Raw genomic sequence first — 61,612 nt, 5'->3', positions numbered from 1 at the left:
TATTAATCTGGTTAACTGGCATAACATATACCAACATGATCTGTGCCAAGTCTCGTTTAAGACTTACTGAGATAAAATGGAAATCTGGACAGTTTATAAGTCAGCATTTGTAAACCTAGTGCCCGTAACATGTGAAGTCCCCATTATTGGTGAACATTATTTTCAGGTTTGGGACATATATTGTATTATTTCAGCACCAAACCTTTACACATACTCTGGCCGCATGAACCTGTAAGTAAGAGAGGGGTTATCTAGATTCGAGTTCAGTCCTGTGACCCATTAAAAACATTTGGTGCGTTATTCAATGTAAAAAGAAATACAACAAACATGCCCCGAACAACAGATCCCGAACACTTGGGCACTTATTTTTTGGATTGTGTTGCCACTTGTATCAGAAAAGATAAAAGGAAATTGTAGGTGAAATGCTGCCGTCAAAAATGCAAATTGAATTGTTTGTAGTTGTGTGTATAGCCTGGACTCTGCTCACCCTTAAAGCTGCCAGCCTATATTATGGAAATGACCAAGTGGGGTCATTTATGATTCCACTTTATGAGCTATTAATATTTTTTAATGGTTCTATTTGTGTTTGTCAATCTGTTTTCTTCATGTGACAGATATTCTATAATGTGCTAATGGTTCTAATTATAGTTTTCAATCATTTTTATGATTAGTTAGAGCTTGCCTCAAGCCTTCTGCAGCAGTAAATATTGGTATTTGAGGTCTGTTAGCTGTGGTTCACTGCGAACATTAAAATGTCATTATTAGAAATGATGAATTACATTTAAATCAAAGAATATAATGACAAAGAAAACAAACAAACAAAGACTCATAGATGAGCCAGCACAGCTTTTTGTTATCTATGCCACACCAATTTCTGTAAAAGTAAAAATGACAATTTGTAGACGTACATAAAAATGTAAGTTGTTGTTTTTTTTTTATATTTAAATATCACAATAGCCAGTTATTTATATGGCAATATCCTTATAGCTCGAGTCCTAAATGACACCACTTGGTAACTTGAAGGCTAAGTGATCAAACAGCCATGATGAATGTGCAGTTTTTTCATTTAATATTCAGAGGTTGAAGAGTGTTTTGACTGGAAACTCTTGAGTAATCCCAGCCTCGTTTCTATGAGGATGTTAGTCCTCACGGGCAAACACATTTACATCCACCCATGCGTAAAATAAAGAACAGTATAAATCACACATCTGCAGAAACATGCAAACACATGCGCACGCTTTCATGATCCTGGTATCCGGTTGGTTTGGATCTTTCAGTCTTTTGGTTACTTTCTGTTTTGTTATTTGCATGTGCCTCTTTTGTGATTGGTCCGTCCTCACTGTTTATACCTGTTTTAAGTGTCCCCACCTGTGTCTGTGTATAGTCTGGTCTTTTCCTCTGTTAGGATTTCTGCTTAGGCTACCTGAGTTAGTTAGCGGCTCACTCCATGTTGCTGTTTTACTTCTGCATGTTTCCTTGTGAGTTTAGTTTAGTTTTACTAATAGTTGTTGCTGTTGGCCAATAAGGGCTCATTCCACTTCGTCCTCCTGCACTTCATGGTGCACTCTTCACCATTGCTACTCTTGACACACAGGGATTTGTCCTCACTTTTTGCTTTTATTGCACACTTAAATCATTTAGTAAACAGGTCTTCACAGTAACAATGCAAGAGCAGAAAACAGAAGCAAACCACTGTGCAGTGCAGCTTGATAGATCTTCAAAGTATTTATCGGTATTTACAATGAAAATACAAAAAAAGGACTTCGATGTCCCCGTGTCTATCCCTGGCATTTTAACGTCGCTATCCCTGCCAAGTGTTTTCCAAACTTGACATCAGCCACTCAGACTTTTGTTGCTCTGTGAATCCGGTCTGTACTGCCAACCCCAAAACATTCAAGTACTGTATTTCTGTCATTGCACACGTACTGGGTTAGCCAATACAGAGGACTCTTAGAAGGAAAGAGAAAATTCTACTGGTCCCATGTCAGCAACTTGATTGGTTTTTCCTATCATTTCAAACATAAAAAATATACACAATGGCAACTTAAATAGGATCCAAATTCAAAAGTATCCTCCTGTCCAACTGAATGCAACAGGAAGCAAAACCAGGATGGAAAAAACAGGCTTTTGTGATGCTCTGGGAGCTATTTGGACACAAAATCTGTAACAAGTCTGCATCACAGAAACTGTGATGTTACATCAGGTTGCCCTAATGAATGGCTCATTTGATGTACGTGACCATCATGTCAGTGTGGTGCCGAGTCTTAACATTTGAAGTTTTTTGGTAAATATCGTGGTGTTGTAGTGATGTGCTGTACGTAGTGCAAGCTTAACTTTCGTGGGAGGAAGGGGGTGACAAAAAATACACAAAGCTGAAATAAGGCAATGTGAAGGTACTGTTTGAACTACAGTGTGAAATACTTGCACTTATGTTGTCGAGCTTGTGCCAAGACAAAAACCTTATAAATATAGATTATTGGAAAACTTGATATTCTCCTGGTCGTCGTTTGAGCCAGGAATGACTTAAAACTTGAAAACATTCAATGCAAAACACTGAATTCTGACACATTTTGCAAAAATGAAACGTTTTCATACATCGTCATAACTCATAAAGCTTATTGTCTGACCATATATTCCCTAGTCAGTGTAGGTTCTCATTTGGTTATGTTCTAATATAATAAAACACACAAAGCAAACCGATGCCCTCCATACTCAGGCCAAACAGGACAAAGTCAGAACACAGCAGTGGTTCCTTGATGTCTCATACAACATCTGGTAGAACAAAAATACATCTGTATCTAACAAATACAAAGTGCTGCGTGTGGACAGTCTTTTGTGGTATTTGTAGACAGTTTCTTCCATATAAACACACTTAAAAGCAGTTTCCATATAGGCAAAGATGGCAAGTCTTGGAATTCACTGAATTCAGCTTGATATCAGAAGTAGAATTTATTTATTTATTTTTGTGTGTGTGTCTAATCCCATTAGTTGAACAGCCACGGTCCATTGGTGTCAGCTCTTCGCACTCACTACCTGTGGCCAGGGCCCCTGTGGGTGGCTGTGTCCCCAACTAAATCTTCCTCCACAACATTAACATATCCTTCTTTCTCTATGCAGCCAGCCACGACCTGCAGCACCAGCCGGAGCCTGCGGTCCATGGCCTGAAGGTGAGGCTGAATTAGAATAGGGGATAGGCGGTCACGCAGCAGCGACTCCTCCATCATGGAGCTCAGCTGGTACTCCTCTTTGGCCAGCAGCTGGAGACGCAGGTAAGTTGACTTCCTCATCCTTGAAATGGTGGAAAATAAAAAGGGTTATTGTCCATCTCTTAAGAAAATAGAAACTTTTTGTGTTTAACACGATGATCATAAAACACATGAATCTAGTAAACCCACCAACTAGTACTTTTTTTTCAATTTAATTAAAATGAATTTTATTTATATAGCACAAAATCACAACAGCACTCTCCTCATGGTGCTTAATACTCTAAGGTAAAGACCCTACAGTAATACAGAGAAACCCCAACAATGAGCTGACCCCCTGTGAGCAACAACTTTGGCGACAGTGGGAAGGAAAAACTCCCTTTTAACAGGAAGAAGCCCAAAAACATGCTGTGGAAAAATAAAAGTGAAAAGTTTATTTCATACTAACAAACCTATTTGTTTCAGCGTACCACTAGACCAAATCATATGGTGTGTCCAAAACTGAACTTTTATTCCACGGGGACTGTTGATCTCTGGATTTGACCTTAATACTTGTTTGTTTTTATCCACAATATGACTGTTTGATGGGGCGATCAGCCTCCTTTAGTCCTAAAGCTAAGAGGAGAAGGAACCTATCAAAATAACTGTCATTCACTAACTAACTAAAATCTTACCTGCAGCACTGACTCAGAGGTACCAGGATGGAGAGCTCATCGTGAGAATGCTTTCCAAACCTGCAAGTGTGGGGATAAAGAAAAAAGAATGAATTATCACAAGGATTAAGTTTGTTAGACAAATTTCGAGTTTATTTCCTTATTAATTGTGAAAATGTCCTCTTGAAATGGTTTTTAAAATACTCTATAATGAGAAGAACGATTATGAGGTAAGGTCACAAAGTTCTGCAGCTAGTAGCATAACAATAAAAACAAAACATACTTGATTTAAATCTTATAGGCTTTTCTACTCTACTGGAGCACTCAAAGCAATTTATACAACATGCCTCATTCACACAAGCACTATTTTCTATTCCCAAGTTCTTTCTATCTAACAGTCACACTCTGATGAATCCGCCGGAGAGCAACGAGGGTTCAGTATCTTGCTCAACAATAGTTTGGTATGCAGACCGGTGCCTTCCAATTACTGGATGACCTGCTCTACCTCTGCAGACACCCTAGGTAGTCACAGAGGGTGGAGCTGTATTGCTTCCACTGCTTCCAGTTTTTAGATGACTCCCTTGTGCACTTGTGCTGTATCTCTTTCAGCGTGTCTTCTATTCACTGCTCATGATCCAGTGAATCCAGAAAAAAATATTGGAATCCTCCTCTTTAGGCTCCTGACCTGATACACAACTGTCGGGTTTGGAAGCTGTAAACTCGTGTGTTTGGTCACACTTTTTGGGCAAAGTTACATATACCGCAAATGTATCTTAATTACTGATTATAATCTGCTACTAACAGCAAAACAATGATGTTTTCATCCATTTGGTGCCGAAGTAGATCAAACCTAAACTGGTTACCAAGACAGACCCTTTTAAATTAGTTGAATATCTTTACCCTCTTCCATTGTCAAGGTGAATGATGAAGGTGTCGTTTCCAAACTTCTCAAAAGTTTCATAATGATGGCGATCCATGTTACCTGTACAGGGGGAAATGGCACATTAGAAGACTCACAAACACACCTTTTTATCATTTTAATGTTTACTTGGTTTTCCTCTTACCCATTAAGAAGTCAAAGATGGTCATGTCCATGATGTCCAGCAGTCGAGTGCCTCGGTCATACGGGGGTGTTTGCTTCACCTCGTCACAGTAATCTGGATCCACCTCCCACCTGTGAATATGCAGAAAATCACTTAATACTTAATGAGTAATTGTTTTTAATGACTCATATGTTTGGACTGGCTAAAGGCATGACTGTGATCACAAACATATATGAATGTTGTGTCTCAGTATCGTTTTCTTACTCTGCTTTCTTGCGTTTGTGGTAGGAGCGCCTCCAGGGGTTTCTCCAGGTCTTGCGTTTGGCTAGGTTCAGATCTGGGAGGAAGGCTGCGAGTGAGCCTTCAATTTGGTCCGGTTTGCCACACAGAGCGTGCTCGGTGGAACAGTAGTAAGAGCATTCACCATAGAAGCAGACATTATTGGCTGACAAAAGAAAAGGTGAAGGCACGGATTTAGAAATGCTGATTTAGTTCACACGGAGACACAGAGGAGAAAATGATTAATGGCGGCGATGAGGAACCGCTGACCCCGGTACAATCAAAGACAACATGCGAAAACTTTATTCACGCCCTCATGCTGAGAGGATGTAAACAAGCATAAGCATTAGACCACAGGCTGCCACATTGCTTTCACTGTATCCGTGTGTGCTGTTCAGTGAACACAACGGGAGAAATAAATCATTCTACATTTCAAAAGAAAGCCTTTTTGCAGTTTAACAGAAAATGACTTCTTACACTACATCAGATTAATCCATCTTAAACACGTTACACACAATGCATCACAACTTCTGATTTCAGCCACTTAAGTGTGATGTTTTTGGTTTTTTTTTACCTTACATGCAGTTTTCTGAAAAGAAGTTACTAAAGAAAGGTTTCTAATCTAAACCATTTACTTTTAAAGTACTTAACATTAACTATAACCAAAATACAGGGGACTGACAAATTAAAGGAAAAAACAGAACCGAAAAACACTTACTTTTGCTGGGTGACCAAACATCTGAAGTACACATGTGTTGGTTCTTTAATTTGCCTCATAAGACCTGAACAAGCTCCAAAAACTTATAATAGGTATTTAAAACCTAGACCGTATGAAGTACATGTAGTTTCCTCTTATTTCTTATTTCTGTTTTACACAAAGGTCTCTATGTTTACACTGTAAGTTTCATTATGATAGCTCCTTTCTGGAAGGCATCTGTGAATTGGTGGCTCTTGATCCACTGACAGCATCTCAGTCTTCCTTGTGAAATTTCTTGAATTGACTTTAAAGGCTGCATTCGTTTCTGTTGCTTGTGCACGTTTACAACCACGTACTCCAAACCTAGCTTACTATCTCAGAAAAGTGGTGTAATACTTGTCTTACATGTGATGAACACAGAAAATGTGAAAGTTTATCTTTTTAAATGAAGTCAGAAAAACTGACTTTTTCAAGATCTTATTATTATTAGAACCTGGAGTGTTTCTATAAAAAACAAACAAATCCCAAAACATCCTAATTCCTGCACTGATGAGGTTTGTGTGTTGTCTTGCAGTGCCACCATGTGGAGAGTTCTGGCTATAGCTTTATATGACTTAATTTTTTTCCACACTTGGCATTTTTATTACTTTAAAGAGGAGACCAGGACACAGTGACTGACACTACCCTAAGCTACAAGTCCATACTCCACTTTGCAAATTACAGTTTACAGTTTAACTGAAGTCTTACTAGATAAGTCAGTGAGTTGGGGTTGCTCTGTGCTGTTTCCAAGTTGGATTTATGATGCAGTCAAGTAGCTGCATCTCTCTGCTAAGCTGCAGAGACCTAAGTCTCTACCTGGTGAGATGAAGAAGGTCCTCCACAGCTTCTTATCACGTGTCAGGTCTCTGATTTCTCTCGTCATGTTCACCAGTCGTCCTGCTACTGGGGGAACTCTCCGGAAGTCAAGAATCCTATAAAGCAAAAGAAAGAAGTGCAGAAAAAGCGAATCATTCAGTATTTAAACACAAGTGATGATGCACAGAAGCAGATTTTGCTATAGTGGCAAATTGGAAGACTAGGTCCACATTTTACTGCCTTTAAACCATCGGACAAAATTTACTTTGTACTGAACAGATGATGCTACATAGCAACTTCAGCCTGCAGCTCATTTTCCTGTGGTGCTCCAGGCAGGGCTGAGTATTTCCAGCAAAGCAAGAGAGCTCTGAACGTTGAGCACCTGCTTTGTTTTAACAAACAGCTTTGAACTTCCTCTTTTATCCTGCTTGCACTTTATCTTTGATACACGCACGCCAACAGAGGCTTAAAAGGAAATATTTTCATGTAAGAAGGCGTCATTCTGCAGATTAATACTATGTGCTCGATCAAGTAAAAAGGTGGAAACATTTATAAACTGCTGCCATAAAACACATAAAAAAACTATAATTTAATAAAACTCATCCAGTCTGGATCAACTTGTGTGCATAAACGTGTGACTCTTTCTCTTTCTCCATGGCAAATTGCTGAAGGCTCACTCACACGTATTGTTTGCTTACGTAGGTATGTCTCGTAGAAGCAGACTCATATATATTAATATATAATAATAAGAAACACTTCATGACAGTTGTTTTTAAACACAACTGAGATGGGTGGTTAAAATGTGTTATACATGCTGTAAAAACCATTGTAAAAAAAGTTCAGCTAGAAAGTTGTTACTAGATGTAACTCTGGTTCTAAGAATATACACAAGGTCCCTAATGGGCCTCTGGTTGTGTGGGGCTGACCAGAGGGTTGTGAGAGACACTCCATGGCTCTGCCCCTTCACACAAGTCCATTTGTGAATGAATAAAGACTGGCAAAGTGAGACATCAGGAGTTTTTCTGTATTTTGATATTATATTTAGTGACTTCTAGTTAAATTTTACACTACATGACATCATTTTTATGACTTCAGCATTCAAGATGTAGCAATAAATTAATCATCTTTACTGGACAATCTGTTTCCCTCTGTGAATGGCACCAAAACAAAATCAATTTATTTGAACCTATTGACACCTTTTTTGTCTTTATTTAACTTCCAATACAAGATTTACACAGACCATTCACATGATCACGTTCGTTTCTCACCACCAGTATTCAGATCAGGGTAGTTCTATGTTCCTTGGCCCAATTCTTCCTTTCTGTCTCCGCCTTTCAATCTCTTCTTTTCTTATATTATGTCACATAAGGCACCTATTCAACCCCTGTTTAGCCTCTCCCATTATATGTTTGCCGTCTAATAGATCTTGATCTATTTGAAACTAAAGCTAAGCCTCCTGGGAGCAGACAGACACACACAGACAGGCTCAGTGGAACAGAGTTGGCGAAACTTAAGCCCACAGAGGAGAGCATTCAGGAGCGACAAAATGCACCGTCATTTTGGGCCGTGACGACAAAAGAGCACCTGTTCTTCTACATGCATGTGTGTGCCAGTGTGTAGTCTCTGTGAGAGCACACTCAGGCTTTTATTCGTGTGCACTCCACCTTTTACACGCCCTTGAGTCATGCATTGTTCAAAACAGATGGCACGACAGTAGGCAAAGAACAAGCGGGTTTGAAAGTAATCACTGGAAAGCGGTTACTTTTCCTAGTATCATCAAGACAGGGTGGTACAATTTGTAAGAAGTGTCTAGTTTTAGCAGGGCCAAACAACCTCCTACTCTGCATCAATATGAAGTAATATAATAGTAGTAGCTCAGTCTGGTATCCAGAGGCTGCAGTGGTCGGGCAGCTGCACTATAACTCACAGGCACCCCCACATGGTGAATGTGACCTAAAAACAAACAGCTCTTTAGGGGTAACACAGGCACCACCTCCCTGCAGCAAATAACCATGTTCTGGGTGTAATGGCATGTTTGAGATTTTCCTATTTGGCTCTATCTGCCTACCCACATGAACATGTGTTGGCGATCTCATCTAAAAGAGAGCGAGATTGCGTGTTTGTGAGCATGTGTCAGATAATTACAGCACCCTCAAGAAATCCTAAGATGCCCAGTAGTCCATTTATCATCCTGTCTCAGAATCCCAAATGATCAAATCTGAGTGCTCTTCTGTTGATATATTTTTCTACCTTGTCAGCTTAAGTCCTCAGAGCCAAGGGATCATGCTGAAATCAATATACTCAGCACCAACTAGAGGAGATGATCCCTGCTTTTGGCGTGTTATCTAATCCCTCGTGTACTTAATCCCTTTCAGATTTTCACAGTTTAAGTCCATTATGGCACACCTCCGGTTTATAATGGGGTAAAAGTCGCGGTCGGTGTGACCTGTCATTCTTTCTGGAACAGACTGTGAGGGATGATTAGAAAATGGGCGAAGTAGGGAAGCACATGGGTCACATTCTGGCACCACATGTATGTTTCCTTTTCTTTTTTTATAGTTGAGTGGTAAAAGATGGAAAACTCACCGATCCAAATGAAAAGCAGCGATCTCAGCATTGTGCCTCTCGAAGTCGGAGAAATAGAAGAAATCTGGAGGCGTTTCCTGCTCCCGCGTCTGCCTGAAAGATAAAACACAGCATAAAGCACCGCATCATCAGGAGAAATCAAAGCAGTTGCTTTTTTAATGTGATTTCCTTGCATATACACATATGTCTACACACACACATATACTTTATATATAATTACTTTTTGCTTAGGAACATGACGATGTGCATTAAAAATTCTGAACGACAAAAAATCAACCCCTGCTTTCATTTCTTTTCAAGATAATTCATCAGGAGGGTAATCTTATAAACAAGTCATTTTATGAATCAGATGTGTTTTAATTTGAATTATGCAGCCTTTTGATTCGTGACATTCTCTTCCCGTCTATGCAAATCTTTTCAACTTTCATCAGATTTTTGCTTCCTGCAGGGCCAAACTCATCTAAGCCTCTGCATCCTTTTCTAGGCCAGAATCTGACTCATGCGACTGTAAAGCCTGTGTGGACAAGGCTGCTGAAGGGAAGCTGCACGAGATTCTCCCTCGCATCCTTCAGTTCCTCTCAGCAAACACAAGAAACTCGGAATCTCTGCCAAGTAAGGAAATGCTAGAAGCCTCTTTGTGCCGGTCTTTGTCTTTGGCTCTCACTGTCTGCTCACCCGTCTGGGAGAAGAATATTATCTCTCCACTTTCACTCACTTTCTTTGTTTTTCTCCCAAACCGCACATATATTGACGCACCTGACAACAGCCTGTGCTATAACTCCTCTGCTTGCACAATCCACACATGCACATACTTGTGAATGCTAACACTTTCTGCTCTGCCCTGCCTTGTTGTTTTTTTCCCCCCGTCTCGTCTCCTCAGACTTAAGGGCAGAGTGTCACATTATCCCCACTCCACCCTTTCTATTTTCTTGAAAATCTAAAGCGGTGACAACAGAAAATGACCTGTCCTCCTTCTCTTTTACATTTCAGGGAAGCAGCCATTTACCCATAAATCAATTGCTGCCATTGTAATCCTTTCTTTCCAACCCAGAGGAGGGAGGGGAGTAATGGTGTTTTCATTTTCAGGGTGCAGGGTGGGGGATAAAAGATACCGTGTAAGTGGAGAGGGAGCTGAATAAACAGCAGCAAGAGTCTTGGATTTTAAAGGTGACCCCGTGAGTCATCGCACTGCAAGCCGCTGTGATTTCAATGTGACATCAATTAAATAGTTTGCAATTGAGGCGGACTTAAATGACTTGAATGCACTTATAATTACCAAAGGGAATAATATTATTACCTTTTTTTCTGGCATTAGACAATTGCTTTTCCAAAAGTATTCATTTTTAATTATACTTAAGTGTATATTCTGGTTGTTTCTGTGTTCGGATGGGTATCCATACACTTACACTACTGTAAAAGAGATTTTTAATCTCAACAGTTTTACTTTTTTCCTGGCTAAATATGGATTAAATAAAATCATAGATAATCAGGTTTGTGGACACAGCTTGGGAATCCAGAAAACTGCGCTTCCGAGATGTAAATGATAAGTTTTACTACAGTAAGTTGCTCTGCTCTATCGGCAGTCAGCGAGGGAGCCTTTTGTCTTCTGTCAGTAGCCGTGCAGATATATTTTGCTCCAAGCTTTTTAAGCATGCATAATATTTCTGCTTCTGGTTTCATTTTCCGCCATGTGTAAAAAAACGATTGTGATATAAACCCGACTGTTGGGTATTACTTCATCGCCGAGTTGCAAAACCATTTCTGATAAAAGGCTATGGTAGGTGTGTGATGGAAAACCTATAACACAGGGCACAAATACACCGATACAGATCTGCATACGCAAACAGTATTCAAAATCTCAAACAAATTTCCTCTCACACTTGTGTAGACCCTTTATCAGTGAGTGTCCTTGATAATAAAAAAGGCTTTTTATCTGAAGCCTTGTGTGATTAGGCTACAGCAGACCTACTGTATGCAGTTCAGCAGAATGTGTGAGCATGATGAAGCTGAACTGCTTGCCTATGTGGACTCAGTTTGTGCTGACTCAACCGTTTTAATGCTCTTTCATGTGCTTAGGCCTGCACAGTGGAGGGTTATATTAGAGGAAGATGGGAGAGGGAGGGGTGAGAAGAACAGCTGTGTCCCAGACTCTTTTTACACACACACACACACACACACACACACACACACACACACACACACACACACACACACACACACACACACACACACACACACACACACACACACAGAGCCAGGCTGATGATGCATGTTTGTGACAGACAGAGGGCAGTAGAGACAAACCCACAGACAGAAACTCAATCACCTGGAGCACCATTAAACTGATGAGGGAATAAACAGCTCTGTTCATATTCTCCTGCGAAATAAAGATTAAAGAGTTTTTAGCTTGTTTTTACAAGCCAGGTGTAGGCAAAGTGAAAAGGATGTTTAGGGATGATTCATCTTCATCACCTACCTACAGATAGAAATAGAAAAAACCCCACATGCAGCCACAATCAAAATTATTCAAACTTGCATGTGTAAGGCTTTACAGATAGAGTGTTTTCTAAGAACATTAATAAATGGGCATAAACCTAAGTTTGCAAAATGGCTATGTCATGATTTAAATCATATTTATTACAGCTGGGTTTTTTTTGATAACTTATGGTTATGTGAAGCTACCGCAATGTTCTAAAATCAAGTTAACCTTTCACGATCTGAATTGTTTGAAAGGTATCTTGAAGCTGAAATAAGAACGCAAGATGATTCACATTTATATATAAAAGATGATATGCAAGTGTAGGACTCTTGGCATGAAAGAATGAGAAATTTATCAAAGGGGAATCAGATGTTTGAAAAGAACAAGTGAGAAAAAATAGAAGGTTTCATTGAAGGCATGAACAAAAAGTACAGAATCATTAAGAGACTTCAGATTGCAGAAAGAGTGCGTAAAAGTTGATGAAAACATAAAAAACTGGGATAGATTTAAGATCTTTTTGAGTGATGAATGTTTCTGTGAAACTATTTATATCCTCCTGAGGTCTGCACTCTTCACTGTGATGCATTTTTAATTTCTCCTAGCTATTTGGGATTAACTGGACCTGATAAAATTTAAAACCTAGGCATGACCTTTTTCTAGAAAGTAGAGCACAACATAATAATGCCAGCACCATATAAAGGATAAAACACTTTTCTGAGCCCAAATCTCAGTTCAGAAACTGTTACCTGAACAGCTGAATCACACTTTCTTTAAAGCAGTGAAATTCAAAGAAAGTAGCACATAAATCACAGAATATTTAATAAGCTCAAATATTTTGCACATAAGCTGTAAAATGGCAAAGTGTGTGAGAGGCTGTGAGACACCTGTGAGAAAATCACTTAATCTAGGTATTAAGGATATGTATGCTTTCATTACACAAACATGAGTTAACTTCACAATAATAACTTGCCTGTATTTACAACTGCAACTGTTACATATACCCCCACTAATCTGGTTTTGTAATGTTAGCTGGATTCTGATTGAAAATAGAGAATAGGAGAAGGAGCAGGAGAGACAGAGAGATCTGTCATCTATTCGTAACCCACAGCAGATTTCAGCCCTCCTCTGACAGGCTTGTTTGTCTGTCTGTCTGGCCCTTTGTCCTGTGGGTAGGTGGCTAAGAAGACATGGACGGGGCTTTGCCATTGAGACACAATGTATAATATGACGCTGGGATTAATGCTACAGTGCACACATATTACACTGAATGTAATGTATGTATGTATGTATGAGTCAGATGCAAGCATTTGACAGCATCAGACTACAAACATTCATCAGACCTGTATTTTCACATTTTTGCTGGTCTGTTATTGGTTTTGATTATTAACTCATTAGATTCCTATTTGTTCCATGGATTTAACTTATTGCTGCTTTTTGCTTGTTTTGTGTGCTTTCGTACTTACTATGAAATCCTCCAAGTCAGATGTGAATGTGCAGTAGTTTAGTGGATATACTAAGAAGACTAAAAAAACCCGAACAATCACTTCACCTAAGAATGATCTCAAGTGCTTCAAAGAAGAAAAGTAGAAAGAAGACCCTGCTAAGTGTTTTCTAACCTGCTTTCATTTACCAATTGTTTGGTTACCATGCAGCCAAATCCAATTCGCTCTCGCTATCCTGACCCTACTTAACTCCAATTATCAAGGATCCTGCAGCTTTTCTCCTTTTTCCTAACATGTTTTTTCCACATACACTTCTATGGTTTCATCTCATCTCTGCTATTTGTCTTATTTTCTCCTCCTATTTTGATGTTTCACAAACAAATTTGAACAAATCACATTTATTTTTCATCCCTCTTTGGATTATGTTTTCAAAAAGTGCTGCATTACAAAATGCCTAATTCACTATGAAAATAGTCCACATAGAGTATTTTTAGTATGCGAGGCTTTTCGAGGTATACAAGTGATTAGCGTGACGTATTCAGGACACTCCTGGGTAAATGGCACCTTGAAGAGTACTCACAACACATCTCAAGGTGACAGACAGGTGGAAGAATGTAGGACCAGAATGAAAGATTGGGAGATAAAACCTCTTCAGCCTGGTGATTTGTGTCAGAGTGTGCTCGTCTGTCAGCAGCACTGCACACAGAAGACAGAACACTGTCGAGGCTCTGTTTGTGTGTGTGTTCTTTACATCTGCAAACAGCAGCTTACTCTGTGGATATATATACATTTTCTGAGCATTCCTGACTCAGTGTCTGCATTTTTCTCTTTATTTTCCTCCACCACTGCTATCGGCGAGAGATCTGAAGAATCGGCCCAGGGCGCCAAGGTAGCTGTCTAGATTGAATTTCAAATCAATGTTACACAAGTTGTGTTCCAGCCTCAGCTATTTTCAACACACAGGGTGAGACACTGCCAGGAGGGAAAGGCAAGTCATCTGCATGTGTGGGAAGTGGTATGTGCGGTATTATCATAAGAATGCTGGGGAAAAGACTTGACTTGAAGAAGATGGATGTTAGCCTGAAAGCAGTGCTTCATTTTCAAAGTTATTAGATACTCGCAAGGTGGGACTGTCACGGTCCTGGGTCTTATGACCCAGTGTTTTGAGTTTTAGTTCATTTTGATGTTTATAGTTTATGTTAAGCCCTTCAGGTTTTCTAAGTTCATTTGTTACCATGCCTAGGTGATTTTAGTTCTTATTAATTCCCCCTTGTGTTTCCAACCCATGTTAAGTCTCCCCTGCTCTTCATGTGTTTCATGTCTGTGTCTTACGTTGTCAAGTTCTGGTTGTCATGTCTGCGTTTCATTATGTTTCCTGTTTTATTTTGGAAGGAGTCGTGTGTTCTTGGTTCTTTGTATTTAGCTTCACTGCTCCTGTCATTAGGTTCATGTTAGTCAGCTGTTTCCTCATGTGTCTCCACTTCCCCTGATCACCTCATGTGTGTATTTAAGTCCTCTGTTTTTGCATGTCATTTGTCAGGTCGTCTGCTCATCCATGCCCTCACTTCAGCATTCTATGTCAGTTCACCACGTTTAAGGTTTTTCATGTTTAGCTTTAGTTCACCCAGTTTAGGCTATGGTTTAGTGTTCACCTGTGTCCTGCTGTTTGTACTCCCCTTTTGCTGGCCTCAATAAACGGCTTATTTTCTGTTAAATCTACGCCACGTTCAGTTTATGGAGTTGCGTTTGGGTCCTTTTGCCAACACCTACAGTCTGCCCTCGCCAGACTGTGACAGGGACAGCGTGGAATTAACACAAAGACTGAAATTCTCAGTGATCAGGTTTCTGGAGCCCAAAGTTTTGATGCAGGGTTAGAGGTTATTCAAATAGTGCACATTTTATTAAACATCCACTGAACTACCAAAAGGAAAGATGCATATTATTTGTCAAGTTGTCCAAACTGGCATATGCTGTTCACCGGGAGGAAACCTAAAGATTAACAGTTACATGTTTGCTTCTTAAAAAGTTCTTTAAATATATTACAGGCATGTTAAATTGACTTGTTTGCATGCACAGCATACTTTCGCCGCCTTTATGCTACCTTTAACGGTCTTTTATTGAACTCAAATATGCATCACCATCTACTGCAGTCTGTAAAATGTTTACCATGGGACATGTATTGCTATGTGGGCTGAGAGAACAGTGTTAAAAACTGGTCAAAAGCTCCTCAGCCTGTGGTTTACTAGACAGAGTTTAAACCTATCAGCTGTAAAAAAAAAAAAAAAAAAAAAAAAAGGTCATTTATTAAGATTTGTTTTTTTATTTATACATTTATCAAAAATTCTTGCAAGGAAGTCATATGAATACTACCCTATTACCCTAGCTCTGTATCAGCAGTGATGATTGATAAAACTCAATATTTTTGCTTCCAAGTCATTGTGATTTCAAGCTGTGTATGTGTTTGTCTTTTTTTTCCTTCTGTTTTTAAATGTAGGGAGTGTAAAGTTGATCAAGCAGCAGGCCCGAGGGCAGAAAAATGAAGCCAGTGCATAGGTGCCAAAAAGTGCAGTTCCTCTAATGGCCACTTAAAGCTGGCTCTATTCCCTGTAGACTCAAGTGTTAACATGCTCAAATGCACAGCATTTACAGGTGGTTTACAGCTGGTGGAAAAAAATGGTTTGGCCTCTATGCATAGCTTCCCTCTTTATAACCACTGTTTGTGGGGTGAACTCACCTGTTTGGATACTTGTGAGGGTTGAAAACAGTCGTGTGACAGGTGGACAGAGAGCTGTACCCTTACTTCTGCTAACTGGATTATGCAACAAATAATACTGCTTGGTTATGGCGTTATTTTTGTGCTTTCAGTGATTGCTATTATCCACACACACACACAATAGCAGCCCCTCTCGCTCAGTTTTTGCATTTGCACTCGCTGGCAATGTGTTGCTCGCGCTCCCACCATTTCTGCCCATGCACGCTCAACTCTTTCTCTACACCGTTATAGTTGTGCCACAAAACCAGCCAATCACAGACTTGGATGCAAAGAAATCTGATTGGCTGTTCTGGTCTCCAATCAGCTCGAAATGACGAAATGCAATATCCCAAAATCCATTTCGTCCAAAACTTAAACGAGGCAGTGGCGGAGGAACACAGAGTGGCAGAGTTTGAAATATTACTCTTTCTGGGTCACAAAATAAACTTTTAAGATATTTTCATGCGAGAATGGTGCTGTGTAAACTTCAAATATCTGCTCGATTCATCACGACATCACATATTTGCATAAGTGCTCTAACGTTTTCGGAGATGCCTGTTACCCACCAGCTGACCGGGTGGTCACTCGGGTTAAACATAATATATAAAGCTGAACTGACAAAAAAAATCACCAACTACACCACCAGGTATTATAGGAAAAATCATAAAGCCTTTGAACTAAAACAAATGCTGCTGTGACAGTGACGTACACTGTCTTGTTGGTATATATGTATGATTTGTATCATCTTCATTTCCAAACCGATATCATGAGCAGCGGCTTTTACAGCTGTGGCTCCAGCAAACATCAGCTGATACTAGAAATTAATTTTAAATAAATTATAACAACAGCTGATCAAGTTTGAACGTGCTGCTGTTGTTGTTTAGCGCAACATCCGCTGGTTTCCTGTTTCTGGCGCAAAGTGGGAGATAAACAAACAAGAGAGACGATCAGCTGATCATTGATCAGTTTCATGATTGAAATAGCAACAGGAGAGGGAGGGGGGGAGAAGAGGCAGCTGTGCAACGTAAAGACAGAATAACTCCAGCTTTGTCTTTTTTTCATTCTAGCTAAAGTGCAGGACTAATCGCGTTCCTTTTCCTCTCAATACGGATGTATTGTAATTGGTCCAGTCCAGAGTTGATCATGACGAATTGGCTAATCCACCACCTTTCATTGTTTATACCGTTACAAAAACAAACATAAAAATGAAAAATTATCATCGGCCCACCAGGCAAATGTCCGGTATGCCCAATGGCCAGTCCAGCTGTGTGGTCAGCTGGTGGGTAACAGGCATCTTCGAAAACATCAGAACACTTATGCAAATATGTGATGTCTTGATGAATCGAGCAGATATTTGAAGTTTACACAGCACCATTCTCGCATGAAAATATCTTAAAAGTTTATTTTGTGACCCAGAAAGAGTAATATTTCAAACTCTGCCACTCTGTGTTCCTCCGCCACTGCCTCGTTTAAGTTTTGGACGAAATGGATTTTGGGATATTGCATTTCGTCATTTCGAGCTGATTGGAGACCAGAACAGCCAATCAGATTTCTTTGCATCCAAGTCTGTGATTGGCTGGTTTTGTGGCACAAATATAACGGTGTAGAGAAATAGTTGAGCGCGCACGGGTTAAAATGTTGAGAGCGCGAGCAACAAATTGTTACTTAGCAGGCATACATGTCTGCCGTAGTTCAGAATACTTATAAGTGCTCAAACGACATGCTTAAAACATTTCTTAAAAAACACTGAGGTGACTGAGGTGATTTGAAAAGTAAACAATTTCTTATCTAAAAGTATGTTGTTAAAGTATGTTACTGAGCGTCTAATTAAGTATTAAGTTTTAAAATGTTAGCATGACATCTTAATGCAACCTTTTAAAGTTATAGAGTGTGTATTATTCTGTGTCTTCACTTTATCTCGTGTCTCCTTCCTCATTCTTTCATCGATGTCTGACCTTCTGTCTACATTAAAAGCTGCAAGCATGAAGTCAGCCCTTGAAATTAGACTCTAAATGTGGGGCTTTGAGGGAAGCTGCATAGCTCTGGGCTAGGTCACTATCTGTGACCACCAGAGCTCACTGGCAACCCTTGAGATAGATGACAGAACCCCTCAGAACCAGTGTAAATCGTGTCTGTGAGTTAGAGGGAGCGCGTGTGTCTGCACGAGTGTGCGGTTGAGTCACGACCAAGAGTCAGGGAGTGAATGCGTCTGTCCGACTATCTCATCTGACCAGATGACTGCAAATCTCTGTCTGTGCAGCCCTTTGCAGACAGAGGATGTGTAACATCGCTGGCTTCATCACTTTATTAAAGTGACAGCATTCGATCAGTCGGACGTAGGTCACTGTCACGTTAATGTTCTTGACATTTTCATTCAGACATTTCCGCAAGATTGAAAGAGAGAGCCACTGTACGCAACGCAATATGTGACAAATGTGCTACAGACAAGTACACCACATTTAGTAATCTGCACATTGCCACTAAGAACTGGGTCATTCTGTATGTTCCACACAACGGCTAATGTCTATTGCAAAATAAAAAGAGATTAGTTTTAAGGGCATTCTGCAAACAATCATGTTGTGGATGCAGTTCAGACATCAGTGTTGATCACTGTAGAAGAAAACACCCATGTGTAAATCTTTATTCCCGTGTAGGATAATTTACTGACCTAACAAGCTATCTCAGATATCATGCTGGGCAAATTAGCCATGTGTTGCTATTTTTTTTCTACATTAACCGCCGCGAATTACAGGCTGTACACACTGATTATATAATAGCATATATTATCCCAACTATTAGTTCTTTAAAATAGCAGAAGGTATTTTCTTGCTGACCTTTGGCTTGTCCTGGTAAAAACTTTACACACCTCTGTGACTGTATCGGCAATGATGGACTGATTAAAAAGTTTGACCATATTGTTCAAACCTAATTGCTGATTACTGTGACCTTTATGGAAAAGGCTGCTCATTTAGACATTAAGCAGACACATTCAGTTGCTGCCAGATTAATAGAAAGGAGTGCATCTCTGATAGGGGCTTATGTGTCAGGGATCGCACCATGGCTTATAGGTCTGCTAAGTCCTGCTGCTTTCTAACTACTTTCTGGCTATTCATTTCAACAAGACAGGCCAAACATAGTATAGATGCGTGTAAATAAAGCACACAAACTATTGTGTGAAAGACTCAGAATCAGGGTTAACCACAGGAGTACAACTTTAATATCTATCAAAAGCTCTTAACAAAATTTGACAGTCAATGATTGAAAAGCTTTTAATGCCCCGAGGAGGATTAGTACACATACAATAAGGGCACATTAAGCACATTAACAGCAACGTACTTCATCAATTTAAAATGAGTTTTATCATAATCCCTTCCTACAGTTTCTCTTCTCAAAGACTTTTTTTTTTTACAGTGAAAGAGAGAAATGGTGTACATTTCTCTCTTTCACTGTAATATGTCAAATGGAAACTTCTTTGCATTGAGGTTTTAGAAAGGAAAATGTTCCGGAAACATCAGGGCATCAGCTTAAAGTAACTTAACAAACAAGCTAAGCAATTGTCCTGCTATGGGTCACATACCTATATTACTTTTGCATCTGATATGTATTTCCCCCCCAAATTTCTACTCCATCATCATCTTTGACCAGGTCAGGTCTATGGCTAAGTATTCTTCATTTCAAATGTACAACTGCTATTCCACTGTGAAGGCCAATGCATCATGCTTCACAGTCACGTCAGTAGTGATGTGTCGGTCGCGAACGAAACGGCTCTTAGAGCCGGGTCTTTGAAGTGAACGACGCGAGCTGGCTCCTTATTGGGAGCCATGGTTTTTTTTCTTTCTCTCACTCTCTCTCTCGCACTTTTTTTCCGCTTCACTCCGCAGGCGAGCCTTGTGCTTTGCGCTGGGAAGAGGGGGGAGGGGCGGTAGTTACACTCGCAGTAGCACGGGAACAGAGCAGGATGGAGAGACAGAGAAAAAGAGCCAGGAACAACAAAGTCACATTAGAAAGGTATAGTAATGATCCACAACTATTTTCAGTTGCGGATGATAAAGGATTCAGAAAGTGTATTCCTGCAGGCCTATATGACTAGTGATGGTAAATTTGATTCTTTTTATTGAATCAAGTTTTAATGAGTCACTCACCAAAGTGAATCGGATTTTCGAGTCATTTGATTCACTTAGTCAGTTGACCAGAGAGTGCAAAAAATTTACATTTTCACTCAAACTTAATTTGTTTCTCTTTTCATGTAAATCCTACTGCTAAGATGAATGATTCTAAAAAAACCCAACTATTTTATAGAGCAAAAATGAGCAAAAACATTTCTAAAATTAAGCAATTTCCTATCAAAATTGCTTAATAAACATTTATTTTGTTTCTTTTTATTTTATTAGTATTTTCCTTAAATGTGTTAAATATACATTTTCTCATCTAAATGTCCACTGAGCTGTGAGCCAGGGGGCGGTGATGCGCCTTAACAATGGTTGCCAACCAAGAAGAAGAAGAAGCTGTGAGCCAGGAGGGAGAGGGTGAGTGAGTGAGTGATTCGTTCATCTATGATTCAGCACAGGAGGGAGGGGGTGAGCGAGTCCTGAGTGATTCGCTTACGCTTATGATTCAGCACAAGAGGGAGGGGGTTAGTGTGTCCTGAGTGATTCGTTCGCTCTATGATTCAGCACAGCAGGGAGGGGGTGAGTAGCTCAAATGTGCTGTTAGCATGTTAGCAGAGCGATGCTACTGTGAACCGAGGAGCTATATTCTTGATGTGAGCTTCTACTCAGGGTTTTTTCTTCTAGTTCAGAGCAGAAATTATTTTGGTAAGATACTGGATGTTGTGTTTTTCTCCACAATTTTAATTATAAGCTAGATACATTACTGCTAACAGCAACAGGGATGAGTCAGTGAGTCAGTTGGGCTTGTGAATCATGATTCATGAGTCAGTAAAGTGATTCTCGAGTATTGAACGATTCGTTCATGATTCGCGCATCACTATATATGACAGAGAATGTGCATCTTCTTTTTGTTTTCACATTTTAATTTATATTTAATTGTGTTGTGGTTTGCAGTGTTTTGTGTTGTTTCACCTTAAATTTGTTTAAAAGGACAAAGCTGAAAATGTAAATGGTTAAAAGTTGAAATGTGAATAGTTGGTTTTTGTATTATATGACTTATTTATTACATTTTATGTAGAGTGAATAAATAAAAGTATATTTACGGTGGCCCCTAGAGACAAAGCCGTACGAACTCCAAAACACGTAAAAACTCCAAAACAGATAAAAACCCTGAAGCATGTACAAACTCCAAATCACGTACAAAAGACAACAGAAATGCTCCAGAATGCTAGGCGCAGTGTTGAGCTTTTGTTACCTAGTGGCTACACAAGCCAGGACCGGATTTGGTGCGTGGTAGTAACAGGTAAATGAACATTTTTTTTTGATTGTTTGAATATATATGAGTGCTTGTGTATAAATACACAAACAATACACATATGCTTTCAACTGTGTAATTTAAGTGATCTAGGTAGCTCTGTTTTGGAAGTTCAGTTAACACTAGAAATGTGTTTTGGAGTTTGTACGTGCTATTTGGAGTTTGTACGTGCTTTGTCTATGGGGGCCACCGCATATATTTATATATAAACATATATAAATAAAACCACTTTTTTTTACATTAGTAATTCCTTTTGTGCATAATTTTATATTATGGTTAATAATAAATTAATTAAAGCAACAAAACAACCTGAAGAGCTGGTTCGGAGCCAAAAGAGCCGGCTCTTTTTAGTGAGTCGAGCCGAAAGAGCTGGTTCTCTAAAAAGAGCCAGAAATCCCATCACTACACAATGGCTGCCCCTCCCTGCTGGAGGTTTTTTCTTGTTAAAGGGAGTTTTTCCTTCTCACTCTCGCCAAGTGTTTTCTTGAAGGCGGTTATCTGATTATTGGTGTTTTCTGTATTATTGCAGGGTCTTTACGTTACAATATGAAGTGCATCAAGGGAACTTTTCTTGTGATTTAGTGCTATTTAAAAAAATGAATTAAAGTGAACTTTGAGTGTTCATATTCGTAGGGAGCTAAATTCGACTCCAATAATAATTGTACAAAATCACTGTTATGTTTTAATGGACCAGATAGATGGAATGAAATCTTCATCTTAATCGATGTAAGTGGCATAGATTGCACAGAGAAAACATGTCTGATCTGCAATGCTGTTACATTTGAAAAAGTCAGCTTTCCAACTTCCTTATTTTTTTTCCCTTTCTCTACCAGCGTTTGGTCTGTGCATTTCCTGTAAAAACACACATTGCTTTCTAACCGGTTGATTTGTAGTAAATTTGTGAGTATTGGAAGCAATGTGAAGTCAGTTTGGTTGATATTCTTCAGCTGGTCTTGCACTCTAATCCCAATTGGGATATAGCATCACATCAAAAACTGAACTGCAAATGGGCAGATGTTGACACTGTTTCCACATATAAGTCAGGCACAACAACAAATACCAATCAGGTTATTACTATGAACAAGTTAAAGGCATGTCTGTTTTTTGTGATACAATCATATTTGCTTGACAGCGAATCTGGCTGCTAAATGGTTGGAAAAAGATAGCCACACATTGTTTTCTCCACATACTAATATTACCAGAGCTTATTTTTCTTAAATACAAGCAACATTTCTTAGCCATTTATGCTTATTTATGTAAGTGTTTTAATATATAATATGTGAAACTGTCAAAAAACTGCACCTTGCTTGCTTCTTTTTCTATCAAGTACAGTATTTTATTTCTTTTTTTTTCTTCAAATCAATAAAAGGACAATATGAAACAAGTCTTGAACACAAAGTTTTTTCCCCAAAAGTCAACAAGGACACCAATAACGATGTTCAAAAAGGTTGCTGTAGTAGTCTTTGTTTTGTTAGTCTATAGTAGATTTTCTGTGTTGATGGTGTTTGAGAGACCAGCCTGCTGCTCTTTGCCACAAAGATGGCCTTTCTCAAAGTTTAACCAATCAGTAATCTTACATGCCTTTAACATTTTCAAGGGTTTATTTCCCTCTAGGGCTGCTTTCTCTAGAGTATCGCAACCTTGGGCTGGTTAGAGGGCACGTATGCCTTGATGAACCTGAGCGCTATACTGGTGGGAGCCTAGTGCTCCTGGTAGGGTCACCCATGTTGGACAGGTCCGGGGGGAGAGGCCACAGATAACAACCGTGTGTGGTTAAAAAACACCTTGGTAACAGAAACGGGATCAGAAAAAAACTTGTTGCTGTACTAAGGTCCAGTGGGTACGATAGGGGTACCAAAACTACTTCTGAAGTTTGTAGTGTTGAAAAAGGTCCTGAAAAAATTCATACCAAGACAGAGGTTTGGATTATTGTGAAACAGCCAAATAGTGTCTGGTGTGGAAAATGGCCTATAGAGGATAACAAGGCTTTCCTCATGTTCTTAGTCTCTGAGTCTCAGTGTCTACTCTGCTCCACATTACTTTTAGAGCTATTTTTGAATTGGGCATGAGTTATTTTTTTTAACTGCCAACCTTAATTGACTGGCACGACACATTCAGCCTTGTTCCCCTGAGCTTACTGCTTCATAGTGCTTCAAGTGTGTAAAGAGCTGAAATCACTGAAGAACCGACGCAAAGCTGCCGAATTAAATCTGAGCATTTTGGGATCTCTTCCCTACTATCATCTTAACGGGCTCCCCTGAGTTGTAAGCAGACTTGGAACATATATGGAAAAAAAAAGTAAATCTTATTAGTATCACTTTGTTATTTTGGTTTTCATAAATCCGTTTTAAGGGAACGCTTCTCTGTGTCAAAATGAAACTGTTGTACTTGTTAATGCATAAGTATATTCACTGGTGCTTTTCAATAAGAAACACCACCAAATAGCAGCTTCGTGATATCAGTGGAATAAATGTTTGATGACTCAAATGCTTCAGTTGCATTTCATTTGCTCAGAATAATTTACGTACAGTTTTTTTTCATATTAACACAGCTCAACATCAAGAAGATTTTGTTTTTGTTTTTTCAGTGACAGATATCGGAGATAAAAGAATATTTTTGTCACTCTCATAAAGCAATAATTGGCACCGTTTTCTTTCGTTATATCACTTTACATGATGAATATTAAACACCAGTTAGGAATTTTTGCTTAACAGATTTTTACAGCTTTTCAGAGATTTCTTAGAATCTAGTCAAAGACATGTATTTGAACACATGCCATTTTCCCTTTGTATCTTTGGTAGTATCTGAAGGATTCCTTCTTTTCTTCTACGCTTGAAAAAACTGATTGAAATATGTATGAATGTGTTTCTCTGCTTACATGTCAGAAGTGCTTCATGAGTATTAGTTAGATGTAGCAAAACAGCTCATTAGTGCCCCTTCTAAAACCTTAAAGTTGAACTTATAACCAAATATACCAGTTTCTACAGGAACATGAATCATATCAGACTTACAAAAAGACTATTGAAGTCATACTTTAACCCCCACAGAAGTTTTTGCACATTAACAGATTTATCCCAAAAAATTAACCAGAGTAAATTCAAATATATCATTCATGGAAATTTGACCTTTTCAAAACTGTTAATATTTTTACTTTTCATTGTGGAGATAGTGAATTTCGAACTTTTGCTTTGAAAAAAGAAAAAGAAAAAAAGGGCAGGTGGCATCATCAGATTTACGTAAAATTTGCATGTTGTGTTGTAGGCATGATGCACGGCATCATGACCTATAATTAGGAGGTGAACACAGTGAGAGATATGTGGTGTCTTTTTAAAACATAAATCTATGAAATACTATGGCCTGTTTGTTCTCCTGTTTGAGATGAGAACAAGAGATGTCACAGTGCTAGAAATTGAGTAGTCATTACGATTACCAGCAAAATTACAGTACAAAACAAAAATAGTACAAAAATGTTAATGTTATATTTTGTTGACAGGAAACAGATCTAAACCTTAGAGTGGTTACTGAGTAGCCGACTAATGTTACTTCAAGGTATAATGATATTTGCATTACATCAGTATTAATATTTATATGAAAGTACTTACGCCCTTGCTCTGAAAAGCATGAAAGCATTGTTTGCATATTGCCTTTTTTAATCCTGCCTCAAACACAAAGTACTTTCCTGCCTGACTTTCTGTTGTTATCAATGAGTCTTGGATGAGCTGTTGCAGTAGCAGAATTAGTCCCCATTTTCCACAAGTAGCTTTTCCTGCTCTTGTGGACATCTTTCTTTTTTTTTTTCTTCAGTATGCAAGCATAGACTAGAGATATATGTGTTTGTTTGACTACATTTTTAAACGCTGCTCCTTTACTAGCTAGCACCAGAAATACCCAGTTAAACAATGCTATATTAGTAATATACGATGGCAGTTACCAGTTTAAAGGTGTTACACCAACCCTCTCTTACGCACTGTCTGTGAATGGAAGTTATAACTAAGTCAGGAAAAAAGCAAACAGATGACAGCTGTGTAACCAGCGCTGTTCTACAATTCTTTAAAGAATTACCACCTGTATGTCTGCTTTGTTAGAATAAATTGGAATGTAACCAAGCAGATGCGTGACCATGTTCTGTACAGGCCTGTGGACTTCAACGTGAAAGAAACCAAAGCTACTGCTGCTAGCAGTTAGCTAGCGTTTTGCAATTCTGCATAATTCTAAAAAGTTTAAATTTGTTCAGAAGCTTATTGAACAACAGAAATGAGGCTTTCTTTTCGGAAGTAAGTATAAGAAAAAAAACAGTGGCCGACCGCGCTGTAAACAACGATAGACTTGAGCGTAACAAGCAACTGAATAAGGTAGAAAACAGATTTTTAGACGGGAAACTGTTCTTGAAGTACAGAGAGAGAGAGAGAGAGCTGTGCATGAAGTGTGATTTTTATCAAAACAGCAAAAGTCAGAAGGAATTCATGACGATGTTTATGTGAAGCGTAGTTTGGATCTTCTTTTGCTGCTGGTTCAGTCAAATAGTTTGGAGAGAGATAAAACCTGCAGCTTTAGAATCGGCGCAAAAAGGGCGTACCTGCTGAAACATCAGAATTAGCAAGCTGTCGGCTTTCAGCCCCTACCGTGTCCGTGCCGTCGGGTGAGAAAGGCGACATCTCACTGATTCTGATCTGTCAGCGGGTCGCGCTTTGTGTTTATGTCTTTGTGCAGAATCCGTGTACCTGCTCTCATTTTCTGTTTTAGCTGTTTGGTGGTTGTTGAAATTTTGTGAGGTTTAACCTGAGATGCTGGTGTTTGGGCAAAATAAATTTATATTAAAAAAATCGATACAGGATTTTAATGAATCGATATCACGTTATCCAAGCTAGAATCAATTTTAATCAATAAATCGATAATCAAAACCCACCCCTACTTTACGCTGTGTATACTTTAGTAACATTTAAAACATGATTGAATTTACTAGAAACCTAATCAGTTTCATATAGCTCCAATTTCTTTAGCTAACATTGTTTTTTTTTTATCCATTTAAAGTAAGTGTGTGTGCTTTATATGTGTTCTGAGAGTTGATTAGTCAAGTCATTTTTTTCTCTAGTTTGCATGACTGTCAAATTAGTCACCAGAAGAAGAATGGCAGCCTCTGTATATATGCTGCTGACCTATTAAAAACAAGGACTGTTGCATTTTCAGAATTTTGGTGTCAAAAAAGAAAGTTCTAGTGATAGTCAGTGGTATCTGAAAGAAAATCAAAGAGAAGCTGTAACCTAAAAGACAGATAAAGATCATTTCTTCAAACCTTTTGCTGTCAGGAATGAGCATTAAGCTTGCAATAGTACAAGCAGTGCACAACACACAACTGGTCGATGATGACTGACAGTAAACAACCCACAAATCCCACAAGAAAGGCAGTTTTATCAATACAAATATAACTTGTAACAGACAACTTGCATTGTTTACATGAGGTGTAGTTTGGACTGAAAAGGCCAAAAACTGAGGGAAACGACTTTAAAATTTAGGTGAGACACTCAATAAAGGGCAACACAGACTTTATGGCCCACAGAGGAAATTTGAGTATAAAACGTGCTTCTGATCAGTTGTCACATTCAAATTATATTCAGAATTTGCTCAACAGTTGTAATGTTTGCATCCTGTAACCATGTCCAAGTTTTGTTATGGTTGAGACACCCTTCCCCTCGTTTCTTGGAAGTTTATTTCCATAGTTGTTTTAATGGAATAACTGACTAAAAGGACCAAAAACTACCTAAATACAACTATCACCTGTGCATATGTCTTTAAAAACAATATAAAGATTATAAAGAGAAAATCTAATGGCGTAACATGACATTTACTCTGCTCTTACTGTAGATTCATATACTGGAGTAAGACTGTTTTTGTTCATGTACACTATGTATGTTGGCTGCGTATTAGCTATGTGGATTATTTACTCAAAGGACAGGTCTTTATGCTTATAGTTACATTTCGTTTTGTCCCTCTCTTCCTCTCTCTCCCACACCATCACCCACAACAATTCTCAACAATCAGCAGTGTTCCCACAGCACAGGGCCACACTTCGCTATATTTACATATCCATCTACAGTGGATTAGCTCTTTTCAATAGCACAAGTCTGAGGCAATCCTTCACGGGGTGTGCGATTTATGACAGGCTTTGCACAGAATATGAAGTATGAATTATGCAGAACATACACAAACACCAAGGGTATTCTTGGGTCAACAGTGATTAGATGTCAAAAGCATGAGCGTGGGTAGGTTTAGAACAATAAGCTTCATAATATGCCAGAGTATTTTGATATTGCATACTGACAGTCTGCTTTTCACCTTCCTCTGTATGTTTTTTACATAAATAGGCTTGCTGAATATTGAACGGCAGCTCCAAAACCACCTGTTTCAAAAACATTTTCAAGACACTGACAGCTATACCTAACTGCATGTGTATCCACCATGACATGATTTATGTAAAGACTGACTAGGAACAGTAAGAACAGTCCCTTCACACCACTGCAAATATCACGCACACCCACACTCTAAAAAGTCACAAAGAGCATTCTTACAGACCCTTCACAGTCTTTCAGCAGAAAATTCCCGCTCAAGCCTCTACCAGTTGTCTCTATCCCTCAGAGCTTCAGAAATTGTGAAGAAAGAGGAGATGAGAATAGGGAGGGACTGAAGCTTCAAAGAACTCTGTGATGTGGTAAAGTCTTGACACTCTGGTCTTACTAAGGAAAAAAAAGGTCAGCTAACAGCAAAGCCCAACATTACTTCTATAATCAAAACAAACTGGATAGCCTGGTGGGATCGATGAGGATTTTATGAGCTTTGCTTGTATGCATGTGTGCGCAAGATTTTGTTTATGCTGGCAACTAAAAAAGAAAAAAAAAATCAATGGGTATTACCAAGTCTTCATCTCACAGGGAGTGAGTAACAAGCCTCAGTATTCAGCATGACATACGAGCTGAAGCTCTGAAGTCTGAGAGTGACAGTAAGGTGCAGAAACTGCAGAGTTAGCAAAAAGAAAGAGTGAGAAAGATACAGGGAGCAGTAACAATTCACCATGTGAATTATCTCCTATTTACTTTGCCTGATGCTGCGTCTTACTGGAAAGGTCTTGATGACTGCATGTCAGCATTCATAAAAACAAATTGAGGTTATTTAAGGGGAAAGAAAACGTCTCTGACAGAATAGAAACAGACAAAATTCAAGGCAGACTCCCTGACTGCAAATTGGCTTGTGACGGAGTCAGAAAAAGTGCAGTGAAAGGAATACATTCCAAAACCATATAAATCATCCACTTAGAGGCAAGCTGGTCCATCCTCCTGAGTAGCCTGCGGTACAAACCATTAAGAACTTATTTGATTATTGCTAAGTAGTTGCTCAACAGCAAATGGCAATTAGAGAAAATTATGTTAAATCTTGGGAAGCATTAATTTTGAAGCCACACAACCCCATCACATTTGTACAACCCCCCCAACAACACACACACAAACACACATCCACGCACGCACTCGCTCATCTAGGACATGCCTGTGTGGCTTGGCCAAGAGAAGTTAATTGGATTGTCTAAGCATTTTGGATGTCCACTATCTTATCATCTGTAGGGGTGAATATCTAGAGATGTCCCATCCAAAGCAATCGCATTATCTTGACCCAAAGATAAGAATACACACTCATACTCACTCTTTGTATAAAATTATATTTGATATCACCTGCTACAGTTGCAGATCTTCCTTCAACTGCCCCAAAATGATCTTCCTCTCTACTGGTTATCAGTCAAAGTGCAAAATTGATGACCTTAAAAGGTAATGAGTTTACTTCAACTTGGCATGACCCACAAGATATTATGGCTCTGTGGGCTAAATTTGGACACACTAGCTATGCTGGCTCATTAGCCACATGCTGGTAGTGGGAAATACACTTGGGTTTGAAATAAAATGTAATTATCCTCTAAAGTGCTCTAGCTATAACCCAAATATCCATGAATCCACAAACACATCTCCATCATCCTCTTCTTTTTCTCTTCATCCTCCGTCTTCTGATTTTATCCTGAAGGACACTGTGGCTGCCGGCCAGTCACTCCCTTTCCCATCTGTGTTTACTTAAACTGAATGTGAACACACCGCAAAGATTGTTGGATGATAACATATATACACACACTAAAGCAGCCACAAACATGCATGCACACAGCAGCAGACCGACAGAGAAACTTGGCATCGGTTTATTTTTGATAATCTCTGAAGACTTTGGTCTATAATAGCTTGAAGGATTTGGTACTATTTCTCCTAATTAGTCCAATGTGAGGTTTGTTAGTGATGGATGACCGTGAATGTGATTTGATTAAGTAGTCCCATGGGTTTTTCCCATGTTTTTTTTGTGTTTTTTTCAGTTCCCCAATGAATGTGACTGTTAATTACTCGAGAAGCTTTGGGGGATTCACAACAACCTGTTCTGTTCAGAGCTAAAAGTTACAAGCCCCAACAGTTCATCCATCACAAACAGCTCAGTTTTTAAGGGTCCTATCAGTCATTTTCAGTGCTTTTTCCACCACAGAGTGAAACCTAACTACATAAAGCTAAAAACTTTGATACCTACGCCGAAAAAAGCAATCAAAAAAGTCTATCCGGAAAGCTATTTTGTGGGCGAGGCCCCCGATTCGAGCCAACAGTGTGCGTGCTTTGTTTTTCCCACAGCTGAACTTTTCTATTTAGACCTGTCAACAGTCTTGTTGTGCTTAGTGGTTTGTGGTCAGATGTCGTTTCCTAAATAGAAACCATCTATCAGAGGCTAAGTGGTGGCTGAGAGATGTCATTGTGGTCATGAGTGGGTGACAGCGCAAAAGAGGAAGTGGGGAAAGGACTGGAAAAACAGTTCCAAGGGCTGCATTTTATCCTTGTGTACGAGCTAAGTGGGATGGCCCAAATCCAAAACACTTGAGGATAAAAAGAGTTAATTTATATGTGAAAGGAGTGAGGTGGAGATGTCACACTAAAACCAAGGACGTGTTTCGGGTAGACCCCTGTATATTCAGTTTCTAGTGAAAACATTGCTCAAAGGATACACAACAAAATATTTAAGTGCACCAATGAGACATCGATGGGTTTATGAGACTAATGAAAATGAGAAGAAAAGAAGTGGAGGACTTGGTCAAACATAAAAATGAAAGAATTACAGCAAGATATTCTAAAACTTTCTTTTTATTTATTACTGCTCATGCATCATATTGCAAGTTGTGTTCAAATGCAACATTTAGTGATAATGATGTGTTCTCTGAGCATTAATTGGTCTTTCTTGTCTATATAGCTTAGAAGAAGGTACAAAAGATCAGAACAGATCAAAAGTTGGTGCTGGCTTCATACACTCAGTTCAAAACTCATGGGGATTGGGCTTTACTCATTAAAGACTCCACTGACTCTTATAAAAAGCATCTGAAGAAATGTTTTATACAGAAAACCTTTTCATTTGTTGTTTTATGTTGTATTCTGGTGCTTTACATTGTTAGGATATGTTATATCTTTATTTCATAATTTTTATTGTGAAGCACGTTGTGATTTTCATCCATGAAAAATCCTATATAAATACATTTTCCTTACTAACTTAATAACACAACCACCAAGCACCAAACCCCAAAACACAGCCTTTACTAAGTTCAATAAAGAACCCTGCTTTACTGCTTTACCTCTCTCCCAGGCTGAAAAAGTACTTTTGCACAGAATGCAGAGAATAAATTGCAAAATTTATGGCCAAACAGACAGCAAAGTCAATCAACTCCTCCATAATCAGGGTTTTTTTCTTTTCTTTCTTTTTCTTTTTTTTACATTTTTGTTATTTAAGAACTACTCAATACTATTCCATGAAGGATAATAGGGAAACCCAGCAGAAGGTGCCTAAAGGAGGAATCCTAATCACTTTATCCCTGGATTCTTCCTCAACTACATCCATTATAAGCGGAATGTCCACATAATTCCACAGAATTCATAGTGATTACTACATCCTCCGGGTGGACTCAGTTTCCTTTAGCGCCATTTTAAGGCAAAATATGACCTTCATCAGCCACTGCTGTATTTTTTGTTTTGTGCTGGTTACATAGTGTCTTTATTCAAGCTCCATGCCATACTTGCCAATTATCAGCAGCTTATGTCAGCATCTTATGATGTCAATATGAACTTGTTAGGATGCTGACATGGCTCAAAGCACCACTAGCTGATGGGTCCACTTGGAGGTCAGCTGTCATGTGAAATTGTAAGTCTGCCCCCGTTTGTGGATACATCCAGTCTCTGTCTATATTTACTGATGCTCTGTTCCCCAAAAAGTTGTATAACATGAGGAGATTAAACAGATGTGAATGTTATTTTCTCAAAAGTAAAATAAAAAAAAGTTTTACACATACACAAACATCAGAGTGACTGATCTCAGATATCTAAGGTTGCAGTCATTGTGTGAATAATCTTTCTAGCAGCAGCAGCAGCAGCAGCACTGCCTCAGTCTCCCTACTCCTTTAGCACAGAGACTCCTCTGTTTGCATCACCGCTGCCAGAGCTGCAAAAAGGAAGGTAAGAGGGTGAGAAGGGAGGAGGAAGCCCAGGAAACCCCTGGATCAAATTCCTGCCTCTTGGTGAAACCAGACCTGGCTGCAGCCCCTCCCACTTCCTGCTCTGACAATGGGCAAAGGCAGGGAGAACCCTCCTTCCCTCCTCTAGTATAATTGATAAACAATGATTGTGTTCTCCTCTTCTCCTGACCTCTGTCAGTAGAACAGAGGAGTCACACACGGTCTATTTGCCACCTTGGATGGCAGAGGCCCAGACAAGCACAGGCCTTACCCACTATGGATGCATTACCTCTGTGTGTGCTATTACAAAAGGCCCAAGTTACAGAGCTACAGTGCTTTCTCTCTGTCTCTCTGTTGAAGAACTGTTTCATTCATTGAGTTCGGAGAGGCATTCAGTTGGACTGTGATAGATCTATCTGGGAAAGGTCGTTATCTAATCACGGTGCTCGGTTGTAAGGGGTGGTGCGATGCATGTGGTCCCATTGTTAAAGGGCAACAGTTGAGTTAGTGACAAAGTAAGAATGAAGCAAGTGTTCTGTGTCATTCACCAACAGCTGTAACAAAAAAAAGAAAACAACAGAGGAAGAATAGTCCTCTTTCTATCTAAGCCTGAACGATTACTCCTATTAGAGCAAAACCAGAGATTAAAAATGTTAAGGCTTGGAAGATTTTATGTCACACAGCGAGTGGTTATCTTTTGTGTTAAGATAAATGCTGGGTCTTAGTCTCAGATTGTGGAGTCACCAAAGCATTTAGTTGACAATCAGCTCTTGCAAAGCTCCCTCAATCAAACACCATGCTCCTGCATACTCATTAAGATAAACAATGCAATTTTGTGTAATTTCAACAGCTATTCCTGCTCATAGCACAATAAGCACCCCAACAGGAACTCAGCACCTGGCCTGCTTTTCTTGCTTCACGAAGAAATGTTTATTTGGAATGTCTAGAAATCACCTCCTGAAGGGAAATGAATTTCCAGCGTTCAGGACAAATGCGGCAGCGACATTCCTAGCGGGAAGCTTAGGAATTCCCCCCATCTAGTATTTTGGACTATAATGATATGCTAGCACACATGATCAACATTGCCATGCACAGCAGTGGCAATGTCAGGAGCCACAACAAGAATACATAATTACAAAAATATGATATGCTTGTACGTGGTATAGCACATGCACTGGCTGAACCTAGAGGCAAGGATGCAAAAGTACTTGTAGTAGGTCTGAAATTCAAATATTTACTTTCTTTTTTTTTTTTTTTTTTTTAAATCTACACATTAAATTTAAAACCTATTTGTCAAAAATGAGGGTCTGTCTCATGAGGAAGTGTAACAGTGAGTAAATGTGTTCACAGCGTGGCTTTGGATGATGGTAATGCATTGTAGTCACTGAGTTAACTGCTGACAGCTGAGAATGTGCTGTTGCTGCAATGTGGTTAAAAAAAACAACAACACATGACCATTTAAGCAATCAAACATCAGTCATCTCCTGCAACTCGGCTGGCCTGTAATCGCATTACGATTAGGCTACTCGCAGCTCTGCCTCATTACGCTGTGAGTGCCTAAACACTTGTTAAACAGAGAGAGGGAGAGAGAAAATGGAGAGAACCTAAAAATACAGAGCAGCGAGGCTCTAAACAGAGGCGAGTGACAAGCCGAGGATTAGTACTGCCTCAGCGAATCAAACAAACAAGTCCAAAAAGGAGCGCGGATGGAAGGTGGAGACAGAGAGAGGGATGGACAGGGAGGGAGGGAGAGATGGTGATGAAAACAAGACTTCCTCAGGAGTTGACCTAGTAAAACATTCATGAGAGAAGTCTTTATGTGAAGTTTGTGTGCGTGAGCAGGGAGGACGTGAAGGGGAGGGAGTTTAAGACTCGGGAGTCTAAAATAAGACGGTCCTCTGCGTTTTAGTGTCTGTGTTGGGAGCCTACAAGAGTGTGCCTGTCAAAACAAATAAATAAATAAATAAGTTACTTGAGATTTGAGACGACATGCAGGCCCGCTTGGTGCCAGCTGCTACACTGCGGACCTCTCGAATCGAGAACAGACACCGGAGTGAGACAGAACCCAGAAGTAAGCGAGACACGAGAAGAAACGAGGGACATGAAAAGAAGTGGATTCTTTTGAGAACGTCCAGCAAACAAATGGAAGACTAAGTGACTCAGTGGTAATTATGCAGAAAAGCCGCAAGTGCACTTCCTTTATTGGTGGGACATAGTTAGATAATAAACAGAACACACAGAAATGATTGACACTTCAATCAAATCATTTCACAGTAAATGTTCTGCTAAGACCTCACTAAGCTATCTTACATTCCCAACTCAAACAGCGCTTATAGTGTGTGCTGATGACTAGGAAAATGTGATAAATTACTGAAGGCAGGTGGCTGTACAGCTGTTAAAGTACAGCACTAATTAACCAGCTCATCTCACAGCCTACAAAAGGTCAACCTATCAAAGAGCCCACACACTGATTACACAGCACACAGACACACATCGAGAGAGAGACTTTGAATTTGAACGTCTAAATATAAATAACCCACATTTTCTGCTTCAACACAGTGTGTAGCTGAGAAACTGAGAATTTCTTTAAGGGGTTTTGCTTTCATAGAAAAGAAAAATATGAATCAGAGCACATCTGAGTGCAAAAGAAAAATACTGGAAATGTATGTATGAGATAGAAATCCGTGTTTAGTATTAACTTTTATGATAGTATCAGCCTGAAGCTTGACTACACAAAGTTTTTGATACAACATCTAATGAAGAAAGGGGGGATAGGGGATAAAAGAGGTGCATAGAGAAAGGGAAAGCAGAAAAAGCCTCTGTAATATAAGCAATCCTGAGCCACATTAAAATGGCTTAAAGAACAAATTAATCTTAAAGACCTACAGAAGGAGTCAGACATGCTCAGAGCCTGAAGAAGAGTCGCTGGGTTCAGGCCCTTGCAGGCTGCCTGGCTGCGAGTACAAAGCTGCATGAAAAACAGATGTTGTGAATGCCTGACACGGTAATACTGAGCGTGTATATCTGTGTGTGTGTAGACAATGAAACATAAAAGACAGTTAGAACCCTCCAGATAACGTTTGATCGCAGATGTCGTTTGCAGAGTACAATATATTTCTCTGTGTTTGAGTTCCTCAGCTTATGACACAGAATAATGTAAAGTTTTATAGCAGGAGAAGAAATTACAAGTACATTTACTACTTCAGTGGTACTGCTACATTTAGACAACAGTCACTTAAAGGTAAAATAGGCTTAAAAAGTACATTTTATTCCAAGTACCGTTGCTTGTTGTGCAAAACCTGCAATCTTTTTCAATGTCCTATGCCACTGTTTCCTAAACGTCCATATATACACTCAATGGCCACTTTGTTAGGTACACCTTTTCAACTGATTGTTAGTACAAATGTCTAATAGGCCAATTACATGGCAGCAGCTAAATTTATTTAGCCATGCAGACATGGTTAAAATAGCCGGCTGATATTTAAAGTTAGATAAAAGATGATTTAGGTGACTTTGACATGGTTGGTTGTGCCAGGTGAGTTTGAGTCTTTCACAAACAACCATCTCTATGGTTTACAGAGAATGGTCAGGGTGGTATAGAAATATATCCAGTGAGCAGCGGTTCTCTGGTGAAAATGCCATGTTAATGTCAGAGGTCAAATACCCACTCATTATAACCAGGATATGCAGAAGCGCATCTCTAAATTAACCTTGATGGAGTTTTGCTACAGCAGCACAAGACCACACTTAGTGCCACTTCTACAGTAGATGGCTGCTTGCAGCTGGAGTGATACCTCTGATAATACCTCCAACCACTAGGTGGAGCTTTGCATTTTCCTTCCAATTTAGTGCTTGAAGTGGGAGAAAGTTGATCAGTTACTTGTGCTTTTAATTAGCGAAGAGCTAAGTGGTTTTGTGATCATGCAAATGTGCCAGAGGGCAACACTGTGATTGTTGTATTTTATTATGTTGTGTTGTGTTGTGCCTCTTTGTGGCCAATCAGCAAGAGGCAAGCTGATTTATTGCTAAATTAAATGGAACTTTGATCATACACAAATTGGGTAACATGCATCGTTAAATCTCACTACAGCAGATCCTAAGTGCTAAAATAGTTACTATTGTTTTTTCAATCTGTTTCAGAAGCTAGTTCTTGCCTAATACTTGCACAATAAACCAGAACAATGAGATTCAGTGCTTTTAATTTTTCACTTTAAAACCGAATCTGTACACTAATAGCACTCCAATGTGTCTTAAAAAAAAACTAACCAATTTCACAACATTACAAAAAAAGCAATGGCGTCAACATGAATGTCAACACAACTAGGAAATGTTGTACAATAATGTTGCACAACATATAACCGTTTCTTTGGCTGGACACAATGCAATCAGCTTTTCCACATAAATCTTACATTATTTTTCATAGTGTTTCTTCTGACACACACACACACACACACACACACACACACACGGTTTGAATATCAGTTTGTTCAATATTCTATAGATGCACAAATAATTCTGAATGAATGATAAATTCTTACATTAAAAACAATCCAATCACAGACACATACACACACTTAGCAAAGAAAGAAACCTCCAGAACAAACTACATAGTGGGCGTACGTCACACTTCACTTGAAATTTATAGCCTCCTCTATTTCTGTTCCCTTATGATCTAACCACAGTAGCTCTTTTCAGTTTCTCATTGATTGCAACATCCCAGTCAGACAAATTACTTGGCATCCCAAGGTGCTGCTCTGTCCCCTGGCACCTAAGACAGTGCTGCAGGGGCAGCTGAAAACCTGATGAATCCCTCCCCGCCAAGTGCCCTTCATATGAAAGGGCTGATAAAGCCACTAAATCATGCAGCTAAAGTTTACATAACCTATCAGCAAGTGAAAAGATAGATTTGACAACTCAGCTGAAGCTTTTCATAATATGCAAGATTGAGGTCAGAATCATCATAGAAAACTTCATCACGGACGAGACGACAGGGGTGTTAATGTGAAAAGATTTGACGTTTCATCACATTTAAAGTCTCTCTTTGCGCTTCAAGGCTTTTTGACTTGTCACAGTGAAAATCATTAGGGGAGTGCTAAATGGTGAGTGGTAGGAAGTGAATGAGCTAGTTTTCTTTTGTGTGTGCAGGCAGAGTGTGGCCTTGCAGTCATCACCTTCTCTGTAATATACCCACAGCTCTGAGTGAGTGGCTACAGCTGCAGCTTGGCTCACTGCTCGCGGATTTTCCAGTACCAGCCGTCCCTGATGGCAGGAGCACGAACTCTATAACCCCCAAAGAGTCCTTCTCTTTGCAGCTTGTCTGTAAATATGCGTATGTGCGTGTGTGTGCGCTACAGCTATCTGAACATCTGTCTGTAGTAACATGCCTGATTTGTGTTTGTTCACAGAACCTTGAGCTCAGATGGCACCTCTCAATATCTGTCCATCTTATTAGAGCCAGCAGTATTCTCGAGCCCACAGTGGCTATGTTTACAAAGGAACAACCCAAGACCAAGAAAACTTGATAAGATCTCAAAAGTAGTTTTTGCCTTTTCCACCAAAATTGTTGAAAAGGCTTCAGTTAAGTCATGGTGTTGAATTGCAGAGGGTTTTTTGTGTTTATGCTCATAGTTACAGGTGTGCACTTTGAGTTCATGCTTGCAAGCATAAACAAATCTATTAACCTGCATTTGTTGAAAATACTTTACCTTTTCAGGAGCTGGACTGCACCCCCAAACCCCCCCCCCCCTTCTAGGTATACGTCTGCAAAGTCCTACTTGCATTTATACCACACACCCCTTTCTTGTTGTTTGCATGGTCCCCTCTTCCTCTCCTTGTTATCAGATTGTCAGACTCTCTCAAATGTATCAGGACCTGGGCCCGATCCTCAATGAAACCTTTCCCAAACATCAGCTTCAGGCCTAGCTCTTTGCAATCATTATTAAACTTTTGTCATCCACATCTGTGGTCGGGGTCCTTGCTAGTGAACTGTCAGTTGGTATAAAGATGCTCATTATCTGAGTCAATGAACATAATTGTTGTCTCTTTTTGGTTCAAAATTACAGAAAATAGCTATAATAGCTATTAATAGTTGGGTTTGTATAAGGGAACTATTTGTAGGCAGTGTCCAGCATTAAACCTCCCACAACAATGACAAGCCATCTGTTTTTGAACAATACCCTTCAGCACTTTACAAGAATACATGTAAATCAATAGTAAAATTATTCATCTTTTGCAGTCAAATCAATAACAAGAACAGCAAGAAGTTTTTTTTCTTTAGAGGACATTAAATGGATTTAGCCCTAATAGAATTCTCCATCTGCAGAGAGGATCCATAGAGAAATATCAGTTATAACTTAACAGTAGGCGTACAGCAGCTATGAGGATGATGATGGGCTACAATGAACCTGTGGTTATAAAACAGCCTTTGGATGATAAAAACCAAACAGTGTCATGGATCGCTGTGTGGCAAGCAGGAGGAGGACCCAAATGCATACCTCACAGACACGGGGATGAACTCGAGAAACACAGCTTTAATGCTGGCACGGCAGAACACAGGAAATACAAAACTAAACTGGGGAAAAGTAAACTAACACTCGCAGGTAGACACAGGAAGATCCACACAACATGAGGGAGAACGCGACGCCGAACAGAGGGAGACGCAGACAGAAATACACAGAGGGTTAACGAGGAAAGTGGGAACACACGGGGAACACAGCTGACACAGATAACCATAATGAGACAGGGCGGGGCATAACACTGACGGGAGACGGGCAGAGTCAAACAGGAAGTACAGAGGTTCAGACAGGAGGAGAGAGCACGGGGAGAACACAGACATAACAGGCTGGGGAAAACATGGAATAACACACGAAAGGGGACAAGGGCTCATGAATACATAGAGGGGCACACAGGGGGTGAGAGTCACAAAGGGAAAGCACTCAGGGAACACCACAACAGGGCAACTCAGGAAACAGAGCCTAAACAGGGAACTGAATACAAAGGCACATGAGAACTAAGAATACTGGGCCAACATGGCCCAGGATCATGACAAACAGCCTCTTGGGTGTTGCAGCTATGAGGCTTCTGAGCCAACCATGTTGGCTTTACTAACGCTAAGAGCCAAAGCTTGTCAAATTTGATTCAGTTCATGCAGATGAGGACATATTCAGATTCCCCGTGGTTGCTGAATGCCTGTCCTATATACAGTATCTTGTAGCTCATGTGTTGACATGTAGTGAAACTTGTGCCTTCATAAAACAGCTCTCAACAGGACTGAGGTTTGTACATTATCAAAGGTAATCAGTATCATTCTTGCAATTCTGAAACCATTCTGAAATGTGAGACTATCAACAACATCAAAGGGAGGGAGTCGAAACAGAGCTGTCAGATAGGATGTGAAGGAGAAATCAATTATTTCTTTGCATATCAGAGGCTTTTACCTCCTCTCTCAAACTTTCAAACCTCCATTTGACAAATCTATTTAGCATTACATAAACATTATAGCTCTGTATACACACTGTAACCGGGATCTTGACAGGGAATAGGAAGGATAGGCACCAGGGACATAAGCCAGACAGACATGGAGGTTTGGCATGGAGTATTTTCTCTCAGCCTGTAAACATGGCTCTAGCTGGAGGACCCAGTTCTTTGACAGGTTGGCATTACAAATTCGCCCCAACCCTCTGGATTACCACAACTACTCATTTGTCTTTCATTGTCAGTACTCCGTCAAGCCAGTTTCCCCTATTTCCATAACAGCCTTAGAACATTTTATCTTACAACCATCTTATATTCCTAACTTCAGTTTCTTTAATCTATTTTCTATCAATTTTCACTGGCTACAGGAAAGATGGCCACAAAGTTACACCACCAAAATTGGACTCTTTTTGACTCATACATTTCATACTTATTTGGAGACATGTCTGTTTGGAGACAAGTATGTCTTGCATATGATAAAAGACTAAGTGTTGATCTATTGGTATCGGCATTTAAAATGACTGATAAATGAAAATTTAAAAAGTAAAGATGAGTTGGTAGAAACACCATTCAACCACGTTATTAGTGCTGACGTTGCAGAGTCTTTCCACCAGGGGGTACTCTGCAACTTGCCTGGTATGCTACTGTATAAACACAACAACCAGCTGAGCAGAGTCAAGCAGAGTGTAAACAAGTAAATAAATAACTACACATAACAAATGTTACAAAAATCTGTTTATGTTTTAAAGAATAAAATATCACCCGATGTGTTGGAATCACCCAGTACTGATATCAGCCTTAAAACTCCGGCCTTACAGTACATATCCGTTTGGCTCTAGATATGATTTACAAGAACCCAAACCAAGGACATCTGTACATGCTTGGTAATGCAGGATATTACACACATTTGTCTCTTTAAAGGGAAAAGTAATGAAATCTTTTTGTGGGGAAAAACAAATTGTAGTTTGAAGACTAAATTAGCACCTTCTACTCCAATCTGGGATCATACTTTAAATCATCAAACATAATTATAAAGTCAGTTAGACAGATTAAAAAAAACCCAAAAAACTGACAATTTTTCTGCACAGGAAAAAGAAAATCTTGTGGAGGTGTCTGGCAAGCTGTCAGCTTGTGCAAGCTCCTGGCCTATGGCAGTGTAGAAATTTGCATTTGGCTCAAAGGAGGCCTGAAACATCAAAGTCTCTCTGATGCACCACTTGATGCTGCACAAAGGGACAGGTGAAGAAAAACAAGTCGACACAAGAAAGCACTGAACTACTGTACCCAGAATGCACTGGTTCCTAAAATAAAAGTGGGACACATCAGTGCACTGACAGAAACAACAAAATGCCACACCGTGCTTGAACAAAAGCAGAGACAAAGGTTATGTTTCTACATTACGACTCTCAGTAAGCACTGATATTTTTGTATTTTCGCTCTGTGGAATTTTGTATAACATCTGTAAACAGTTGAGACAGTTTGTGACAGTCAAAGCAAGAGGCTTGAATAAAAAATATGACAGGCTAAATAAGGAGCCGTGGGAATCGGTAGCATGTGATTCCGAAACTGTCAAAACTGTTTCTGATGGCAACTGACTGCTTTACTTATCTACTTTAAGACATCACAGATTCTTTAGCATTTTAAAGTTTGGTGGATGGTGTAACATTTCAAATCCCTGCTGACAATATTTAAGCTTCCCCTTTCCTTTGACTTATTACTTCATTAAACTTAGATACTACCCATGCAAGCGCCCGTATTACCTAGCAGCAGCCCCTGAATGATTAGACCAGTAATATCAGATTTACCCAGCCAGACACATAGAAACCCAGGGTAATCACCAAACTTAGTTTACTTGACTATGACTAGATGATGCCTGCTGGGTGTTGGCTCCTGCTGTGTTTAAAATACATCCTCAGACCGCTGTGCTTTGAACCACATATTCTCTGACGCTAATTTTGCAAACAGTGCCACATGTTCTAAAATTCATCCACTAATTGACCTTGAAATAATTTGGCAAGCTGGGACACAATGACCAGTTGTTTGAGCACACAGAGTGCCACTACCCTAATGTAAAAAGAAGACAAATGAAGAGTTTGAACACCTGCACTCGCTGAATAAACTTTGAAAACATGTTGCAGGCTCTCTCACCATAAATCAGTCCAAGAAAACAGTTCCAAACTTTTCACAGTTCATTGTCAAGCCAGCACTGCATTCACACGTCTGCTTTCCTAATCCTTCACTGTTCCTCTTATTTATGTGACTTTGGCTTATGTGGTAAAGGGCTTGGTACAATTGAAATAAAGAACCATCCTGAACTACACCTGTACGATTTGTTGAATTATGACATTATGAACTTGTAAAGCTTTACCTCTCTCCCTTCCTCCCTCTGTCCCTCTCTCTCTCAAAATCTAATACTCTCCACTGAGGCTCTCATGTAGAAAACCATTCAGCGTTTCATAGCAATCAAACCTGGCTCGTGAGCAATTACTTCTGATCGCAGCCCAGTTGGCCTGGACGCTGTTTATCCATGTCGCCATGGGAATTCATTGGGCAAAACTCAGACAGCTGAGGGAGGGGGTGGGGGTGGGGGTATTTCTTTTTCAAATGCAATGTGCCATTGCCAGTATGTATGCCTCCCCAAAGACGCTTTCATGATGGCTCAATGCTCGTTTTAATTAACACATAAGCCTGCTGATGTTAATTAAAAAAGAAGACAGACAATTCCCCATCAGGAGAAGATCGCAAAAAAATGAGGGAGGAGGGGAGATGTGTAGGTGAACACGCAGTGAGATGCGATGACAGTGCTTGGCACTTATTCATCTGAGACTTCGTGTTGCCCTCTTTAAAACATATGCAACTGGTAAATCAAGCTGAGTGTATCAAACAGACTTTTTATAGAAAAACTTGTATAAGAGTATAATCTGCAGTTAGATGTTTAATAAGAAAGTTCCAGGAACAATTGTTACACCTAACGTATATAAAATGTAGTTTACCTGTGTTGTCATGCAGTCACTTCATGTGTTACTTACTTCATAGGCTTGAACAGTGCTTGTCCATAGTTCTGGAAAGTCATGATCAGCTTCAGCTGGGTGCCTCCAGATTTCATGGCTGGGAGGAAACAAAATGAGCTGTTAGATCAGCATCTAAACTAAACTGTCTGAGGCATAAGCATACATGCACAAACACATGGATGCACTCAAAACAAACAAACAAAACAAAACATGCACAGCTGTTTTGTTATTTGCCATTATGGAAAAATGCAATTTTGCATGAATGCATAATAGAACTATCACATCTGCTGGCCAATTTCCTAGACACTGTAAATGCAATCGTGCCAGTCAGGAGCTGGGTGTGACCGAGAGCAAAAAGTGGCCTGAAGAGCATCTGCTAAAAACTCTGGCTAGTTCTGGATTTAACAGAGGGTTGAACATGAAACGGACAGTTTATCTGAATGGAAAAGAGCGACTGTGTGTTCTCGCAGCATGCATGCAACTTTAGAAGAACATGGTGCTCTGAGAATGACAAAATATCAGTGATTGAGGAAAAGAAGCCCCTTCAATTTTAGTACATAAAGTTCACACACGCTGCCTCAACAGGAGCACATTGCTGAGAATATTTTAGGCACATAGCACATTATTATGGTTTGACTCCAGGATGCCTGAACCTGTTGTTCCATTTCAATCGACCCCTCACTATCTGTCCGTTTGTCCAATAAAGTGACCTAAATGTAGACTTCCATCCATGCGTGTTTAGCTACAAGCTACATAATATAAGAAACATGAGTCTCACCAGATGTTTGTCTGTAAGCCTTCATGAATTGAACACATTGTCAGCAAGTTTCTTGTGCACACTGGATTCACTGTAGCGACTTCCTTTTTCATTCAGACAAATTAACCTCCTGTACTCAGGGAGATGAGCCAGGGCATATGTCACTGACTATCAGTCATGTCCATGGTGTCTCCCAGAGGGTGATGGAGGCTCACTGTGAGATTCCCGCTTTCCTTCGACTCAAACAAAGAGACCGCCAGGCCTGCCCAACTGCTTTGTGTTTCTGTCACAATGGACAAGCTTTCGGGTATTTGCCCATTTATTACAGCGCATTAACTTGATCATATTACACAACACAGCACTTCTGCCTAACCCCAATATCCACATAAGCCCCCTGTAGTGGACCCACTTACTGACTGGATTGCTGGCTGAGTAGCTGACTGCACTCTACCCCCTGCACCGAGCTGTCTTTTGTCTTCATTGACTCTCTTGTTGTTTCTCTCAGAGCTCTCACGGTGTGTTCCTCTGCTTTCCCCCCTCTCTTTTTAGTTGGATATGTCATCCTTGTATTCACATTCTCTCTGTTATGCTCTGTCTGTCTGAATTCATCATACTCAGTGCTGGCAAGCCTCTCCATTTACCGTGACTCATTTTCAAAAGCTTTTGGATTTTTACATACACTGTTGCACACAACAGTACAACCTACATAACCTCAGGTCAGTGCCTTTTCTTTATGACAGAGGATGAATGCTGAGTGAATGCAAAGCTAAAAAAAAATACACTGAGAGCATTTGGCCTTCACATATGACAGATTTGCTGAAGCCAGGTCAAGTGAATAGCACCCTAGAGTAATCCTCAAACTTGGTGCAGCTATACAACGGATCTAAAACCTTTAAGAGATTGCAAATGACTGAACTATGATTTAATGCCATGACCTTGAACACATAAGCCACAATTCTTGAATTCATTGCTCAGCGCAGGCCTTCATAAAAATCCACCTTCTAATCGAGAACTAGAAAAAGGTAATCCGCAGTGAAAAATCCCGCTAAAGCTTGGCTGATTGTTTCACTGGATTGTCTCTGCACTGACGTGCAATCACACATGACTTGAACAGCAACAAACCCACAACAAAACATTCTTAAGATTCTCCCATCTGTCTCAGCTGTGCCCGAGAGTATGCATTTGTGTTGATCTAACCATCTATCTTGCTCTGTTTCTCCAGGAGACCACAAGTGAATCGATGTCGCTGTCTTATTCTCTACACCTTCCTGCTCGCAGGTCTTTCAGATATGCTCCAGGCCTCGCCCAACGCTCTGAGATTCCCCTTCTCATGCAGCAATGATAAATCCATCTTGCTCTCACCTGTATCACCTCATGTTACTGTGCGTATGATTTATGAGTGCAGCTGAAGACTGAACAAAAGGCCACAGCCTGCCCCAACAGAGAGACAGACACAAAGGAGGGAAGAAAGGGGGGCTGGGGGGGGGGGGGGCACTAGTGAGGAGAAAATGCTGATGAAGAAAACTTTCTAATGCTGTGTCTGATTTGTCATTTTGTTGAGACAGCTAAGTGTTTGTGCTAATTATGGGGCACAAATGTTTTAATGCATGCCTCCAGGGCGTGCACACTAACACAAACACACACACACACACGGACATATAAACACACATAAAGCCACACAGACATAGAGCACTGCTTCACTGCAGACAAACAGTATCTTTGTAGGTATGTCTGGCCGTGAGCAATTATATTGTCTTTTGTTGAAAAACAGAAAAGAAGGGTTAAAGGTAGAGAGAGTGCTAAAGTGAAGGAGATGTGTAGAACGAGAAATTGTGAGTGTTCTTTGAGAGAACGAGGATGTAATAATATTGAGACACCAGACAAATACAACAAGTATTGGAGGCTAAATAGGCATAAGTAACTAACATTCCCCACAAGAACAACAACAAAAACATCAGAAACACCTCGACAAAAATTTTCATCCTAAAAGGGAACAAATGGTCTCAGTTTGGGATTGTGGTCATGATTATTACTCACATTTACTCAAAGTAAGTTTGGCCACAGTGGTAACAATGTAATGCACATCTGCCTTATAACATCTGATCTCATTACATAGAGAAAACAACAACTTTTTTAGCAGCTCTTACTGTTGCGCTCATTTATAATCTGCTTTAAAAGAAAAGCATTTCCAAAAGAGAGTAATGGGTGTTTAGAAATGAAAACAATGTTGTGACATTCAGAGTTGATGGGGAGGAAGTTCTCCTCAAATGTTTCTTCCAGTTTTTCCCAGTTATTAAGCTTGTCTGATTTAAGATGAAAAAAAAAACCTACAACTTTTGTATTTATTATTTTTTCTCTGATAAAAAAATTCCTGGTGCTCCACTTTAATTTTTAGTGACACAATGCAGATCTCAGTGAAATACTGTGATTGAATGGAACAAAAAACAAAAGGGAATTTGAATACAGCACTATCCTTCCAGTGTAAGAGTGTCAAATGAATTTCTATCAAAAATCCTGATTATATAATTGTTACACTTCAAATAATTTAGGAGTCATTACAAAAACAAGCAGGTCCAGAGGCACTCCACTTTTTACAGTTTTCAAATTTTATGCCAAAGTTGTTTTTTTTTGTTCATACCAAGGTGAAAAAGCCTTCCCAAGTTGCATTTTTCACACATTAGTATAACATTGAACCTTGAGTATAATTAGGGAAAATATCTTTAAGTTAGTTGGGACATTGCTGCTGTAGGCCAAAATGACAGGACAGAATCTAACAGTTAGAAATTGATCAACACAGACCAGATAAAAGAGTTTAACTGCAGACCCCATCAAATCCTCAACTTCACACACCCACACATACACCTTTTCAGCATAGCTGACTGACTCACCTACGCTGGTGATCCTTTGTGTGACCAGGTCCTTCAGCAGGGCATCCAGCACAGGGCTGTGTCGGGAGTAGAGCTCATAGCGGTTGATCCCGATGTGGAATCGCAGCCAGTTGGGGTAGGATTCTGCTGTCACCTCTTCAGTTGGAGAGAACTCCTCTTCGTCTGTGTTTCCGTCCTCATTGTGCCTGACAAGCAAGTGAGGAGAAGAGTGGGAAGGTATAAGTGATGGTGAAGGAGTAGACAAAGAACAATACAAGCTTATAACAGATGGTTTTTAAAAAAACAAACTACAAAAAACTAAATGCTGCCTGGCTGGCTATGGATAATCCAAGACAATGAAAAGAAAACAAAATCCAGCATGATGGAAAGCAGAGGCCAAGTTCGGTGCTCAAACAAAGAAAATAGATAGATAGAGAGAGAGGTGAAGACTGATAAGGAAATAAAATAGATTTGTTGTTCTGAATGGACATGATAGAATAGAACAGGAGTGATTTTAAACCTTATATAAAAGTAAAAGACCTGGGTGACAAAATGACTTCTTAATAGAGCAAACATGTTGAAGTCAGAGCACTCTAGCTGTTCATGGACTCGTTTAAATCACACAAGTTTAATTTAAATCTCGTCGGCTTACCATCCCTGGTTCCCTGTTGCTCTGGGATAAAACCTGATGTCGTTGTTGACGTTAAACAAAGTGTCATCGTCCGTGAGAGGCGGAAGCTCAACCTTGTATAAAGGATGCTCAAACAGGCGAGAAAGTCGTGAGACAGCACGGGAAGGGACGATCCGACCCCCGCTTGCGTCTCCCATCAGCGGCTTGTGGTCATCTGCCTTCCCCGCCGACGTTTTCATCCGCCGGAAAGAGTCCGCCCTGTCCCCGGCGGTGGTGATCTTTTCCAGGGAATGCGATGTGAGGTTGGAGCTCGGCTCGTTGCTGAAATCCTGCAGGATTCGCAGCGTGTGCTTATTAGGCCAGCCGGCTTCAGCCGCCGTCCTGGCTCGCTGCTTCCCCCAGCCTTGCGACTCCCCGCCCGTGTGGTGTGCGCACTGGCAGCCGCCGTCCCCGCTCTCCGCTCCCGTCGCCCGCTTCTCTAGTTTTGGTAACAAGTCTATCATGATGTGCATGGTGCACGCAACCAAAAACACCATAAGTATCAAGACTCTGAATTTGCGAAACAAGATCATGTTTAGCCTCTATAAATATATATTTTATAGCAAGCTTTAAGCGCACCTTAGCTACAGCACCGACATTGGTGTCTAACACTGTTTTCTGAGGACGAGACAACGATGTTACTTTGGGAATTCTCTATGATCGCTCCACACATAATGAGCGTCAGCCTATGTTTAAAAAGCCCATTTTATGTGCGGTGTTTAATATTTAAAACAGTCCCAACGATTCATTCCCAGACAGGTGGAAAGACCAAGACATTGTAAAAACCCGGACACTTTGCTGGCTCAGGAAGTGCTCTTCATTCATTGCCTTGTTGAGCAGGATAGCCTATAGTGTCAGGAGGACGAGTGACTAAATAAATCTCACTGAAGATGTATCTTAGGCTAAGAGAAGGGAGTGGGGTCCTGCTAAAAGCATCAATAGTCTTCTTCAAATCTGCTTCCCTGTGTCGCTGCCAGCACGGAGTGAGATGTCAACCGCGTCATAACTGTCTTCAGAGGAAAGTAACAGGATGACACTGATATAACGTAGTCCACAAAAGCACAGGTTTCCTAACATTTACGATCAATTTATAAACAGAAAGAGGAATAATAATAATAATAATAAAAAAACCAAAAAACAAATAACAGGTGATCCGCTGCAAGATGCCTGGATGCTGCCCCGCTTCTTCACAAAGCTGCTGCTGTCTGCAAACGTCGCTGAAGTCAAATCAGAGACTGGCTTGGCAGGCTGGCCGGCAGGTGTGTGGGATCCTGGTTGTGATTTCTCCTCTCAGCACTGCCTTGTCTTCCTTCCAAGTGTCCATCCAGAGTGGGTGTGTTAAATATTATGATCGAAGCCCTCTGAGCCCAACCTCGGTGGCGTCATGAGGAAGAGATTGGCTGCGTCTGCACATACAAGTAGCACTAGTGACATGAAAGGCGAGCTTCGGGGATAAAAAGCTGTATGCTGAAACCCTGTAAGGCTGCAAGTCCCCCGCACACAGCCAGAGGGCGTTGGAACTACCTGAAACATTGTGCATCCTATATCACACGGAGGGCAATGGGTATGTATTCCTACTGGATGTGCTTGAAGTGTTCTTTTAGATCATTATCAAAATAAGGAATTGGGTAAATTAAACTGGGACATTCAGTAGAGGGATGAAGGAACGAGTGTTTTAGACAAAAATTATTCGAACTGAAGAAATACAAGAAATTAATTTTAATTGTGAATTAGCCATGACTATTATTGTTGTTATTGTTGAGGTGGTAGCGGGTGAGTCCTTTCTATTTCTTATAAAATTTATAGAAACATGGAAAATTGTCATTTAGGTCAGAAGTCTTTCAGTGGCATTGTTACAGTCAAGAAAATGTGCTTGTAAATCCCTGCTTTGACATCCAAGAGTCACAGGGTAATATGGAGCTGGAGCGGTGTCCATGGAAACCTTAATTGAAGCGTGAGCATAAAGTCGTCATTTACTGTAACTCTGTTTTTGGTTACTGGCATCAGAGGAAAAAAATAAATCCAACCCAAAATGCTTCCTCGAAATTCTGTTTCAGAAGGAAATGTACTTCCCACATAATAAAAGTCACATAATGCCCAAATGTGTTGGCATATTTATCAAGCTATCATCTTGTTTATTTCTTTTTAAATGCGCTTGGACATTTGGAGTCTTTGACAGCATGTTGCTTTTGAAGCAAACAGCAAGTAGCAAGTAATAGCTTGTTTGTCAGGATTTGTACATTCTACTATATATAAATAAAATCACAAGAAAGAAATAATCGCTGCACAGAGCTGCAGACGTTTTAGGCTTTCAAATTACATGGATTGTTTGTTTGATTATCAGAAATCTATTTTAATGCATATTTAGCTACATGTAAGCCACACGAATCATGAATCAAAAGGAAATTAACTAGATTTCCACTTGGTTCATCACAGGTTCTGTACAGATCAGTGGAAGATCCCTGCTGGGTCACTCACAGATCCTCCCTTGATGACCAATGTAAATGTCATTCTGACTTGTAATGGGGTAATTGTGTGGATGCCTTAATAGGCATCCACACTATTGAGATCCTGTTTCTCTTTCTTCTTTATTATTATTCCGGGTGTTTCCGTACACTTTTTGCCGTGGATCTACTTCCACAATTTTTGTGCTATTTTCACCGTTCAAACTCTAAACTGTTCTGCTCTTTCTGCTAATGCCGGCTATGACTTTTGGTGTTTATTACTATTATACTTTTTAAAATATTACACTTTTTTCCTTTAATTTGTCCCATTGAAATGAATGGGAAACTTCCACAATTCTGCTAAAACTTTCTTGTCTTTGAAACTTAACTACTGCCTCATACTTTCACCTAGAAACTCCATTCAAACTTTAAAATGTTCTCAAATGATTTGGCTATTCTTGTATGATTCAGCTTTTTCAGATCTTCTACCGTTTTAATCTTATCCCTCTTTGAGTTTTCAGTTGCAAAATTGTGATTTTTCAGAAAATACATGCGTTGCTATGGTTGCTATGCAATTAACTCAGAGGGGACAGTGAAACTGTTTGAATTTTCTCTTCATGTCCAAACAACTTCTTGCTACTCGCTCAATTTCCACTCAAGCCCCACAAATTATACATCAAAACGTAGGTATTTTTGCTGGCTTTCAGAAAATGTCACTATCATTGTTGTGGGACTCATAGATATTTTGCAAATCTCCTCAGAGTAACACAAAGTCGGAAAACTCTCCATATAAACTCAATGGAGAGTTTGTTCAAAATCACCGCTGGATTTCTCTAATGAGAGGCATTTTCAAATTGTCATATCTCCTTAACGAAGCGAAGTTAAGACATGAGGCTTGTCCCCGTATATGTTCAGGCACTCCTGACGCTCACAATTCAAGAATTTCTTTCTCACCTATTACCGTTCTGAAATGAGTTGGACTTGTTTGAGGGTAGGAAATTTGTCCCTCGCTCAGATTTCAATCTCTGGAAATGAACCACTTTTTTCTCTCGTCATATCTTTTTGATGGATTTCCACAGAGCCCTGAAAATTTCCATGACTGTTCACCAAAGCCTGCTGTTTCTTACGGTGAAAGAATGATTTTGATGCTACATATAGATTTAGAGTTACCAAAGGTTGTTTGAGCGCAAGTCAAGGCAGTTTTTGCTTCGCCTCTACTCAGTTACAGTGTATTACAAGTCATATATCTTTAATAATTTATGTTTTATCTCTGAATTATGAAGACCTGAAGATTCCCCCATCTCTTCTGAATAAAACGATGCCTGAATGACCGTTCTAGCCTCTACGGTTAGGAAATTATGGCCATTTGTTCGAGGGGAATCCTGAATGTCAGAAATACACTGAAGAAAACTCACACCTCTCTCTGTGTCTGTGTGTGTAAGGGCTGACTACAGCAGGTGCAGCTAATTTAACTGACCTACATATACCAAGCCCAGACTCTCCACAGCTCCTGTTCCCTTTACTGTCTGTGTATGTGTGTCTGTGTATCAATATTTCTCCTATATTTAGGTATTACTCCTCAATCATAGTATTTCTGCTAAAGCAAAGTACTTCTACTACATCTTAGTACTTCTGCTAAATCATAGTATTTCTGCCAATTCATAGTATTTTTGCAAAATCATGGTATTTGTGCAAAATCATGGTTTTGGGGCCAAACATTTCTGTTATTTTATAATATATGTGCTGAATATATTATATGTGCCAAATCATAGTATTTATCCCAAATTATAGTATTTATGCCAAATTACAGTATTTCTGCTAAACCAGAGTATTCCTGCCAAATCATAGTATTTGTACTGAAACATGGTACTTCTGCCCAATCATAGTATTTGTACTAAATCATAGTACTTGTGCCAAATCATAGTATTTATACCCAATCATAGTATTTCTGCTAAATCATAGCATTTGTGCCAAATCATGGTATTTGTGCAAAAACATAGTATGTCTGCAAAACCATAGTATATCTGTTATGTTATAGTATTACTACTAAGGCATAGTATTTCTGCCAAATCATAGTGTGTGTGCCAAATCGCAGTATTTATACCAAATCACAGTATTTGTGGTAAAACATAGTATTTCTGCCATATTGTGGTATTTGTGCAAGAACATTGAACTGTTATGTTATAGTATTACTACTAAGTCATAGTATTTCTGCATTGTTATAGTATTTGTACTAAAACGTAGTATCTCTGCCAAGTCATAGAATTACTGCAATTTCATAGTTTTTTTTAGGAAATCTGTTATGTTATAGTATTACTACTAAGTCATAGTATTTCTGCCAAATCATAGTATTTGTGCCAAAGCATCGTATTTGTATGGAGTCATAGTATTTCTTCTAAATCATAGTATTTCAATCAAATCTCAGTAGTTGTTGTTAAAACGCAGTATTATTGCCAAATCATAGTATTTGTACCCAATCATAGTATTTCTGCTAAATCATAGCATTTGTGCCAAATCATGGTATTTGTGCAAAAACATAGTATGTCTGCAAAACCATAGTATATCTCTTATGTTATAGTATTACTACTAAGGCATAGTATTTCTGCCAAATCATAGTATTTGTACTAAATCATAGTACTTGTGCCAAATCATAGTATTTGTTGAACATCATAGTATTGGAACCAAAACATAGTATTTGTCCCAAAGCATCGTATTTGTATTGAGTAATAGTATTTCTTCTAAATCATAGTATTTCAATCAAATCTCAGTAGTTGTGTTAAAATGCAGTATTATTGCCAAATCATAGTATTTGTACCCAATCATAGTATTTTTGCCAAATCGTGGTATTTGTGCCCAATTAATAATTCTGTTATGTTATAGTATTACTACTAAGTCGTAGAATATCTGTTATGTTATAGTGTATCTGCGGAATATAGTATGTGTGCCAAATTGTAGTATTTACACCAAATCACAGTATTTTTGCTAAAACATAGTATTTCTGCCATATTGTGGTATTTGTGCAAGAACATTGAACTGTTATGTTATAGTATTAGTACTAAGTCATAGTGTTTCTGCGTTGTTATAGTATTTGTGCTAAAACGTAGTATCTCTGCCAAGTCATAGAATTAATGCAATTTCATAGTTTTTTTTAGGAAATCTGTTATGTTATAGTATTACTACTAAGTCATAGTATTTCTGCCAAATCATAGTATTTGTACTAAATCATAGTACTTGTGCCAAATCATAGTATTTGTTGCACATCATAGTATTGGAACCAAAACATAGTATTTGTCCCAAAGTATCGTATTTGTATTGAGTAATAGTATTTCTTCTAAATCATAGTATTTCAATTAAATCTCAGTAGTTGTGTTAAAATGCAGTATTATTGCCAAATCATAGTATTTGTACCCAATCATAGTATTTTTGCCAAATCGTGGTATTTGTGCCCAATTAATAATTCTGTTATGTTATAGTATTACTACTAAGTCGTAGAATATCTGTTATGTTATAGTGTATCTGCGGAATATAGTATGTGTGCCAAATCGTAGTATTTACACCAAATCACAGTATTTTTGCTAAAACATAGTATTTCTGCCATATTGTGGTATTTGTGCAAGAACATTAAACTGTTATGTTATAGTATTACTACTAAGTCATAGTATTTCTGCGTTGTTATAGTATTTGTGCTAAAACGTAGTATCTCTGCCAAGTCATAGAATTAATGCAATTTCATAGTTTTTTTTAGGAAATCTGTTATGTTATAGTATTACTACTAAGTCATAGTATTTCTGCCAAATCATAGTATTTGTACTAAATCATAGTACTTGTGCCAAATCATAGTATTTGTTGCACATCATAGTATTGGAACCAAAACATAGTATTTGTCCCAAAGTATCGTATTTGTATGGAGTAATAGTATTTCTTCTAAATCATAGTATTTCAATTAAATCTCAGTAGTTGTGTTAAAATGCAGTATTATTGCCAAATCATAGTATTTGTACCCAATCATAGTATTTTTGCCAAATCGTGGTATTTGTGCCCAAATAATAATTCTGTTATGTTATAGTATTACTACTAAGTTGTAGAATATCTGTTATGTTATAGTGTATCTGTGGACTATAGTATGTGTGCCAAATCATAGTATTTATACCAAATCACAGTATTTGTGCTAAAACATAGTATTTCTGCCATATTGTGGTATTTGTGCAAGAACATTGAACTGTTATGTTATAGTATTACTACTAAGTCATAGTATTTCTGCATTGTTATAGTATTTGTGCTAAAACGTAGTATCTCTGCCAAGTCATAGAATTACTGCAATTTAATAGTTTTTTTTAGGAAATCTGTTATGTTATAGTATTACTACTCAGTCATAGTATTTCTGCCAAATCATAGTATTTGTGTGAATTTGTATACTGTAATATCACTGTATTATGTAGTGGCTAAGTAGGGGCTGTTTACTAAGTGCATCAGTGTAAATAGGTCATCTCTTGTGTTGGAGTGCCCTCTTGTGGCGCCATTTGGGTAGTGCCTTAGTAAACGGGAACCCTGTAAAAAGTGGCATCAGACTGATTTGTAGTGGAGGAATTTGTTACCAGTTTTCTTAATCTTTAATCTGTATGCATGTTGTAATGCATACCCTGTTCTTAATCATAGAAACCACACCATATCACCTCTCCACATCCTCCTACTGTATGCCATACCTCCCTGTACCATCCATCTGACCGCAATAAACTCCACCTGTGGTAATCTAATCCCTGGATGTCAGCCTCTCCTTCTGACCGAGGATAGTTATAGTATTTGAGCCAAATCATAGTATTTGTGCTAAAACATAGTATTTCTTCCAAATCATAGTATTTGTGCCAAAGTTTAGTATTTCTTCCAAATCATAGTATAACTGCACAATAAAGGTTCTTGAGCCACATCAGTGTTTGTGCCAAATCTTAGTATTTCTTCTAAATCCTAGTAATTCTGCTCAATGATAGAATTTCTGCAATGCTTTAGTACTTTTTTCCTAGCTTGTAGTACTTCTGCTAAGTCAAAGTATTTCATGTAAATCATAGTATTTCTACCAAGTCCCAATGTTTCTGCTAAATCATAAATAATGTTTTAGTACAAATTGTATGATTTGGTGGAACTTTCTGTGTTCCAGCACAAATGCTATGATTTGGCAGGAAAAAAATATTATTTAGCATAAATACTAAGTTTTAGCAGAAATGCTATGTTTAAACTTTAAAAAATTCTGCTATTTCTGCTGATGTGTGTTATGACTTTTGACCATTGAAATGAATGGAACACATTATCAATGTGGTCACTGATTTTGCATGATGGGCTGAGTTGTGTTTTACCTCAGTGAGATAAGCATCCGTTCTCAGACTGGGAGGCCTGGGTTCAAATCCAGTTAAACTTTTTTTAAACTCTTTTCAACACAAATTTCATTTTTTTCACCCCTTTTCAGCAAAATTTTCAGTTTTTTTAACCCCTTTTCAGCACAAATCCAAACTTTTTCAGCTCTTTTTCAGCAAAAACCTCTTTTCAGCAGAATTCTGCTCAGTCACCTCTTTTCAGCAGAAATTCTGCTGATTGAACTCTTTTCAGCAGAATTTTCACCCCCTTTTTTTTGCCCAAATTCTGCTAGCACAATTGTCAATCTCTCCACCTTTTCTTTGTCAGAAAGTGTTTGGCTCAGTGAGCTAAATAGCTGCCCTTTGACCAGGAGGGCCAGGTTCGAATCCTGCTCAGGGCATCTTTTTTTTTGTTTTTTTTTGTTTCAACTTTTTCAGCTTTTTTCAGCAGATATCTTCAGCCGTTAAGGCATCCACACTGCATTTTCGCAGGAAATGCAAATTTTTCTAGTTTTGAGTTGTGATGTTAAAGGATTAACCAAGCCTGTTCTTATTCCATTATGTTCCCTTAAATTCTATTTTAGAGAGCAGCAATTTTCATCCCCTTATTAATTTGTTATGTTCAAAAAGGTTTTGGTTATTTATTGTCCAGAAGTAAAAACTCACAGCTGTGGAAATTGTGCAGTGAAAACACACCAGCTGGTCTTCTCAGAGGTGATTTTTTTTTCTATTTAGTGAAACATATTTAATTTATAATTTCACAGGGACAAAAGATTTACAGCAATTTCTGCAGCTGGCACTTATATCTGGGACTAGACTTTCTCCCCAACTCCGAAGGTGCTATTGAGTTCAAATTGTAAAATCTATACTTTTTGACTGACAGAAAAAAGGGAAATATGTTCTATTTAACCTTGTTATATGATTTTAAAAAAGAAAAAAGTAAAGTCCTTAGCAGTAAAAAAAATACACAAAGTAATAAATTGAACAAATTAAACATATTTCTTTGGCTTGTGCTTGAATGGTGTAGAAGGCTCACCAAGTGGGCTCAATTGGAAGAGCTTCATTTGGCGTGTGCCCCTCTTCCCAGAGGCACTGAGCTGGAGTTCATGCCACTGCCAGATTTGTGCATCTAAATAAAACAAGATCTTAAAGCTAACAAGCAAACAAATTGTTCCCCCAAAGCAGGCCTGCTGTCCCAGTTCATCTCATGCTCCAAACAAAACAAATTGGCACGTGCACACATGATAAGAATCCACTGAAATTAGGAAGATATTCAAATTGCAAGCAGTTTTAAAACCTAACATTATGTGGAATTATAATATCAAGAAACTAATTAAAAAGATAAAATTTCCACCTTTTTTTGAAGAAACGGTAATTGATGCACACTGATGTGTTATACACTAATTGCCCAAAACATTATGACCACTGGCAGGTGAAGTAAATAACACTAATTATCTCTTCATTGTTCCACCTCTTATTGGGTGGGATATAATGGGGAGCAAGTGAACATTTTTGTCATTAGAAGCAGGAAAAATGGGGAAGCATATAGCTATGTATGATTTAGGGGCTAAGATGTGATGGCTAGACAACTCAGTCAGAGCATCTCTAAAACTGCAGATCTTGTGGGATGTTCCCCAATCTGCAGTGGTCAGCATCTATCAAAAGCGGTCCAAGGAAGGGACAGTGGTGAACCATGGATGGGTTCACGGGCGGGCCAAGGCTCATAGATGCATGTGGGTAGCGAAGGCTGACTCTTGTGGTCCGATCCAAAAGACTTTAGCTCAAATTGCCAAATAAAGTTATTGCTGGTTGTTGGTTTTTTTTGCTCTTTTGGAAGCAAAAGGGGAACCAGCACAACATTAGGCAGGTGATCATAATGTTATGCCTGATTGGTTCAGTATCTTAGTGTAATAAAGGAAATCCCTTTGGCTGTGTGTTTATTTGCTTTTGTGGCTGCAAAGTCCTTGTATATGATCAGAATTTGAAAACTTTGCACACAGGCACATCTTTGGTCCTTAAAGGTTCACATGTGCAGTGTATCAGCTATTTGAGACATTATCATCTTGCTTAGCAACCACCTAACAATGGGCGTTTATGTATATCTAGCTCCTAATGAAAGCACAGTATAATTTTTTACATGAACATCTAATTTCTATCCACAAAAGTTCAGTTATTCATGATATATCATGATGCCATCACGTTACCTGGCAACCATGAAGCAACAAGCTAATATTCTTTTCTTTTTTTTTTGCTTTTACGCACCTACAGCACCTACGAAAACATCTTATCATTTTACTTTCACAACAATAGCCTCTCATTTATATCCACAAAAGCCCAGTAATATGTGATACAGCTTATTATGACGTAATAGCAGTCAGCTACGAGCGCCCCTTGTTTTTTTGTTTTTTGCACCTAGAACATTTTATAAAAGCATTGCACCATTTTATTGTCATGGCCAACAGCAAACAATAGTCTGTGTACTGCTATATAAAACAATCCAGTTTCACAAGCACATCCAGGCTTTTGTGACATTAGTTTTCTCAAATAACTCCCAGTGATATAGTATTTATTAATATACTTATTACAACAATAATATCATGAGATATGAGAAGGAAAGGCAAGAGGGCTGAATGACCTATAATAAGAATTAGCAGCAATTTATTCAGGTTTTCACATGGCCTATTGTGTTAGGTTATAATAGTTACATTTTTTAAGGTTCTAATACTTCATTCCTAAAGCTACTAATACTGCAGCAGTTTTTTCAGGTTACACATACGATATTTCTTGGTCCTGAGGCATCATTCCCAGTGCAGTTTCTCTGCATCTAATTTGTTTCTGGAAATAATGGTAACCTTTGACCCAAAGAAGGAAAAGTGACTGAAGATGGAGAAGTTCAGTTACATGGGGATCCGCAGTCATGCTGCATTTCATAGTGGAAGCTGGTCTTATAACATTTTGATTAGCTCTGGGAATTGAAGAATGAATCGCCTTATGTTTAAAATGAAGGGAAGGAGAGGGAGGGAACAGATGGAAAAAAAAATCAATGCATAGTCTGGTCTAGTGGGGTCCATTGGAATCCACTGATGAATATTTTTTTTCTCTGTCTGTGTGTCTGAATATTTGACCGTAGGGCTCGGCTGTTCCTCGGGTTGGAAGTAGACTTTCCAAAGTTCAACTTGAGCTTCCAGACTACACTAACATCAAATTAATCTGGTTATTTAACAACATAGGTTTTATAACTTTAGTACTGGATGAAGGCAAAACACATTTCTGATCCATTTATATAAATATACATCTTTTTTTTTTATTACTGCTATCCATAGAAGCACAGGTAGGTTCAGTCACATATAAACCTGGTAGGCAGTTATATGAGCCTGATGATTTGTTGCACAGCTAATATCAAGATGAGGGAGAAATGGCTGTGCAAATGTCACAAGTATAGATTATAATTAGAGAATAATGTGACCAAGTAAAAGCAATAAAAGCGCCGTTTTGACAAATGGCGTGTCAACACTGCTGCCAGGATAAAAGAAAGGAAGGCGTGGCTGAGGGAATCTGAACGCTACTGACAGAAATGGAAAGAGAGAAAATTATTGTGAGAGTGGGTGCTGAGTAATGGCACATTTATTCACATGACTGAAAACAGGTTGAAAATGGTCTTCTTTGGGGACATATGAGGAAAGTTGTGTGAAAAGGGCCCATTAATGAGGCTAGGCGTCTGTACTTCAGGCTAAAATAATTCCACCTACTAACTCAATAAAACTTGTTTTTGGTCAGACCCATTTTTATTAAAATTCTTTTGCTCTAACTTAGCAGTAATATATTGTTGTAGGGTGTTTGTGTGTCTGTGTCTAAGTACGTGACCTTAAACTGAACCCTTTTACATGCTTTCAATTTCAGTTACTGCACAATAATGTCAAATGGAATACAATGAATGCATTCATGTTATGGTCGTTTTAATGTGCAGGATTTCTATATAAAACATTACTCTACCACATGGGTCACATTACATCTTTCATTTGGACCCTTTGCTAATCACAGCACGCTGCAGAATTAGAATAATGAGACCACTGGTGCCATGAGCAGCTCTACAGTGGTCCCGCTGTGTTGATCTCTTTATCTCAAAGACTCACAGGGTAAAACTGAGCTCAGGGATTTTCAATTTGAAAAACACAAGGGTGTGACCTTGAAAATGAGTCATAGAAAGGATATATGTTTTGTGTGAACTGGTAGGTGTACATGGATAGATTTCCTAAAATAGACTTGACAAGGTAACAACAGCCACTGGTCCATCTGAGTGCAGCAGAGTGATTGACCAGTGAACTCTCAACTGTCCATCGTTCATCAAAAAGTATTGTTGTTACTTAAAGTCTCACTTCATTGCCAGCTGAAAGGTCTCCATTTTTTTCCACTTATACTTATTAATATCAAACATACTCAGTTTTAATGATAATAGTTATTTCACATGTTTTTAAATAATCTTTTTTTTTTAAATGTTGATTTCTTTCATTAAGTAGAAAAAGCTACCCAAACCTACTTGTTTGAAAAAGTATTTGCCCCCTAAACATAATAACTGCCTGCACCACACTTTTTAACTGTTGGTATTATGTTCTTTTTATTAATAGCATATTAATAGCAATTTTATAGATATAACTGGATTTAAAATTCGAGAAGTTAAGTGTGACAAATATGCAAAAATGCAGAAATCTAGAACGGGGCAAATAATCAACATTTCTGGTTTTGACAGGTTCTATGCTCCACTGTTGGATGCTCGAATAAGGGAGAAGTAGATACTATATCATAAGCACACTTTTGCTTATCAACCTCACTTAGAGGTTCTTGAAGTGGGCACACTTCAAGGACACACTTTTTTGTAGTTTGACATCAAACATCAAGGTTAAAGTGCAGACTTTCAGTTTCAATTCAGTGTGATGAAAGGTGTGCGTGGATATCAAATGCTACGTTTCTTCCCTTGAGATGCTGTGCTAGGCCGTTACCACCGTCACCTTTGGCTGCTACTTATTCATTGGTCACTGCCTTCAGTTTTACATTTAATACTGAAAAACAAGCTCTATAGTGTTGAGATCAGGTGGGTGACTGATCAGGCTCTTGAAAAACTACTCTGTTTCTTTGCCTTGAAAAATTCTTGGGTTGGCCTTTCTTTTTTGTTATACTGTTGGGTCATCAGTAAAAACTGCTGTCCGATCAGTCTGGCTGACTCTGAGCAGAGAGTATAGCCCTGTTCTGTAGGCCAGAATTCATTCTGCTGCTTCTCGTAGTGATGTGGTAAGCTTCAGATCATGAGCTGTTTCTCTCTGTTTTCTTCTCCATACCTTTTCTGCCATTCTGATACAAACTAATTTTGGTGCTATCTATGCAGACGCTTTAAAAGCTTTTTTTTCAGGCAGCTATTCTGGCCTTCTTGTTCTTCAGTGTAAACAGTACTAACACTCAAGCTAGATGTTGTGAAGGGGTTTTTCTTAACCAGGAAAATAATTCTGTCATCATGCTCTTTAGTAGTCTTATGTGGTCTTTCAGGCCTTTTTGATGTTACAGTAATGTACAATTGTTGTTGGCATGCACAGAAGAAAAATAACAAAACCTGGGCCTAACTGTACAAGAAATAGAAAGCCTGCTGTATTCTTTTCTTTTCAGTGGCTTGCTTAAATATTTTGCTGATGATTCAACACATTCTCTAAGTGACCACAGAGCTTTTGTCGGCTAAACCTACATTTAGGATACGAATACCCACTCTGGTGTCCTGTACTTTGCGTGCCTACTATCTATCCATGACCTTGCCTGGCACACATATCAAAGTGTGCAAATAAAACTGTTGAATTTGAAACTGAATTGCTCTTTCTTGTTGGTGTACAATACCTCTGCTCTCACTGTTTGATAACTTCAACCCTACTTATTTTCATAAATAATTTAATTGAAATATTTACAACAACCTTGGCAATTAAAGACCAATTGTTGGCTGGAGTTTTCTTGACTGAAGATTATTGCAATTCTCAATGTTGTGTCCAATACCTGATTAATTACCAGGTAGAGCAGGGGTGGGCAGTTCATTTTCCACGGAGCAACATGAGACAAAAAATCCATAGTAGCAAACATTTTACCACAATTTAATTAAGATTCCCCAAAACAATCATAAACAAAATGTCCATGGTTTTGCAAAATTTCAAATACTTAACTTTATATAAAGTGCAATTGCTGTTTTTCCTTGTAGTTTAGTTACCCAGTATTTTATTTTTGTTCATTGAGAGAATTCTTTTTGTTTTGGACCTGTGCTTGGACAGTCTCGGTCGTTGTGTTCTTGGGCAAGACACTTCACCCGTTGCCTACTGGTGGTGGTCAGAGGTCAGAGGGCTCGGTGGCGCCAGTGTCCGGCAGCCTCGCCTCTGTCAGTGCGCCTCAGGGTGGCTGTGGCTACAATGTAGCTTGCCATCACCTGTGTGTGAATGTGTGTGTGAATGGGTGGATGACTGGATGTGTAAAGCACTTTGGGGTCCTTAGGGACTAGTAAAGCGCTATATAAATACAGGCCATTTACCATTCTTCTTAGAAAACTCAAATTTCTGCTCTCAGGATACACACTCTCTTTAGCACTTTGCCTAGGCTGAGCCACTGGACAGGTGTTTGGTAGCCTATGTAATCATGTTTAATCTCATGCTCCTCCAAAAGCGTAACAAGCTGTCTGTAATTCAGTGCTCTTTCCCTGCTAAAGTTAACTATTTTAATTTCAACATCAACAGCATGGTTTATCTTTTTTTATACATTTTTTTACTTACACAACACCTGCAGTTGTACATTATAATGCCCCCCCTCCCCCAAACAAAGCAAAGCAAAACAAAACAAAACAAAACAAAAACCAAGACATTTTTCCTTGTCAGATCTGGGAATCTATTGGTTGTAACACCTTGTAGTTTGTTCCATTTCAGGCCCAGCCTTCACTGTCTGTTGTAGTCTCTCTTACTGAGAACATTGTTTCCAGCTCCTCCGTAATCCTCCGAAGACATCCCAGCTGTTGTCCATAGCCATGGAAAAAAATATTCAAAATTGTCTGCTTGTCCC

General features: G+C 39.1%; 1 protein-coding gene across 1 annotated transcript; it reads right to left on the bottom strand.

The window, feature by feature from the left end:
- Window positions 1-1,597: 1,597 nt before the first annotated feature.
- On the bottom strand, window positions 1,598-48,191 carry fam20ca (FAM20C golgi associated secretory pathway kinase a). The gene is made up of 10 exons (XM_004558372.3): window positions 46,732-48,191; window positions 46,101-46,285; window positions 42,474-42,552; window positions 9,317-9,409; window positions 6,731-6,846; window positions 5,164-5,344; window positions 4,921-5,030; window positions 4,757-4,838; window positions 3,878-3,937; window positions 1,598-3,288 (listed from the first exon to the last, which is right to left on the bottom strand). Exons 1-10 carry the CDS (start codon window positions 47,280-47,282, stop codon window positions 3,030-3,032), a joined length of 1,716 nt encoding a protein of 571 aa, XP_004558429.3. The 5' UTR covers window positions 47,283-48,191; the 3' UTR covers window positions 1,598-3,029.
- Between the last annotated feature and the right edge of the window lie 13,421 nt (window positions 48,192-61,612).

Source organism: Maylandia zebra, linkage group LG4, assembly GCF_041146795.1.
Source record: "Maylandia zebra isolate NMK-2024a linkage group LG4, Mzebra_GT3a, whole genome shotgun sequence".
Lineage (NCBI taxonomy): Eukaryota > Metazoa > Chordata > Actinopteri > Cichliformes > Cichlidae > Maylandia > Maylandia zebra.
This window is presented reverse-complemented; position numbering and strand designations above follow the sequence as displayed.

Excerpts from the sequence above, each read along its gene's own strand:
- fam20ca (XM_004558372.3), bottom strand. The coding sequence starts at position 47,282 with ATGATCTTGTTTCGCAAATTCAGAGTCTTGATACTTATGGTGTTTTTG. Across the intron at positions 3,938-4,756 it reads CACCTTGACAATGGAAGAGG|GTTTGGAAAGCATTCTCACG; the intron begins GTAAAGATATTC and ends CCACACTTGCAG. Across the intron at positions 3,289-3,877 it reads CCTCTGAGTCAGTGCTGCAG|GATGAGGAAGTCAACTTACC; the intron begins GTAAGATTTTAG and ends CACCATTTCAAG.